Source organism: Rana temporaria, chromosome 10, assembly GCF_905171775.1.
Source record: "Rana temporaria chromosome 10, aRanTem1.1, whole genome shotgun sequence".
NCBI lineage: Eukaryota > Metazoa > Chordata > Amphibia > Anura > Ranidae > Rana > Rana temporaria.
In genome coordinates, this window is record NC_053498.1 from 68,673,417 (window position 1) to 68,745,505 (window position 72,089).

Below are 72,089 nucleotides of genomic sequence, written 5' to 3' on the forward strand. Positions count from 1 at the left end.
GGAGCAATTGGAAACAGCTTTCGCAAAAATAGACGACCTCGAGAACCGTTCGAGACGCTATAATTTTAGGGTGAGGGGGGTCCCCGAAACCGATAAGGAGGTGCAGGTCGCAGTGAAAACCCTCATCAAAAACCTCATCCCTGACATAGCTGAGCACCGTCTGGAGCTGGATAGAGCTCACAGAGCATTGCAAGCACCCCGATCGGATGGTTTACCCAGAGACATCATTGTGAAACCACACTTTTATGCGGTCAAAGAGGAGGTGATGAAAAGGGCAAGGCGGTCGGACAATCTCATGTTGAATGGGCACAAGATCCAAATCTTTGCAGACCTCTCCCCCTACACAGTGCAAAAGCGGCGAGCTCTGAAACCGTTACTGCAGGTCCTTATGGAAAAGGAGGTCACATACAGATGGTCTTTCCCGATCCGGGTAAACTTCACCTACAGAAATAAAAGCTATGGCTTTTCAACTTTCGCGGAGGGGGAGCACCTGCTGGTTCAACTTGGACTGATCGCCCTGGAACCCCCGAGCTCGCAAAACAACAGAGGACCCTCGGCTTCAACGAAAAGGCCTTCGCCTGGCAGCCCGCTACAGCAGACCTGGATGAAACAGACCCACAAGCGTTCCAAGGAGAACTTCCGTACTTGAGGATCGGGCTCTGATGTCCCTCTTTGCCATTCAGGGGTCCGGACCCGGGAGGGATGCCCCTTCCTAGAGGGGACTTGGGGAGCCCCCGAGGTTTCCTTCTTCTTCCCTCAGGGGACAGCTCGGAGGGGGGGGGCCCCCGGGGTACAGGGACCGAACACCGTAACAGTTTGACATAATGTTTTTTGCTTTGCTTTTGGTTCTCGTTTATTATTGTTCTTGAGTTGCCTAGTCATTTTGGTGGGGTTACTTTTCCCTCCACCGGAACTGGGGGGGTTAACCGGGATTCGGGGGAGGAGGGGGATTTGTGCGGAGCCACAGGGCTCCCGGGGGATGCATTTTTGCAGGATAACACGGGGAATAGAATTAATGGCAGGTATAGCCATGCTACTCAACGGTTACACTATTGGCGTTAAGTTGACACAGGATCACTTGGTGGGGGGGAGGGGGGGGCCAACCCAGGGGAGGTAGCATCCTACACAGTATAAGCACCGGTTGGCATGTTGGATGGGCACCCTGGCTCCCAGGGGGCCACCCCCGCGTAAGAGGGGCGTTTAGTAAATGGTCATCACGGGCTCCTGGTTAGCCCTCAGTTAGCGTTTAGAGGTGGTAGGGCCGTGGTGGACCCAGTGCACCTCCATTGGACCGAGAGCACCATGGGTGCAATCGGATCCGTATCCGGTCTTCCGGCATTAGGGAAGCTTCAGTTCCCTAATAGGGCAGGGGTAGAGGCGGGCGTGCCCACTTTACCCCGGGAAGGGGAGGGGTCGGGGGACCCCCAGGTTCAAGTTAGGTATTGTTTACTACTGGTTTTAGCAGGTATGCATAAATGCAGACATACATGCATAATATTCTCTCTTCTCTTTTTCCTCTCCATTTCATCTCTGTCTTCTCTGCTTCCCTTTCCCAATCCCTGGAGTGCTCCTAGGTACCACAGCAGGTTCCGGTCCTTCGTCCCGGGTCTCGTGACCAGTGTGCCCCGATGGTCCGTCCTCAACTGGAAGCTCTCGCGGCTGGCACAAGGTAAGCTGCGTGTGTCTGGTATAGTTTCTACACCTCTGATCCATGACTGACACACAACCCCCCCCACCAACCCTCAAACTCATCTCCCATAATGCGCAGGGACTAAATTCACCCGTTAAACGCAGGAAGCTCCTCCAACTCTACCACTCTATGCACGCAGATATCCTTATGATTCAGGAGACCCACTTCCCATCATCTTACAAACCCACGTTCCTACATCAGCGTTACCCCCAATTTTTTCTGTCATCAGCAGACAACAAAACAAAGGGGGTAGCCATTTGCTTTGCTAGGCACATCAACCTCTCCCTGGTGGAATCGATTGTCGATCCTTTGGGTCGCTATCTCCTGGTATCAGGACACATAGATGGGGAACTTTACACGTTCGTGTCGTATTATACCCCTAATAAGGGCCAAAAATCCTTTTTTGAATCCTTGCTTCGGAAGCTACAACCGCACCTTAAGGGCACAGTCTACATGGGAGGGGACTCTAACACAGCTTTTGACTTCTCACTAGATAAATCTGCGGACGGGAAACCCACACCTAAACGCCCTTCCAAACAGAGCTCTAAAATAGCGAAACTCCTTCACTCAGCAGGGTTGATAGACGTCTGGCGTGAAGCCAACCCACGGACAAAGGACTACACACACTTTTCGGCACCACACAACTCTTACGCCAGGATTGACCACATTTTTACCCACGCCAAGGCTATACCACTGATATGTAGCGCCAGGATAGTAGACTCCCCCCTTTCAGACCACTCCATGGTGACGGTGACAACCCAGAGGCCCACAGGAGCTAGGAACCCACCTCGATGGCGCCTGAGGGAATCGCTGTTGAGCGACCCAACTCAGTGCTCCTTACTGGAGGAGGACATCAAAGAATATTTTCTTATTAACGCGACTGGGGAGGTTTCCGCGTCCACGGTCTGGGCGGCGCACAAGACGGTGGTCAGGGGAAAGTTAATTCAGCTAGCGGCAAAGCTGAGGGCGGAACATAGGGCGGACACGCTAAAACTCGAGGAAGAATTCCGCACATTAAAAAAGAAACACAAACGCCACCCCACGGCTGAACTGCTCGCCCGACTGGACAAGGCACGGGCCCTACTTAATCTCTCCCTAACAACGGCGGCCGAACAACACCTTCGGTGGACCGGTGCGAAATTTTATTCCCAAACTGACAGGACGGGCTCCCGGCTGGCCACTAAATTGAGCCCCAAACAGCGGTCATTAGCTTTCCCTAAAATCAAAACGGTCACGGGCGAATTGACGCAGAACCCGACCAAGATTATGGACACCTTCCTACGGTTCTACTCGGACCTTTATAAACCGGCAGGTTCTCCCCTCAGCTCAGCAGGGAAAGAGTTTCTGGCAGACCTACCGCTGCCTGCTATTGCTAAGGAACATAGGGACCTCTTGGATTCCCCGTTCACGCAGGAGGAAGTATTAGCGACCATTAAGTCCCTGAAGTTAGGCTCTTCCCCGGGTCCAGATGGCTTCTCCACGGGGTACTATAGGAAATTCGGCACATGTTTGGCTCCCCACTTGACGCGACTGTTCAACTCTCTCAGGGATGGAGCCCGGCTGGGGGCCGATTTAAACTCGGCCTACATTTCGGTCATACCGAAACCAGAGAAGGATCCTAGCGAAGTGTGTAATTACCGCCCCATATCCTTGATTAATAATGACATTAAAATTATGACAAAAATCTTAGCAAACAGACTATCGAGTTTTATCGCTTCTTATATACACAAGGATCAGGTGGGCTTCATCCCGGGGAGACAGGGAACGGATCAGATCAGACGCGCCATAGATGTAATCTCCCTGCTTAAATCACAATGGGATGGAGGCGCACCCCAAAAGGGTTTCCTGCTGTCCATAGATCGCTTCTTATATACACAAGGATCAGGTGGGCTTCATCCCGGGGAGACAGGGAACGGATCAGATCAGACGCGCCATAGATGTAATCTCCCTGCTTAAATCACAATGGGATGGAGGCGCACCCCAAAAGGGTTTCCTGCTGTCCATAGACCTCCACAAGGCCTTCGACTCCATAGACTGGGAATACTTGAATGGTATTCTGGGTAGATGGGGATTTGGCCCTAGCTTCCTGAACCTCATACAGTCGCTCTACTCACGCCCCTCTGCACAGGTACGCCTTATGGGCAGATACTCGGAGACATTCACCATAGGCAGGGGAACCAGACAGGGGTGTCCGCTCTCCCCGCTCCTTTTTGCGGTGGCCATAGAGACTTTGGCAGTGGCCCTGAGAGCGAATCCAGACGTCAAGGGGGTTACTTGTGGTCCAAGGGAACACAAATGCGCCCTATACGCAGACGACCTCCTGCTCTTCGTCACATCACCCCTGCTGTCCACTCCAATCATTCTTAAAACACTACGGGTCTTCAGTGAGGTTTCGGGTCTGCAAGTGAATTTGGGGAAATCCCTAGCAATGAATATCTCGGTCCCCCCCGATCTACTTAAACAGCTTTCTAGTAATTTCACCTTCACCTGGTCCTCCACACACATCCCATATTTGGGTATCAAATTGACGCCTGACATCAATAACCTTTTCAAGGCCAACTACCCCCCTATGATCCTCCGATGTAAAGGGGATATCATGCGTTGGGCTAAATGTGGGCTGTCTTGGCTGGGCAGAGTGAACGCGGTTAAAATGACCCTGCTCCCACGTCTTCTGTACCTCTTCCGGGCCCTACCAATCCCGGTGAAGAAACAGTTCCTTAGCAAATTTCAATCAGAGATTGTTCGATTCGTCTGGGGGAAAAAGGGGTATAGATGTCCCTCGGGCATACTCTATCGGATTCGGACGGAGGGGGGAATTGGGCTTCCCAACCTCTGGGGGTACTATAGAGCAGCCCAACTGGCACAAATATCGGTAGTCTTCTCGAACGGTCCAAAACCTGACTGGATAGCCATGGAGCGACAAGCCATCCCATTACACACCATAGATTTCATTTTAGGGGGCGACCCCAGAAGCAGACCAGCCATTCTAGCCCCAACACTGTCCCACTCGGTTGCCCTCTGCTCCAAACTCTACTCCCTTCACTCCCTAATTTCCCCCCTGAAACCACTGAGACATTTGTTTCATAATCCCGATTTTCCACCAGGGTTGGAGATTAGGGCATTCCGGTGGTGGACAGACAAAGGTTTATACAGGATAGGACACTATCTCTCCCCAGCGGGACCGCTTTCACTTCCACACTGTAGGAAAAAGCTAGATATGCCCGACAGCGAGCTCTTTCGGTTCACACAAATCTCCCACTATCTCCACTCTATGTGGACGGAGAAGTCGGTCCCCCCCTCCATAACCCCCTATGAACACTGGTGTGCAAACACAATGGATCAGAGGGGTGGAATTTCCCTGATTTACGTAGCATTGATGTCTAAGACGGAGAAACCATCGTATGCACGGGCCTGGGAGGAGGACCTGAACAATTCCTGGAGCACAGCGGTATGGTATCGCGCCTCCACAAGGGCGTACAAAGGTATTATGAATGTGGGCCTTATAGAGGCAAGCCTAAAACTTTTGGTGAGATGGTACTATGTCCCCACCAGGCTGGCAAGAATGTTCCCAGGGACCTCTCCACAATGCTTTAGGGGCTGTGAGCTGGGGGGCTCCATGCTTCACACGTGGTGGTCCTGCCCGCGCATTAGAACCTTCTGGAAAAAGGTTTTCCGTGCCACTGGAGCCCTGCTGGGGACAGTGATTTCACCGCAGCCTAACGTTGCACTGTTGAACCAGTGTATCACTGGACTACCTAAAATATCCCAGAGCTTAGCATTTTTCATACTGTTGGGGGCTAAAATGACCATAGCTAAGGCATGGAAGAAGCCATCAGTCTCCTTCCTGGCGTTTAAGAGAAAGGTCTCCCGGATAATGTCACAGGAACAAATAGCAGCGAAATGTGCGGACCGATCGGAGATATTCAGGTCGGTCTGGGAGCCCTGGGCTACATACTGCGGGGTGTCCCTTCTACCAGGGATACAGCCTGGGGGCGGGAGCACTCCACTCCTCACATAAAGACATTTCTCGTTACCTCTTCCCCCTCCTTTCTTCTCTTTCCTCTCCCTTTTCTCCCCTTTCCTCTCCATCACACGTGTCTCGCTCTCTCTCCCCCTGCTTCTGCACCTCTCTTGGTGTGCGGGTCAGTTAGCAGCACAGTTAGCCAATAAGTGATAGTTACCCATGTGGACTGCATGCGCAGCGGCAGGCAGACACCTTGAGACACATAGGCCATGCGCTACTATATGGGGCGGCGTGGGACTCCGGGGCCTTGGCTCCCAGGGCGCAGCGTGAACCCTAAAGGGGCGCCCGGGGAGAGGAGTGTCACGGGGCCCGCGCAGCGGTAGCATATAAGCCTAGCTGCCGTACGGGCAGACACAAGGCCGACAGCACAAACACGGACACTATAGTCGGGCTGAGAGGCTATGATATGTTTGCATTGTTTTGAGATGAATAACTACAGATCTCTGTTATACCATAAGATATGTACTGTAATGTGCCATTGTCTTCTGGCATTTTGTTATGATAAAACCTTCAATAAAAATCATTAAATATAAAAAAAAAAAAAAAAAAAAAAAAAAAAAAAAAAAAAGATTTCTCTTTTAACCACTTAAGGACCGCCTCATGTACATATACGTCAGCAGAATGGCACAGGCAGGCACATCAACGTATATATACGTCCTCTGCTTGACGTGGGTCGGGGGTCCGATCGGGACCCCCCCCCCCCCGGTACATGCGGCGGTCCCCGTGGCTTCAGGAGCGATCCGGGACGACGGCGCAGCTATTCGTTTATAGCCGCTCCGTCGCGATCGCTCCCCGGAGCTGAAGAACGGGGAGAGCCGTGTGTAAACACGGCTTCCCCGTGCTTCACTGTGTCGACGCATCGATCGCGTCATTCCCTTTATAGGGAAGACACGATCGATGACGTCATTCCTACAGCCACACCCCCCTACACTAGTAAACACATACACAGTGATCCCTAAATGTTACAGCGCCCCCTGTGTTTAACTCCCAAACTGCAACTGTCATTTTCACAATAAAGAATGCAATTTAAATGCATTTTTTGCTGTGAAAATGACAATTGTCCCAAAAATGTGTCAAAATTGTCCGAAGTGTCCGCCATAATGTCGCAGTCACGAAAAAAATCGCTGATCGCCGCCATTAGTAGTAAAAAAAAAAAATGCAAAAAAACTATCCCCTATTTTGTAAACACTATAAATTTTGCGCAAACCAATCGATAAACGATTATTGCGATTTTTTTTACCAAAAATAGGTAGAAGAATACGTATCGGCCTAAACTGAGGAAAAAAAAAATGTTATATATGTTTTTGGGGGATATTTATTATAGCAAAAAGTAAAAAATATTGCATTTTTTTCAAAATTGTCGCTCTATTTTTGTTTATAGCGCAAAAAATAAAAACCGCAGAGGTGATCAAATACCACCAAAAGAAAGCTATATTTGTGGGGGAAAAAATACGCCAATTTTGTTTGGGAGCCACGTCGCACGACCGCGCAATTGTCTGTTAAAGCGACGCAGTCCCGAACTGTAAAAACCCCTTGGGTCTTTAGGCAGCATTTTGGTCCGGGGCTTAAGTGGTTAAGAAGTGGCATTCAGTTCTGTGGTTAGCAGGGGAGGTAGTTACGTATCTCTACTGTTACAGGGGGCAGATTTTGGGGAAATCTCAATGACTGGGGCTCTTCAATATAGTTGATATACAGTATTATATCTATCTGTGGTTCAACAGTTTATTTGGCTCAGATGGTCAGGAAAGGTTAATTTTCTAATCTCTGCTTCATATAATGCTACATTTTAGCATATGAATGAATGAATGAATGAAAAACTTATATAGCGCGGCACATGCGAACTGAATCGCCTCTGGGCGCTTGATGTTTTGTGTCTCATGACATCAAAAGAGCAGAGTTTTAATCTGTCTTCTGAAAGTCAGGTGGTTTTCCTCCAACCGAACGCTGGTTGGTAAAGCGTTCCATAGTCTCGGACCTTGAAAAGCAAACCTTCTTTCTCCTTTGGACTTGTATTTGGTTTTTGGCACCTTGACCAGATTTTGGTCAGTGGATCGCAGAACGCGATTAGAATTGTGAGGTTCTATCTTGTCGCAAAGATATTGCGGCGCCTTCCCATGGATGCACTTATGTGTCAGGCAGAGTGCTTTAAATACAATTCTGTCTTTTACTGGCAACCAGTGAAGGGTTCTCAGCGAAGGTGAGATTGATTCCCATGTCCTTTTCCCAGTCACCAGTCTGGCGGCCATATTCTGTACGACTTGCAGACGAGCGATTTGGTACTTTGGGAGCCCGAGGTAAAGGGCATTTGCATAGTCCAGTCTGGAATTCACGATTGTTCCCACCACGACTGCTACGTCTTCTTTGGGGATAAATGGAATAAGTCTGCGTAGTAGGCGCAACAAATGGTGCGATCCGCTGACTACTGACCCTATTTGTGCGTCCATTGTCATGAAGGTCATATGCTGCCACTGTCATAATCTCAGTAGCTTCCAGTAACAATCAGATGTCTAAACTCATCAATACCAGTGGTTTACCTATAGCAATAGCAACCCACAGTGCTGTCTGGGGGTGAGACCCCATTCGGAAAATTGTTGAGGCAAACTAACTTATAAAATTTGTCTGCATGTGAAAATAACACATATCCAGTTACTGTATCATTCAGGGTTGGAAAATGTTTTGATGCCGACACTGACTCATGTAAAGTGTCTAGTTTAGAAGAGCTGTTGTTTTTGCACAGGGACAGCAAGCTGCGACTCAGTGTAATACATTACAACTTGCTGTGGAGCATATCAAGAGCAATGAAGTTAGAAAAAAATAAATTAATAAAGCAATGATTGATAAAACGGCACTAAACAATGTCCATATTCCCAAAAAGAATTCATAGACATACCCTACTTAATGGCCATGTCATCTATTTTACATGAAATCCTTTCTTGCGTTTTCTGCCACCTTGTAATAGTCTTCATGCACTTCCGAAGCTCTATTTTTCCCCTTCACTTCTGTGAAAAAAATATAAATCGCACTACCTCTAAACCATGTGAAACAAATGTTTGAATCACAAAACACACAAAACTATGTGATATATATTGATATAAATCATAAACTATGTGGTATATGATGGTATATATAAATCACTACTATACCAAAAAACAAGAGAGGTTAATAGCCACTAGAGGGCACTATATAGCACTCTCAAGTCCCTCAATGACAGTGAAACAGTGATAAATGAACATCATTTTTTTTTAGATAATATCATTAGATCAATTAATATTAACCAAAAATAAAAATATATATAGACATATAAATAAAACAAATATTGTAGCAATAAAGGGCCAGATCCACAAAAACCTGACGTAACTTAAAAAATCCAATTTAAGTTACACTGCCTTAAAGTTTCTACCTAAGTGCCTGATCCACAAAGCACTTATCTAGAAATTTCAGGCTGTGTAACTAAAATTCCGCCGGCGCAAGGCGTTCCTATTCAAATGGGGCGAGTCCCATTTAAATGAGGCGCGCTCCCGCGCCGGCCGTACTGCGCATGCGCGAAGTTACGTTATGCGAGTTTTGAGGATCGCGACGGCTTAAAGTTGCGTCGGGGAAAAAAAAATGACAGCGGCATGCATTCCTGAGGGAGAACTCCATGCCAATTTTCAAAGAAAAAACCGGCATGGGTTCCCCCCCCAGGAGCATACCAGGCCCTTAGGTCTGGTATGGGTTGTAAGGAGACCCCCCCACGCCGAAAAATTGACGTAGGGGGTCCCCCTACAATCCATACCAGACCCGTATCCAAAGCACGCTACCCGGCCGGCCAGGAAGGGAGTGGGGACGAGCGAGCGCCCCCCCCCTCCTGAGCCGTGCCAGGCCGCGTGCCCTCAACATGGGGGGGTTGGGTGCTCTGGGGCAGGGGGGCGCACTGCGGGCCCCCCCACCCCAGAGCACCCTGTCCCCATGTTGATGAGGACAGGACCTCTTCCCGACAACCCTTGCCATTGGTTGTCGGGGTCTGCGGGCGGAGGCTTATCGGAATCTGGGAGTCCCCTCAAATAAGGGGGGCCCCAGATACCGGCCCCCCACCCTAAGTGAATGGATATGGGGTACATCGTACCCCTATCCATTCACCTGGAGGCAAAAAGTAAAAGTTAATAAACACACAACACAAGGCTTTTTAAAATATTTTATTATTCTGCTCCGGACGCCCCCCCTGTCTTCGTTATTAGCTCAATTACCAGGGGGGCTTCTCTTCTTCCGGCTCTCCGGGGGGGTTCTTCTTCCGCTCTCCGGGGGGGGCTTCTCCGGACTCCGGGGGCTTCTTCCATCTTCTCCCCTCCTCGCTCTTGACTCGGCGAACCCGGTTCTTCTGCAGCTCTCCGGTGCCTTCTTCTCAGCGCTGGCTGCCTGCTATGTTTGTGTGTTAGCTCGATTTCAAACAGGCAGCCAGCGCGGTCTTCTGTGGCGTCAGGGTCTTCTGTTCTCTCCCCTCTTCCGATGTTGCCTCGTCGCCTGTTGTCGCTGTAATGATGGAAGCGCGCCTTGCATACCCATTTATATAGGCATCACCGTCCCATCATGCTCCGGTAGGTACCCACGTGGTGGGTGCACGTGGGTAGGCACCCACCACGTGGGTACCTGCCGGAGCATGATGGGACGGTGATGCCTATATAAATGTGATGCAAGGCGCGCTTCCATCATTACAGCGACAACAGGCGACGAGGCAACATCGGAAGAACAGAAGAACAGAAGACCCTGACGCCACAGAAGACCGCGCTGGCTGCCTGTTTGAAATCGAGCTAACACACAAACATAGCAGGCAGCCAGCGCTGAAGAAGAAGGCACCGGAGAGCTGCAGAAGAACCGGGGTTCGCCGAGTCAAGAGCGGAAGAGGGGAGAAGATGGAAGAAGCCCCCGGAGTCCGGAGAAGCCCCCCCGGAGTCCGGAGAAGCCCCCCCGGAGAGCGGAAGAAGAAACCCCCCCCGGAGAGCGGAGAAGACCCCCGGAGAGCGGAAGAAGTAGAATAATAAAATATTTTAAAAAGCCTTGTGTTGTGTGTTTATTAACTTTTACTTTTTTGCCTCCTTTTACTTTTTGCCTCCAGGTGAATGGATAGGGGTACGATGTACCCCATATCCATTCACTTAGGGTGGGGGGCCGGTATCTGGGGGCCCCCTTATTTGAGGGGACTCCCAGATTCCGATAAGCCTCCGCCCGCAGACCCGACAACCAATGGCAAGGGTTGTCGGGAAGAGGTCCTGTCCTCATCAACATGGGGACAGGGTGCTCTGGGGTGGGGGGGCCCGCAGTGCGCCCCCCTGCCCCAGAGCACCCAACCCCCCCATGTTGAGGGCACGCGGCCTGGCACGGCTCAGGAGGGGGGGGGGCGCTCGCTCGTCCCCACTCCCTTCCTGGCCGGCCGGGTAGCGTGCTTTGGATACGGGTCTGGTATGGATTGTAGGGGGACCCCTACGTCGATTTTTCGGCGTAGGGGGGGTCCCCTTACAACCCATACCAGACCTAAGGGCCTGGTATGCTCCTGGGGGGGAACCCATGCCGGTTTTGTTTTTTACAAATTGCGTGGAGTTTCTCCCTCGGGAAAGCATACCAAATGCCGTCGCTGGAATGGGCATTTACAAGGTGTAACTAGTTTACACTTTGTAGAACGAGCCCTAATTTTACACTTGCAAAATAACACTTACGGCGCAAAAAGGAAGCTAGAAAGCTTTGTGGATCGCCTTAAGTGCTAATTTGCATACTAGCAACGGCATTTCGACTCGAAATGCCCCCAGCGGCGGATGCGGTACTGCATCCTAAGATTCGGCAGTGTAATTCAATTACACATGCCGGATCTTCTGTCTAACTTTGGAAAAAGCCTTTTGAGGATCGTTTCCAAGTTACACACAGACTGAACAGCAGTTAAGTCGGAGTATCTCTTTTGAGGATCTGGCCCAAGGTCCATAAATGTTTAACACAAAAGCCCATGCTCTGTGCCAAATTCCAAAATCAGTTGAAAACGTGTCCAAAGAAAAGTGATGTATCCTCCACCAAAATATAGATTGGCTCCTTACCAAATCGCCATGATCCCTTATGACAGGGGATCATGAACAGCATATAATAGGTAGTCGCTCCCAGAATTGCAGTTCAGACAAATATGATCCTTAACCATTATCACTGTTTTACCTGTTATTTAGGGGACTTGAGAGTCGCTATATAGTATGCCCTCTAGTGGCTATCAACCCTTTCTTGTTTTTGGTATATTAGTAATTTATATATACCATCATATACACATAGTTTATGATTTATATCAATATTATCACATAGTTTTGTGTGTTTTGTGATTCAAACTTTGTTTCACATGGTTTAGAGGTAGGGCGATTTATATTTTATTCACGGTTTGTTTTTTGTATCTATTGTTTACATGGAATCGCAGCTCTCGGATTGAATAGACTGTGATTTCATTGTAGTTTTTCTTCTTTCGTTCTTGTTTGTCTAGTATTTAGCGCAGTTTCTTTCCAATTTTCCCTTCACTTCTGTTTGCTTGGAATGAGCAGTGCACATTAGTTGTGGTCTATGCACACTGCAAATCCCATAGTTCATAGTCCATCTCAGAAGTGAGCAAAAAAGCTGGCTACATTCCTACATACTGTACAGTAAGACCATAAAGACGAGTGCCGTAGAATGCACTGTCGAAAAATATGTTAATTTTCATTTCATTCGTGTTTTTTTTTTTTTGGGGGGTCATTGATTATGATCAAAATTTGTAAATTCGTAAATTCCAAAATTCAGAAATTCAGAAAAAGGAAAATACAAAAATATGAAAGAAAATTTGAAGATTCAAAATAATAACTAACTAATAATAACTAACTATTAAATTATAGGTATTGGAATTTCCTTTTAAATGTGGCTGTTAGTCAATGTAACAAATACCAATTCATCCGAATTTACGATTTACCCGAAATTAGGAATGCTGCATCGAAACAAATGGAATGAATTAATAATAAAAAAAGTATCATTATTATTAATATTATTGTTTTTTTATCTTAATTAATTTGTTATGTTCCATTCGTTTAGATACGGCTTTTGTTATTTTGGAAAATTTGTAACTTCAGATAAATTCATATTCGTTATGTTCTCTAACAGCCAAACTTGAAAGGAAATTCCAATACCTATAATTTAATAGTTAGTAATAGTTAAGTACAAAAACAAACAATTACAATTGAAAACTACAACTACTGAAATAACAACTACTGAAACAACAACAACAGAAAACAACAACTACTGAAACAAGAACAACTACAACAACTGAATACAACAACAATAACAACAACTGAAACAACAACTATAACTGAAATGACAACTACTGAATTTACAAATATTCAAATTTATGAATTTAAAACTGAAAACTACAACTACTAAAACTACAACTGAAATCAACAACAACAACTACAACAACAACTGAATACAACAACAACTACAACTGAAAACAACAACTACATCTAAGCAATGAGAACAAAAGGGTGGCTACTTTCCTATATGCTGTACAATGGGATCATAAAGAATAAACCTAGCCACCCTCTAACAGAAAGTCAGATCATGGCAGCAAAACAAATAAAAAAGCAATAGACAGAAGTTAAAAATACATAATAGATTTTTTTTTTACTAGAGTTTAATGTCACTTTAGGCTCTTAATAAATACACTGGAGAATCCTACATAGTTTGGAAAACTGCTCAGTCAGTTTAGTGTTAAAATACATTGACACAGTAAACCACAACATCCAGCTAAATAGTTTTATTTACAAATGTAAGATTTTGCCAGATAGATAAAGTAGAGTGTACATTAGGCGCAAGCAAAGGTGCTACATTTTAAATTGTATGTTCACCTAAATATTTTTTTCTGAGTTTGTGTATTTTATCAATCATATGCTCCATCATTTTTGTGTATTTCTTCCATCTGAAGTACAAGGTTGATCCTGCCAGTCACACTTTTTCATCATTCTGAACTGACCACCTAAAGCACAAAAGCTGATCTGTCTTAGTGTGGTCAGTTTTCCTCCTTTGTCTGGCCATTCGGAGTACAGGACACTGTGCAGATGCACAGAATACCTGTTTTGGGTCATTTGTTCAGTCACCATGCTCCCCATCTAATCACAGCCTGTCTCTAGCACACACCCCCTCCCAATCACAGCCTGCTTTTTGAACATTCCCATTGCACAAGAAAAGCCTTCATCCTGCTAGAGGCTTGAATACAGACAGGAACACTGTGAGTCCTGGAACCCCACACCCCAGAACTTTTAACCTTGTAAAAGTGAAAAGGATCATTTCTGAAGCTAAGCTAAAGCACTTATGGTGCCTGCATAGTTATAACTGTGTTATAAAGTGTCTATAACAATGTATGTTTACAAGTACTTTGACCAGTAATATATACTGAATATAGTGTTTAATATCATTCTATACAATATACCCTTATTGCCGCTAATCAATATAATTCAGTTTAATTATTGCACCGATTACAGTTAACCCGCTTCATGAGTGGATTAAAAACATTTTAAGGAGATAGTGGCGACATTAAGCCCCATAACCAATGCGATGATGAGCGTCATAAAAAGACCTGTCTGCGATTCAGACCACTGATATGTCCCTGTGTACAACAAAAAGGAAACACTTGTTAATATATGCAAAGGTCATGAGATGTATTGTTGTTTTACGACAAAAGAAACATCATGCAGAATTGCATTTGTATTTTATTAGTTTTTTACGTGATACACAAAAATGATTAGTCCTGAAAAGCTGACAATGTCAGTAATGTGTTTTTTGATTCTAGCAGATTTACTAGAATATGATGGCAACTCTGTAATCTGCTGATTCGAATTCCCTCAGCATTGTCACACCTGCTGCCACCAAACAAAGTGGCATGGAGACACAGAGTCTTCCCCTCATATAACAGCATTATTTGAACCTAGAGAAATAAGCTGTCATCCCCACATGTGTTGTGTCACCTCCAGTAATGCCCCCTCTAAAGTGATTGACAGCAGCTCACTTCTTCAAGATACCTCTGTAGACTGGGAATAGGAAGTGTGACTAGGCCTGGACTGGCCATAGGGCTCACCAAGCATTTGGTGTCCAAGGTAGACATGTGCTGATGTTACTCTCCACCCATAACCCTTTCCCAGAACATTACAAAAGGTAGCAGGGGAACATGGCCACAAAAACGAACAAAGGTTTTTTTTACCATATATTACTAATGCCGCGTACACATGATTGGATTTTCCATCGGAAAAACCTTGGATGTTTTTTCCGACAAAATTCCGCTCAAGCTTGCATACACATGGTCGCACAAAAGTTCTCTGAACATTCATCCGTCAAGAACGAGGTGACGTACAACAGTACAACGAGCCGAGAAAATTATGTTCAATGCTTCTGAGCATGCGTCAAATTGTTTCCGAGCATGCGTCGGAATTTTGCGTGTCGGAATTGCTACAGACAATTGGAATTTCCGATTGGAATTTTTAAATTTGAGAACCAGCTCTCAAATTTTTGTTTGGCAGAAATTCCGACAGGAAAAGCCTGATGGAGCCTACACACGGTCGGAATTTCCGACCTAAAGCTCAAATCAGACTTTTCTTGTTGAAAATTGCGACCTTGTGTACGGGGCATAACACTATATAGATCAGTTGTATGTTTTTGAATTCCATTTTTATTATTGTTGATTTACTTTACATCTGCTTTACTAAATGGAAGTTCTTACCTCCGCTGGAAACACTGGAGACTTGGCTTGCCTTATCTGCAAAATATAAAAAAAATCAACGATAAAGAAACTTGTGCAGAGAGCTAGATTATACTTTTTTTTCATTCTCAGAGATCCCTCACAATGACCTGTTTTGATTACCAAAAATACACCATCCATCAAATGGCCATTATGTCTTGCAGCATACAGCATTATATTAACAAACGTGTCTGGTGAAACTGCTACCAGATCCATGACAACATTCCATTGTTCAGTGATGAATTGCAAGGATGGTGTTTTTGTTTTTTATCTTCTCCTCTTGTACCATAGATTCTTGTTACAGAATTTGTAATGCATCTTGTTAGCAGCAATAGGAAGTGTTTTAAATTACAAAGAGTTATGAGTTATGTGTTGTAGCATTTGCTATAAATTGTAGGTAACTGTCAGGAGAAAGATAATGCGTTTCTTTTTCAAACCACCAACCATCTTTATGGGCCATTTAAAGCATGTATTTTTTATTAACTTTCTCCTGCATGAGATGCCTTGTAGGTTTTAATTTAGTAGACTTTAGAGGATTTTACAGCAATGCTTTGTAAAAGAAAAATAACATTTCTTTCTTGAGTCTTTTCCAGTGGTAAACTAGAGCTTTAGTCCAAAAAAAAAGCACTTCACTGCAGCAATTAGGCTGCGTGATAATGATCAGTTATATCCCATGTAACAAAAAAGAATACCACCCTTGTCCAAAAGTAATAATCTCAAAATGTTCTATTTACTTCTGAATTGAGCAAGAAAACGAGCCTCTGAGTTGTATTTGCCACCTGTGCCCTTATTGGAGACATTTCTTGCAGGAAGTGATAGAACACCTCACACATTTACGTAGAGAGGAGAAAAAGTTAGAACTTAAATGTTGCTATGCATTCCATGCCTTCCTGTCTCAGGACATATATAAACCACAATTCTTCTATGGGCATCGCAGAGACAAGGGATTAGTGGAAAGTTTAACCAAGTAAAACCCTCATAGAAATTTTGATTCTTTCCACTCTTTCTCCAAATTTAAAGAATACGGGGTAGATCCACGTACATCGGCACATATATAGACCAGCGTAGCGCATCTCATTTACGTTAACGCCGGCTCAACTTAAAGAGGCAAGAACGTATCCTCAGAGTATTTGCGCCCGATGATGCGCCGGCGCAACGTAAATTACGAGGCGTAAGACGGCGTAATTGAAAGTAGGAAGGAAGTGGGCGTGTTCCATTGAAAAGAGCCGTGACCCCATGCAAATGAAGGGCCGGACGGCGCATGCGCAATGACGCTGACTATGTTCAGCGCCTCTCTGCGCATGCTCAGAACTCGGCCCGGCGTAATCAGTGAGATACGAACTAGGCCCGGCGTAATTAGTGAGATACGCCCAGGGCATAAATACGCACAGACATGCGCCCGTCCAGTGCAAAAGTACATCTGTTCCCCCTCCCCCCCTGAAGCAAGGTACTTTTGTCCTTTATTGTGCAGCTGATTGTTCTTGAGCCATGTCTGCTCCTGCAGAAAGAAGCAAAAGCAACAATTACTCCCACAGGAGAAGGCCATCATTGTCAGGGCCATGGCCCTGAATGATCGTTACCTCCATGGGCCGGAGAGTATCAACACCACCCAGGCCAGGAGGAGGGAGATCCTTCAAGAGATCGCAGATGATGTCAATGCATTGGGGAGGAAGACCAGGACCCCCAATGAGATCTTGAAAAAGATTAATGACCTGCGGCGCGTGGTGCGAGGTAAGATGGCGAGGATGGCCACTCATGCCAGGGGCACTGGAGGTGGGACCCAGCCACTAGGGAGACGCTAAATGCTGAGGAGCGGGTGGTTGCCCAGTGCCTCCACAGGCAATCAAGTGGAGGGAGTTCCTGGGTTTGACCTCCATTGTGGATGCCTTGAGGACAGGTAAGTGTGTTTTATTTTCTATCTGGTGTGTAGCATTTTTTTATTTTTTTACTTTTGTCATGAAAAAAAATACCAGACAAAAAAATTACAGGGTATGCTTTATAGTATACTGTATATTTTTTTAAACAATATGATTTCCTGCACTTATTTTTTTTAACAGACATTGGAGCACAAGAGAACAGATACACATAAACATTTCATGATTTCCAAACAATCCTTACAGAAACAAGTAAAGGTCCAAGTGAAATGACAACTGAATCTGTGGTACTATCAGTATTAGTCCCTCTCTTTTTCTTGAGCCAGAACATCGCTTTAAAAAAAATAAACAAATTAAAACATGTTTCAGTTATAACTTCAATGAATCTGTTTTATTAAGAGAAAACTTACAGGACACTGGTCGGTAGACAAAGTCTAGTAAAGCAATGAAAGTATATTGTTGATGCTGGTTGTCCACTGTGCAGCACAAAACGAAAAGACTTGAAGCTGAAACCGGGCAAACTTATCCACTTCCACTGAAATATAGAAGTCTGTTGTGCTGGAGAACAACTAGGGCAAAAAATAATTGCTGTTAATATTGTCAGTAAAATAAAGCAAACACAAAAATGACACTTTTTATAAGTATTAGGCCCCGTACACACGACCGAACATGTCTGCTGAAACTGGTCCGCGGACCAGTTTCAGCAGACATGTTCGGTCGTGTGTAGGCCGAGCGGAAGGATTTCCAGCATACATTTGCCCGCCGGGCAAATATTTCTGGACTTGTTTTAAAACAGCCGAGGAATCCTGCCCGCTCGGACATGTTCGGTCGTCTGTACAGACCTACCGTACATGTCAAGCGCGCCCCGCCCTCATCCCTCGCATGCGTCGAATGACTTTGACGAATTCGTGGAAGCATTGAACTGGCAGGGCCGCCCATCGTCGCCAGCGTCATCGTCACGGTGACCGGCGGCGGCCACGCCCCGCGTATTGTTTACGCGCGGATTTCTGTATGAAGGTGAGTACAGCCACCATACAGAAATCCCCGGGGCAGACATGTACGGTGAAAACGGTCGGCGGACCGGTTTCATCGTACATGTTTGCTCTCTGTACGAGGCATAACAGGTATATGAGTAATTAAGTTTATATTACAGTCTAAAGCAAGATTATAGAAAAAACTCAAAAACATCACCCTACTTTTAATTTAAAATTAAACTTTAGTGTAAAGCATGCTAGCAGGGAGATTTTGATTACACAGAGACTCTATTTTGTAGGTCTCTTCTGCAAAAAATGATTATTTCCTTCGATAATTGAGCTGCATGTGTAAGACTAAGTATATAATCTTAGCATATCTTGGTGCCAAGGATAAATTCTTCTCCCATGCACATGCACCTTGAGTTAAAGCGGAGTTCCACCCAGGAAAACATACATTTGGCCAAAGTCCTAAAAAAAATTAATAAAAAAAAAGTGAAAAAAACATTTTTTTTTATACTCACCCCGAAATACTGTTGCTATGCGGAAGTCGTAATCTGCCTCTTCGGCAACCGCGGTGTGTTTTCTTCTTCTCCTTCTCCTACTGAATGGGGCGCGCTGCTTTCTGGGAACTGTGTGTGTTCTCAGAGAGCAGCCGCCCATTCACAAGCCGGCACGAGACAAAACACAGGCGTAGTAGGAAATGGGCAGTGAAGCCGTAAGGCTTCACTGCCTGTTTCCCCTAGTGTGAATGGCGGCGCGGGGACCTGCATCAGTCGTGGGATCGGCATTGGGGGGCCATCAGCGCGGGCAAGTAGGACAAGGTAAGTGTCCTTATTAAAAGTCAGCAGCTACACTGTTAGTAGGACTTTAAAAAAAAAAATTGCGGGTGGAATCCCGCTTTAAGTCACCCAAAAGAAGACATTGCAGGACTGGAAGTTTAAGTGCAGCTCACTTTGGTTCCACTTTAAATGTAACACCATTATGAATAGAAATTGTAAGTCTATTAAAAAATTGAGAGTAAGGGCGGAGTCAAAAAGCCTGGCGTAAATTTGTGTGGGCATAGCGTATCTCAGATACGCTTCACTGCCTGTTTCCCCTAGTGTGAAGGGCGGCGCGGGACCTGCATCAGTCGTGGGATCGGCATCGGGGGGCCATCAGCGCGGGCAAGTAGGACAAGGTAAGTGTCCTTATTAAAAGTCAGCAGCTACACTGTTAGTAGGACTTTAAAAAAAAAATTGCGGGTGGAATCCCGCTTTTAAGTCACCCAAAAGAAGACATTTGCAGGACTGGAAGTTTAAGTGCAGCTCACTTTGGTTCCACTTTAATGTAACACCATTATGAATAGAAATTGTAAGTCTATTAAAAAATTGAGAGTAAGGGCCGGAGTCAAAAAGCCTGGCGTAAATTTGTGTGGGCATAGCGTATCTCAGATACGCTACGCCGCCGTAACATGGTGAGGCAGGTTCTGTATTCAGAAAGAACCTGCGCCCTAAGTTAAGGCGGCGTAGCGTATGTGGTCCGGTGTAAGCCAGCGGGAATCAAATTATCCATGCAGTGGGCGTGTTGTATAGTAATGAAGGCTGACCCCACGTAAATGACGTTTTTGACTAACGGCGCATGCGCCATCCGTGAACGGATCCCAGTGCGCATGCTCCAAATTACGCCGCAAATAGTCAATGCTTTCGACGTGAACGTAACTTACGTACAGCCCTATTCGCAAACGACTTACGCAAACGACGTAATCTACGGAAAATTCGCCGCTGGCCATGTTTTATTATTATATAAACTGATGTTATAATTCTATAAAACTAGATGTATTGCCTCTTTCCTACAAAAGATATAATATGAGGAATTACCCAGTGAAGAAATTGTAGCTGTCATTTTGTGCAGATGAAACCAAAGGTGAAGGAGTAGCAAAGCATCGATCTAGGTATACATTGTAGCTGTGGAGAAATGATAACAACAATTCTATAACACTTTGCATGTGCTTCAGTATACAGTATAATGCTTTAAATCACAAGAGAGCTATAAATACTCACATTTAAACCTGTAAACATGATTACCTCTAAAAAATATTTGTAAGAAACTCTTATTGGATACTGAGGCCTCGTACACACGATAGGTTAACCAGAGGACAACGGTCTGAAGGACCGTTTTCATCAGTCCAAACCGATCGTGTGTAGGCCCCATAGGTTATTTAACCTTAGGTTAAAAAAATGACAACTTGCTTTAAAATTTAACCTATGGATTAGTAACCGATAGGTCAAAACCGATCGTTAGTACGCACAACCATCGGTTAAAAATCCACGCATGCTCAGAATCAAGTCGACGCATGCTTGGAAGCATTGAACTTAATTTTTTTCAGCACGTCATTGTGTTTTACGTCACCGCGTTCTGACACGATCGTTTTTTTAACTGATGGTGTGTACGCACGACGGACCATCAGTCAGCTTCAGACCGTTGTCCTCTGGTTAACCTACTGTGTGTACGAGGCCTTATTGTAGAATTTGTTAAAGAGATCTGTAGAAAACATTTTCTAAGTTACAAAAGGACAAGGGTGCGTTTACCTACACATCGATAGCCACTGGAATAAAACTTAAATTTTACTAGGGATTTATTTTTAATAAAATGTACTGTATGTGCTTATTTGACTCATGGGGGGAGTTGTATAAAGCTCCAAATTTATACAAGTGTACAGGGAGGTTGGTGGTCATAAATCAAATATTGCTCCACAAAAAAAAATCCCCACTAATAATTCTATAACATCCCAAAAGCAATTTTAGATCCCTGGGATAAAGGACAGAAAATAGACATTTTATTGTGCCCAGATAAAAGGAAATTACCTGCACTGGTGATAACTGTCTTTTGCATAATATTATAAAATACCCCTTGTATGAGGTCATAAATTGGAGGTGCCAAATAGCCCTACAAAATTCAGCAACTTCAGGGACAAAGGTAAATCCCCTTTTTTTATTTGACACTTTGCCTCCCCCAAATAACAAACCTGGGTTATTGAAAGAACCACTGTCACCTCCTCAAGGAGATCACTGGCTCTCACCCCAGCACCCCCAAAAAAGTAACCAAAATTCAAAGAGTGCTCCCAAGAGACCCAACATGTTTCACTCCAATAAACAAGAGTTTATCCAACCACTTAACCCCCGGACCATATTGCTGGTCAAAGACCAGAGTACTTTTTGCGATTCGGCACTGCGTCGCTTTAACTGACAATTGCGCGGTCGTGCGACGTGGCTCCCAAACAAAATTGGCGTCCTTTTTTTCCCACAAAGAGCTTTCTTTTGGGTGGTATTTTGATCACCTCTGCGGTTTTTAGTTTTTTGCGCTATAACAAAAATAGAGCGACAATTTTGAAAAAAAATTATATTTTTTACTTTTTGCTGTAATAAATATCCCCCAAAAATATATAAAAAAAATGATTTTTTTCCTCAGTTTAGGCCGATACGTATTCTTCTACATATTTTTCATAAAAAAAAATCACTATAAGCGTTTATTGATTGGTTTGCGCAAAAGTTATAGCGTTTTACAAAATAGGGGGTATTTTTATGGCATTTTTATTAATATTTTTTTTTTACTAGTAATGGCGGCGATCAGCAAATTTTTTCGGTACTGTGATGTTATGGCGGACACTTCGGACACTTTTGACACATTTTTGGGACCATTGGCATTTTTATAGCGATCAGTGCTATAAAAATGCATTGGATTACTATAAAAATGCCACTGGCCAGTGAAGGGGTTAACACTAGGGGACGGGGAAGGGGTTAAGTATGTCCTTGGGTGTGTTCTTACTGTGGGGGGGGTGGCCTCCCTAGGGGAAATCACTGATCTTCGTTCATACATTGTATGAACCAGGGTCAAGTCCCTGGGGAAAAAGGTGTGGGAACTCTCACCCAAGATCACTCCCCACCAATAAAAAAATGATAAGCTCATATGCATAATTACTAAACCACATGTTTTTTTTTTTTTTTCAATCCACTGTACCTTAGTAATCCTTTATGTACTGGCCGCTTCCTGTATATGGATTCATCGGGTAGTGTGCGGGTATTCCGTCACTTTTCTCGATGCCGAAATGTCTCCTGGGAGCTTTTGTCATTGTTCCAGGAGACATTGCGGCATCGAGGAAGTGACGGAATACCCGCACACTACCCGATGAATCCATGTACAGGAAGCTGCCAGTAACATAAAGGATTACTAAGGTTCACCTGCCCCTGGCAGTAACGCGAGCTGGGCATCGCCGCTTAGTGAAGGATTGGCTCGGGCGGCTCGGCTGCTCTAGTCCTGCAAAGGGAACTGCGTTCCTGCTGTGAAAAGAGTGCAGGGACTCCGTTCCCACGCGTTCCCGCAGGACTTGAGCCCTGGTATGAACAGAAAATCAGCATTTCCCTCCCTGACAGGACCGGGAGCTGTGTGTTTACACACACAGCTCCCGGTCCCCGCTCTGTAACGAGCGAGCGCGTGTGCCCGGCAGCGATCACGTCTGCCAGGCACGCGCATGGAAGTCGGGGGCGAGCGGGGGGCGCGCGCGCGCCCCTGGTAGCCTGCGAGAGAGCCGACGTAGAGCTACGGGCTCTCACACAGGAGAGCCAACCTGCCGCCATAGAATGATGGCGGCAGGTCGGTAAGCAGTTAAATATACTTATATACTAGAGTCATTCAAATATGGTCACCACGCTCGTTGCGCGATGACATCATATTCTATATACATATCTCGCATGCGCAGACATTATGATGACACATACTTAAACAAAACATTGTGTGGCGAGTGTAATGAAGTCATCCCGCAATGAGCATGGCAGCCATCTCTGAATAACTATATAAATACATTTTGATTACTTTTTGGGTGTACACATGGTTTATTGGGGTGGGGGCTGGTGATCTCATTGCTGAGATGATAGTTGTCCTTCAAATAATTAATTATTTTGAGGAGGCATAGTGCCAAATAAAAAATGGGGATTTACCTTTGTCCCTGAAGTGACTGATTTTTACAGAACTATTTGGCAATGGTTATAATATCGTACAAAAAGACAGTTTTTGCCAGTGCAGGTGGTTTCCTTTTATCTGGGCACAATTTATCCTTGCTCTGCAGAAATACTGTGGGGTAGAATCGGTAGTGGGGACTTGTTTGTTTATGGATCCGTTTTTTATACTTGCTTGCAGACCACTCCATGAACATTTACTGTGGCAGGGTGGCCGCCGTGCGCTGGATCACGTACCTGGTACGTGACCAGTGCTTCCAGGTAGGGGCACGCAGTTGTGTCCACCGCCCCAGCTGTGCAGTGATTTGTTTTTAGAGATGGCCTGCCAGTTCGCCAGGCAGTCGTTTCGCAACAAACTTTGGTCGTTCGTGGTCCACCAAACCGTCGGACATCTGGCGATGTTCGCGGCAGTCCGCAATGTTACATGGCTAAGAACTATGACACATCCATCAGGTGGTGCAGGACAGCCAATTGAGACATTTCAGCACATGGACATACCCCCTACCTTATAAATAGACCTGATCATTTTACATTCTGCTTTTTGTCATGCTAGGGAGAGGGTGCTGTTTGGAGCAGGGACAGGCTGTATTCATTCAAATAGCTATCTAAAAGGTCCACAAAATTCCTTTTAAGGACTGGTATAGGTGTGCTACTTCCTCTAGTACAGGGGTATGCAATTAGCGGACCTCTAGCTGTTGCAAAACTACAAGTCCCATCATGTCTCTGACTCTGGATGTCATGCTTGTGGCTGTCAGAGTCTTGCTATGCCTCATGGGAATCGTAGTTCTGCAACAGCTGGAGGTCCACTAATTGCATATTCCCGCTCTAGTATATAGGTGTCTAATACATTCATATACTTTTTGTCAGTGTAGGGAGAGAGTGCTGTTTGGAGCAGGGACAGAGTTTAGCGACACAAATCGCTACCTAACAGGTCCACAAAAGTCCTTTCAAGCACTGGTATAGGTGTGCTACTTGCTGTGCACTGCAGTATATAGGTGTAATATACACTTATAATATACTTTTGAATATAGAAAGCATATTATAGTGGATTTGTATTGTGCAGCATTGTGACTGGCGGTGTATTTGGTTACTGCTGGATTTTTGCCTCTTTCGCTGCGTTACCTCTGCTACACACATAAAAAAAAATACTGAAAAAAAGTTTCATAACTGGTGAAATAAACCAGTGACCCCCCAAAACGACAGGTTTTGTTATATACCTTCTACCACATATACTGTGCTTCTCTAGAGACTTTTGTCACAGGGTCATTTAAAAAATTACAGGCAGAGGAAGAGGCAGGCCCTTTTGCAGGAGTGGAAGGGGTAGGGCAGGAGCACCAGGCCGGAGCAAAAGTGGGAAGTGGCACAAGGTGCATTTGATTACGCCAAAGGATGCACCAGACTCGGTTGAGTGGTTCGCCACCAACACCACCACCACCACCACCATATACCCTCCGCTTGAGTCACAGGAATTATTTTCCGATCCATCAGAAGACATTTCGGATGCGCATCCATTCTTGGCATTGGATCAGGAAGAGGAGGTAGCAACAGCCAGCTATCAGCTGTATGACGACAAGGAGGTTGGTGCCCGCTGTTGCTGCCTACTCCGAGATCTCTACTGTTAGTGATGGGGAAGGCGACGTCGATAATGACGTGTCTACAGACGTCACGTGGGTGCCCACAAGAGAGGATAAGGAGGGGAGTTCAGAGGGAGAGATGGACAAGCAGATAGGGAGGAGAAACTTACATTGCACAGGAGGGACAGACAAGACTCCTAATGTATCAGGAGCGTGCCATCAACCATGTACGGTCACATCTGGCACTCCCAGGACACCGGCCCATGGCTCCGCAGTGTGGGCTTTTTTTAACGTGTCCGCTGCAGACAATAGCGTTGCCATCTGCAGCCTTTGAAGTCAACGCATAAGTCGCGGTAAGCCCAACACTCACCTAGGGACGACCGCCTTAAGAAGGCACCCGGCCTCCCATCACCGAGCCCAGTGGGAGCAACGCCATCAGAACCCACAAAGCCACACTCCAGGCTCTCACCGTCCAGCCTCTTCTCCTTCTCCTTCCCCTCTATGCTCACAATTGTCCTTCACTCCACCTTCCATCATGCCTTCCTCACGTTTTTCTGCAAAAAGGCAGGCTTCGGTGACCCAAATGTTCGATCGTAAAAAAATGCTGACGCCGAATAACCCTCTTGCCCAACGGTTGATAGCTGGCTTGTCGGAACTGATAGCACGCCAACTACTGCCATATAAACTGGTGGACTCGGAGGCCTTTCGAAAATTTGTGGCCATTGGAACACCACAATGGAAGGTCCCAGGAAGGAAATTTAGTTGTTTAGCTGTTAGTTGTTTGAAAACATTTTCTGTCTAAAAAAGACTAAAGCTGGCCATACGCTGATCAGTGGTGGCCCGTCAATAGGGGGTGCAGAGCTACTTATTTAAAAAAATGAAAAAAAAATATATTTTTTAAAGTGAGTGTGTTAAGGGCGCCAGACACAGGGGTGCTATTGGAAGCATGACCCGTTGTAAACACGTGATTTAGGGCTAAGAAGCTCTATTGGGAGTAGTTTAGAGTGTGCTCAGGGCTATAAGCTCTGCGCCCCAAACACTCCACCTCTAGCATTAGGTTTCCAGTGCTTGTAATTGATTGGGTCCGTAGGGTGGGGCTTTTATTGGACCTGCGGTGTCATTGGCTCACAGGCTGCCTGTCTCCTTCAGCAAGTGATAGGGAAATCACGAGCAGAAGAAGAACGGCTCAGTGCAGACAGTGCAGACAGGGAGCAATAGGTTCTTGCAGAGGCAGAGGCAGCTGTCCATTCATCTCCATGTGACCTAGACTCAGCATCCAGCAGTGCACACAGAAATCTCCAGGTACACTACATGCCAGAACTGGAGGGGGGAGGGGGAAGAAGGGGCTATTATCACTGTGTACTGAGTGACTCTACAGCAGCATTTTTAATCTCCAACTTTACTTCCCCTCTCTCTTTGTAATGCACGTCTGTACAACTTCCCTATCAAACAGATCCCTCTCCCCCTTCATATCCCATTTGCATAGATCTTCACTGTTCACATCCCAGATCTGGCCATTCCAATCACTGACTGACACCCTTTCCTTTCCAGATTACTTTTTATCTCTTCCAAATTGTTTAGCAGATCAGTACATTCTCTGCAATCATTTAAGGTGATCGTAGGAATGACATTAAAAAGGAATCATCTATTCTATGGCCACCTTAAATGAGTGCAGAGAATGTACTGATCTGCTAAACAATTTGGAAGAGATAAAAAGTAATGTGGGATGGAGAGGGTGTCAGTCAGTATTGGACCCCTAGAGAGGAACGCCCAGATCTGAGACCAACATGTAAAGAAGAACTCATCATGGAACCCCTCATAATGGCCACATCGGGGGTACAGACCCAGGAACTCAGCACAGGGATAGTGGAAACCCCTCACAATGGGCACAGCAGGTGTACAGACCCAGAAACTCAGAAAAGGGACGGTGGGACCCCTCATAATAGACACATCAGCTTACAAACCCAGGAACTCATTACAGGGATGGTGGGAACCCCCATAATGGGCACATCAGGTTACAGACCCGGGAACTTGGCCACAGGGATGGTGGGAACCCCTCATAATGGGCACAGCAGGTGTACAGACCCGGGAACTCAGCACAGGGATGATGGAACCCCCTCAAATGAGCACAGCAGGTATACAGACCCAGGAAATCAGCACAGGGATGATGGGAACCCCCTTATAAATGGGCAAAGCAGGTGTACAGACCCAGGAACTCAGCACAGTGATAATGGGAACCCATCATAATGGGCACAGTAGGTGGACAGACCCGGGAATTTGGCACAGGGATGGTGGGAACCCCTCATAATGAGCAACAGCATGTGTACAAACTCAGAAACGCAGTACAGGAATGGTGGGAACCCCTCATAAAGGGCACAGTGAGGCTGCAATTGATGGGCACCGTTTTACCTAGCAGTAATGATGCATAATCACCTAATTAATGGCTAATTTACAAGCCCTGCATTACTAAAAGTTACATTTTTCAGTTTGCGCTTGTATTGATTGGTGAATGGTCTGAGTCACTGAATCTTTTTTACGCAATGGCAAACGTTAATTTTAAAAGCAGTATAAAAATATAAATTTATTAAATTAAGTAGTGTAGAAAGGAATGGTGAAGACGTACCCACAGAACTGATAATCAGTTTAGAGATGTTAGGACAATGATGGATGATAGCATGCTAGAGGGGGGTGCATTCCTACATTGTATTTGTGCCTTGTTAAAAGAAGACAATTGATGGAGCAAGAAACTAGCAGCAAATCATCTAAAATCAGGGATAAATCAGGGAGATTTATTTGATATACAGTACCTATTTGTAAAACTGATTTTCTTAACTCTGGTAATTAACAATGATAGTTTTGTACTATAGCTGTCAAGAGCCATTTGGGTAAACCCACCTTAGCTACATACAAAATTGATACCAGTGTACAGTAGAGATGGCAGGATTAATGTCTTTATTTATTTATTTAAAAGAAATGCTATCTGGCAAATCACTAATCTGTTTTACATATGTTTTTTACAATTACTACTTCTTATCCAAAAAGTTCACATACCTTGTTGCTGTGGTATTACTGCTTACTTGTACATATATTGTTTGTTTGAGGCCAAAAACTGGCTGGTTTGATGCAACTGCAGTAGAAAAGTTTTGATCCTATTCAAAACAGGTAAGAAATTATTGCAACACTTTATAGCTACAATAATTGACAATTAATCAGATGAATAATAACAGTCAGGCAAACACAAAAAGTTACTATATTTTGCTTTTATTTAAACATCTGGCATAGAGATAGACAAATAAATTAGTATTTGATTTATTGCCAATATGATTGGACACAACATTTTGCTTCACTGGAGTATATGGGCGGGCTTAATAGGTTTTGTGGGGGTTAAAAGTAATTAAAAAAAAAAAAGAATTAATCCTTTTTTAATTTCGGAAAGAGTAGGGATAGGGTAAAATCCTTCACTTCATAGGAAGTGAAAGGAAATCTTCCAAAGTGAGATAAAACCCTTCTTAACCACTTAAGCTCCGGACCTTTAGGAGCTAAATGCCCCAGGCCAGGTTTTGCGATTCGGCACTGCGTCGCTTTAACAGACAATTGCGCGGTCGTGCGACGTGGCTCCCAAACAAAATTGGCGTCCTTTTTCCCCACAAATAGAGCTTTCTTTTGGTGGTATTTGATCACCTCTGCGTTTTTTATTTTGCGCTATAAACAAAAATAGAGCGACAATTTTGAAAAAAATTCAATATTTTTTACTTTTTGCTATAATAAATATCCCCCAAAAACATATATAATTTTTTTTTTCCTCAGTTTAGGCTGATACGTATTCTTCTACCTATTTTGGTAAAAAAAATCGCAATAAGTGTTTATCAATTGGTTTTCGCAAATGTAGAGCGTTTACAAAATAGGGGATAGTTTTATTGCATTTTTATAAAAAAAATTTTTTTACTACATTTGGCGCAATCAGCGATTTTTTCGTGACTGTGACATTACGGCGGACACTTCGGACAATTTTGACACATTTTTGGGACCATTGTCATTTTCACAGCAAAAAATGCCGTTCTTCAGCTCCGGGGAGCGATCGCGACGGAGCGGCTATAAACGAATAGCCGCGCCGTCGTCCCGGATCGCTCCCGAGGTAAGCCGCCGGCCGCACGCAGCGGAGGGGGTCCAGATCGGACCCCCCACCCTCTAGAAGGCAGGGACGTATATACGCCCATCTGCCTGTACGTGCCATTCTGTGGACGTAAATAGGCGTGCGGTTGGCGTTAAGTGGTAAAACAGTTGTCACCAGAACAAATAATTATCTAGCAGCCCTTTTCAGGATCTTTTTCCCTGTATTTTCACTTGGTAATCCTGTAAATAACACATTGCCTGTTCATTCATGTCTACACTAGGATGAGCTTCAAGTTCGAGACGAACTCATGTTCGACTCGAACATTGCCTGTTCGCCCGTTCGCCGAACAATTTGGGGTGTTCGCGGCAAATTCGAAAAGCCGCGGAACACCCTGTAAAAGTCTATGGGAGAAATCTAAAGTGCTAATTTTAAAGGCTTTGTGCAAGTTATTGTCACAAAAAGTGTTTGAGGACCTGGGTCCTGCCCCAGGGGACATGTATCAATGCAATTTTTTTTTTTTAAAACTGACGTTTTTTCGGAAGCAGTGATTTAATAATGTTTAACCCCCCTGGCGGTATCCCCGAGCGTGACTCGGGGTTGATTTTTTCTACCAAAATCGGTATTCCCGAGTCACGCTCGGGGTAGATATGCAGAGCCTGCAGCGTGCGCTGGCTTACCTTCTCCTGGATCCAGCGATGTCACCGCAGTGTGAGCGAGCGGGACCTCGCTCGATTCACACAGCGTCCTCCTGTGCCGCCGATCTCTGTTCCCTGCGACGTTACGACGCACGGGAGCGGAGATCGGCGCCAAATTCAAAAAAGTAAACAAACACTATACATACAGTATACTGTAATCTTATAGATTACAGTACTGTATGTAAAAAAAAAACACCCCCCTTGTCCCTAGTGGTCTGCCCAGTGTCCTACATGTCATTTATATAATAAAAAACCTTTCTTTCTGCCTGAAAACTGTAGATTGTCCATTAGCAACCAAAAGTGTCTTTTATGTCAAAAATGGTTTTAGATCAGCTAGAAAACAGCGATAATAAATTATAATCACTTGCAGAATTGTGCGATAGCGATTTGCGGGGAAATTCGTCATAAAAAAAAAAAATAATGACAGCGACAATTCTGCAACTGAGCAAATTTCAGTGATTTTGAGTTTATTACATTATTGAATAATTTTTATTTTAATTATATATTACTTGCTATAATTATTTATAATTATTTATTATATCATAATTTAAAATTTTGTTTTTAAAAAAATGTCATACCCGGGATGCCTATTAGATTCTTGTTTGGTCAGATTTAAGTGAGTTATTCCTAAAAATCACAGGCCTACAGTATAAAACACCAAATTTCCTTGCAAATAATTGTACCGCTTTCAGCATGTTTTTTCAGAAAGAATCATACCGCCAGGGAGGTTAAAGTGAAAAAATAAAAGTGAAATATTCCTTTAAAATTCGTACCTGAGGGGGGGGGGGGTGAATAGTATGCCTGTGAAGTAGCGCTTGTTTCCTGTGCTTAGAACTGTCCCTGCACAAAGTGTAATTTCTGAAGGAAAAAAAGTAATTTAAAACGCGGCTTTAATGAATTGTCGGCTCCCGGCAATACAGAGAAAAAAAATGCATGGGGGTCCCCCCAAATTCAATTACCAGGCCTTTAGATCTGGTATGGATATTAAGAGGAACCCCGTGTCAAATAAAAAAAATGACATGGGGTTCCCCTAAAATATCCATTCCTGACCCTTCAGGTCTGGTATGGATTTTAAGGGGAACTCCACCCCAAATTTTTTTTTTTAAAATGGCGTGGAGTTCCCCCCAAAAATCCATACCAGACCCTTTATCCGAGCACGCAACCTGCAGGCCGCAGGCCACATGCCCTCAACATTGGGAGGATGCTTTAGGGGTCTGTGACCCTTGAAAGTACCATATCCCCATGTTGATGGGGACAAGGGCCTCATCCCCACAACCCTGCCCGGTGGTTGTGGGGGGTCTGTGGGCAGGGGGCTTATCGGAATCTGGAAGACCCCTTTAACAAGGGGGGCCCCAGATCCCGGCCCCCCCATATGTGAATTGGTAAGGGGGTTACATTGTACCCCTACCATTTTACAAATAAAGTGTAACAATTGTAAAAAAAAACACAGACACCATTGGGAAAGTCCTTTATTAAAAAAAAAAAGATTCCAGCAGTGGTAATCCACTCTCGGTCTCTGCTCCAATGCTGTCGGTATCCTACGATGGTGATCTTCTCTCCGGGATCCAGCAATGAGAAGATCTCCTCTTCATCCAGGTCCAGGATCCAAGCGATGAGATGTCCACAGCGCAGCAAATCACCTGGAATGACGCAGCTTCAGCCAGTGACAGCTCTTATGTAGGTGAGGGCGGGGCCACCCGCACGTGACCCTGTCCCCTCTGACGCAAGGAAAACCCAGGCTTTCCCAGTGACGTGCGGGTGACCCCGCCCCCCTCTGATATAACTTTGTGCAGCAACAATTCTAATCACAGGAAACAAGCGCTACTTCACAGGCATAGTATACCCCCCCCCCCCCCCAGGTATAAAATGTAAAGGAATATTTTACTATTATTGTTTCACTTTAAGTCCGAAAAGCCAAATGAATTAAGGTTGAATCTGTCATTGAAGGCTTATGGTGTCTGTCAAATGTTCTAAGAAGATTCGACGGAATCTTTAGAAAAAAAAAAAAGATTTGACGGAGCAACGAAACTGTACGATGCCGCAATCGTACATTTCCGGTCGAATGTTCTGCCTACAAGCTATAGAAGAATTCTAATGTTGTATGACTAATAAAAATTATATTTATTAATTACTATTACTAGTCAAGTCAACCAACATTAGAATTCTTCTATAGCCTATGGGCAGAGCATTTCACCATAAATGTCCGTTTGCTGCGATCGTATGTTTTTAGCTACTTCGATCGAATCTTCATGTCTCTCTATGTCGAATCTTTTCTCTCAATGTCAAATCTTTTCTCTTTATGTAGAATAATATTGGACTAATAGTGTTAAGGTTAGGCACATTTGACCGCAACAAAAACAAAAATAAAGCATTTGTTTATGTCGGATCTTTCGGTTTTCGCTTTCTGTGCTTTCATTATCGTTTGTTAAAACGATAACGAAAATACCTGAAATTCGGACAAAAATGCATTCGAACGAAAACTAATGCACATGCCTAATCTTTTATCGGAGTTACGGATACCCCTCTGCTACACCTGGAACTTCTCTCTTTTTACCACTCTTTTTGATACATCCATATACAACAATATGGAATATTTTGAGAAAATGAAATATATCTTTATATTGTCAAATCTCTTCTGCTCGTCCTGAGAAAGCCCAACGGCAAAACGCGTAGACGATGCACAGAGGATATTGCCTATACTATATATCCTATATGTTTTTTTTATATATTTGTTCTTGTCTAGTCTCTATTTTTGTAATAAAAAATTATATTTTTGATATTCCCGTCTTGCCTCTAAAATTCGACCATCAATTACTGCTTTTTGAGTAACTGTTTCCCTCTGCCTAGTCTACACTAATTCCTCCCCTGTATCTATAGAGGGAGCCATTTGTTTGTCAACATTGCGAGGTGAATTTATGGAAAAAATTATTTACAAACGAAAGACAAGGATGTTTGTGCTTTCTTTTTGATTCACAGTATCTGGCAAGTTTTTCAGGGATTTTCTGTACTTGCTAAAAATATTCTTCATCTGAGAAACTAACACCAATGCAGCAGTCACACCTAAAAACTGGTAATTATTATTATTTACAATATAAAGACATTTGAGGGTTTCCCATGCAAACTTACAGTGAAAATCTCCATTCGCAAGGTACTGATAAAGCTACCATTGTTGCTGTTAACGGCTACCTCTCCAAATGACCTATGGAAAAGAGAGAAATAATATATCAAATGTGCCCCAGAAGACAAAATACTGAAATATTAAGTTCCAACTCCAGGCAGGATTTTTTGCTATGAGGATGAGCTAATAATACCACTAAGGCTGCGTACACACGGTCGGTCCAAACCGATGAAACTGGCCTGAAGTCTAGTTTCATCGGTCCAAACCGACCGTGTGTACGGCCCATCGGTCTGTTGTCCTTCGGACAAAAATTTGAGAACTTGCTTTAAAATCGAACCGATGGACGGCTGACCATCGGTCAAAACCGATGCTTAGTACACAAAAGCATCGGTTCAAAACCCGCGCATGCTCAGAATCAAGTCGACACATGCTTGGAAGCATTGAACTTTGTTTTTTTCAGCACGTCGTGTGTTTTACGTCACCGCGTTCTGACCCGATCGGTTTTTGAACTGATGGTGTGTACGCACATCAGACCATCGGTCTGCTTCAGCGGTGAACCGATGAAAACAGTCCGTCGGACCATTCTCATCGGATGGACCATGTGTACGCGGCCTGAGAGTTCTGTTAGATTCTCTTTCTCCCGCAGAGAAGATTTTCCTCTCTTCCTGTCCTAATGTCACAAGGACTGGGGATAATGGAAAATCTCTCCAATGAGGGAGCAAAACAGATATAAAAAAACATTTGTGGGGAAATGTTAGAACCTCTGCCAGGTTACATTTGCTATCTACATCTTTCTGTCCCATAGACATTAATTTCTCTTATCTTTAGCCCTGGTGTTACATGGACCTAGAGTGAGGGGAAATGTCCTAAAAAAAGATGCATATAACAATAAAAATTTGTCAGAAAATTAATCTTCACTATAAGTGCCAACAAATCAAAGCTATTTAAAAAAATAATGTATTTCTTTGTAAATTTAATCAGGGCAGGCTGCTCAAGAGCAGCCAATTATTAGTAATCATACTAAACCCAGTGCTACCATTATTTATCTACAGTTTGCAAATTGGACCATTAGATTCAAATCTTGTATCTGTAGGACAATACTGACCAATGCCATTCCATATAACCCTGACATTTGAAACATGCATTTACCAATCCCCCCGCCCCCTGTAGTAGTGGGTGCAGGCAGCGATCACTACAGATCGATCCTATATGTCCCACTGACAGCTGATATATAGTTTAACTGCAAGTGTTACTATGTATCAGACTGTCATTTTATGAATGAATTAGGAACCTCAGATTCATTCAAGTAAAATGCTACAGAGAAGGACTATCTTCAGTCCCTTTCTCTATCTCCAAAAAAAGAGATATGGGGGTCTGTTTAGACCCCTGATATCTCATAAAAGACCCCCCCCCCAAACAAAAATAACTGTAAAAAAAAGTTAAAAAAAAACATGACCCAGTGACTTTTTTGGGGAACGGCAACCCCCCCCCCCAGATCCACCCGCACTCAGCCTCTCCACAGTGACCCCCCTGCACTCACCCCTCCATGGCTTTTCCTCCTGGCTAACCCAGTCTGCTTTCTGTCCTGATTGACTGGGAGGAGAAGACGGAAGACAATAGAGAACATTAATTCACTATTGTCACAAGTGGGTGGGTTCGGGGCATGATGCTCTGCGCCCCAAGCCCAACCTTTTTCAAGCTAATTAGAGCCTCAGGTTCTAAAAATGTAGCTTAAAAAAAGGCCATCACCCGACTTCCCTAATGGACCGGCCACTCCTGGTAAGACTCCTTTCACATGGAGCGGACTCTGTCTAGCAGATCTGCCTGCTCAACAGGGGATTTGTCTGCTGATCCCTGCTGAGCAGGCGGAAGACAGGTCTGTGTCTGCTCCGCTGATGCAGAGTGGACAGGGACACAGCCGCTGTTCTCTATGGGGTGGTCAGATTGAAATGGACCGCTTGTCAATTTCCATCCAATACCAACCCGATTTGATCTGCTAGATGGATAGGGAATGGGATCCCCATCTGTCTTTTTTTAGCAGATCGGATGCAGGCGGCTGTAAATGAACACATGGCCATTTACATCAGCCTCCCCATAGAGAACAAGAGGTGGTCTGATTGGGCACACCTGAAAAATGGAAAGGCAGACCTGATAATTCTGCTTGTGTGAAAGGGGCCTTGTTCACACAGAGTATACACAGCGTATCTTTACAGGGATGCACAGGTGTTCCAGGCATCTCTGTGCAGGCCGTCCCATTGATGTCATTTGGGATGCAGCAACTGCATGAACAGAGCCGTTGCTCCCAATTTTACATCCATGTAGGTCCGCATGCATGTCCTTGAGTGCATACTGCCTGTGTTCGGGGTCATGTACCCACACCCACATGGATGTCAGATTGGAAGCAGCAACTATGCCTGTACAGCCTTTGCATCCAAATTTAAATAAATGGGACTTCCTGTACGGGGATGCATGGAGCACCTGTGCATCTCTGTGCGGGTAAATATGGCACTCCATGGGTGTACACTTTAGTATGTTACATGTGAACGATACTTTAGTAGTAATTTAGCAGGAATTTTGTAAGTTATGTTGTGCATATGTGCACTATTTCTAGCGAAAATATTGTTTTGATAAACATTTGTGCAAATATCGCGCTGCCTTAAAAATCAGTAGCACCTTATTTGTATTCTACTGGCCATGTGCTTTTAGAAAATGTATTGTTTGGGGGTCTTTTTTAAATTCTGAAAGCTGTAAGTGAAAAGGGAAAACCTCCAGATTTTCTAAGAAACTTTTGCGTTTTTTCACTATTCACTATTTTTAAAAAAGGCACAATTTAAAATTTACAAATATGTGTTATTTATTAACTCAATACAGGTTAAGCTTTTATATTTAGTAATAATTTAGCAGGAAATTTGTAAAATGTGTTGTGTTTGTATCTGCTAATAATGATTTTAGTGTATTCTTAGCGAAAATATTGCTTTGGTAAATATTTACGCAAATATCGTGGGGCCTTAAAAATCAGTAAGCACCTTCTTTTTATTCTACTGGTGCTATGATTTCAGAAATGATATGGGTTGGGGGGTCTTTCACAAATTCTGAATACTGTAAGGGAAAAAATTAAAACCTTTAGATTTTTTAGAAATTTGCAATATTTAAATTTTTACGTACGTTTGATTTTTAACCACTTTGCAAAAAGGCCGCAATGTAAAAATTACAAATTTTGTTATGCATTAACTCCATACAGGTTAAGTTTTTATATTTAGTTAGAATTTAGCAGGAATGTTGTAAAATTAGCTGTGTTCTCATCTGCTACTAAGGGTTTTAGTGTATTTTTTGTGAATATATTGTTTTGGGAACATTCAGAAATTTATGGTTTTGGGGGGTCACAATTTTGACCTCTGTAAAGGAAAAATTTAATGATTTTTTAGAGAAATTTGAGTATTTTACACTTTTGCGTCTGTTTCAATTTTCACCATTTCAAAAAAAGGCACAATTTAAAAGTTACAAATATTTGTTATTTATTAACTCAATACAGGTTAAGCTTTTATATTAAGTAGGAATTTTGTAAATTTACTGTGCATTTATCTGCTAATCTAGATTTTAGTTGATTGTTAGCAAACATTTTTGATAAACATTTGCGCAAATATCGTGGGACCTTAGAAATCAGTAGCACCTTCTTTATACTCTACTGGTCATGTGCTTTCAGAAAATATATGGTTTGGGGGGTCTTTTGCAAACTATGAAAGCTAGAAGTGAAAAATAAAAAAGCAAAGGAAAAATTGCAAAAATGGTCTGGCCACCTGAGTGTAACAAAATGGAGCACAGGGCCTGGTAACGAAAGGGTTAAGTTAAAAATATCTATGGCCCTAGAGGCTCATAATTGTCTAAAAATGTCTTTATTTGATATGCTGTAGCAATAACAGTACCCTTTCACTGAAAGCACCTGAACTCAATAAATTGCAGGGTTGTCCACATACTTTTTGCCATATTTTCAATATCTACCGTTTATCGGCGTATAACATGCACAGGCGTATAACACGCACCCTTAAATTTAAGAGGGGAAGCTTCAGGAAAAAAACTTTCCAACAGCCCCCTGCGTATTAACACGCAGGCACAGTTTACCCTCTATTTCAGGGTAAAAAAGTGAGTGTTATACGCCAATAAATACAGTATCTAAATAAGACTTCTTAGCAAAACCATTATAAGGACCTTTAAGCAAATTCAGATGTTAAATGTTTTAAATATACTTACGTTAAAAGTTCAGTATTGTTCAAGAGGATACTGCATCGGGATAGCGACAAGAAAAATCATAGTGTAAGTTTGTGCTGTAGGAGACAACGCCCGTTTCTGTATGATGGTGATAGAATCCACAAATCCAGAGAATATTACAGTTTGGATATGGAATACTGGCTGAATGCTCCACTGCCAGCTTCACTCACAACCTGTGTACATATGAAAAAAAATGGTAACTTTGTTTTAATTTCAAAAATACTCCTATTATTTGATGTATTGGACTTTCTTTTTTTTTTTTTATAAATATGCTTTTGATGTAACAAAAAAAAAATCCCACCATGACAGTTACAATAAAGCCAGATTACCAATAACAGTGTTCTGCGTAATATATATTATGCCGCGTACCGACGATCGGAAGAATTTCGACAACAAAACCGTGGATTTTTTTTCCGACGGATGTTGGCTCAAACTTGTCTTGCATACACATGGTCACACAAATGTTGTCGGAAATTCGAACGACAAGAATGCGGTGACGTACAAGACGTACAACGGCACTATTAACCTCCCTGGCGGTATGATTGGCAGCACAAGCAGCACAGTGGTGTACTGAGTAGCACATTTGCCTAGCAGCAAAAGGGTCGCTGGTTCGAATCCCGACCACGACACCATCTGCCTGGAGTTTGCATGTTCTCCCTGTGCCTGCGTGGTTTCCTCTGGGTACTCCGGTTTTCCTCCCACACTCCAATGACATGCTGGTAGGTAAATTGTATCTTGCCCAAATTGGCACAGTATATATATGTATATCTGTGTGTATGACTGTGTGTCCCAAGCGTGTCGAGATCCTACGGGGGTTAAATGACCGCACCTGCCAGCAGACACTGGCTGGAAAAAGCGCCCAGAGGTGATTCAGTTTGCATGTTGATAGCGCTATACAAGTCATTCATTCATTCAGATTATGTCTGGAATTTTGTACCAAAAGCGGTACAATTGTTCATGGGAATTTGGCGTTTTATACTGTAAGCCTGCAATTATTAGGAAAAACTCACTTAAATCTGTCCAAACAAGAGTCTAGTAGGACATCCCGGTATGATAAAGTTTGAAACACAAATGATAATTAATAATGTAAATTATAATAAAAATTATTCAATAATGTATCAAATCAATAACACCGAAATTTGCTCAGTTGCAGAATTGTCGCTGTCATTATTTTTTTTGTTTGATGATGAATTTCCCCACAAATTGCTATCACGCAATTCTGCAAGTGATTCTAATTTATTATCGCTGTTTTCTAGCTGGTCTAAAACCACTTTTGACATAAAGGGACACTTTTTGGTTGCTATGGACAATCTACAGTTTTCAGGCAGAAGAACAGTTTTTATTATATAAAACTGCATGCAGGACACTGGGCAGACCACTAGGAGACAAAGGGGTATGTTTATTTTTAGTACATACTGTACTGTAATGCTATAAGAGCGGGGGATGGGGATCACATGACGGGTGCCCCGCCTCACCTATATAAGAAATGTCACAGCTCAGAAGCGTCATACGCCCGGTGCTCTCCGGCGGTGGAGGAAGGGGGCATGCGATTGCTGCGCATCTGGATCCCGGACAGTCTTTCTCATCGCTGGATCACGAGTAGAGGAGTCATCCCCATCCGCTGGATGTAAGATACCCGATCAACGTTGGAGCGGGGAGCCGGGGACCGAGTGGATTACCACTGCTGGATTTATTTTTTAACCACATTAAGCCCCGGACCAATATGCAGCCTAAAGACCCAAGGTGTTTTTACAGTTCGGGACTGCGTCGCTTTAACAGACAATTGCGCGGTCGTGCGACGTGGCTCCCAAACAAAATTGGCGTCCTTTTTTCCCACGAATAGAGCTTTCTTTTGGTGGTATTTGATCACATCTGCGGTTTTTAGTTTTTGCGCTATAAACAAAAATAGAGCGACAATTTTGAAAAAAAAGCAATATTTTTTACTTTTTGCTGTAATAAAATATCCCCCAAAAACATATATAAAAACATTTTTTTTTCCTCAGTTTAGGCCGATACGTATTCTTCTACCTTATTTTTAGTAAAAAAAATCGCAATAAGCGTTTATCGATTGGTTTGACGCAAAATTTATAGTGTTTACAAAAAATAGGGGATAGTTTTATTGCATTTTTATTATTTTTATTATTTTTTACTACTAATGGCGGCGATCAGCAATTTTTTTCGTGACTGCGACATTATGGCGGACACTTCGGACAATTTTGACACATTTTTGGGACCATTGTCATTTTCACAGCAAAAAATGCATTTAAATTGCATTCTTTATTGTGAAAATGACAGTTGCAGTTTGGGAGTTAACCACAGGTGGCGCTGTAGGAGTTGGGGTGCACCTAGTATGTGTTTACAACTGTTTGGGGGTGTGGCTGTAGGAATGACGTCATCGATCGTGTCTTCCCTATAAAGGGAATGACGCGATCGATGCGCCGCCATAGTGAAGGACGGGGAAGCCGTGTTTACACACGGCTCTCTCCGTTCTTCAGCTCCGGGGAGCGATCGCGACGGAGCGGCTATAAACAAATAGCCGCGCCGTGGTCCCGGATCGCTCCCCGAGCGGACCCGACCTCCGCATGTAGCGGGGGGGGTCCCGATCGGACCCCCCACCCGCTAATAGGCGAGGACGTACGTGTACGCCCATGTGCCTGTACGTGCCATATTGTGGACGTATATGTACATGCGGGGGTCGGGAACTGGTTAATAAAGGACTTTTTTCCATGGTGTGTGTGTTTTTTTACAACTATTTACACTTCCTTTGTGAAATGGTAGGGGTACAATGTACCCCATTACCAATTCATATAGGGGGAGCAGTATATGGGGGTCCCCTTTGTTAAAGGGGTCTTCCAGATTCTGATAAGCCCCCCGCCCGCAGACCCCCACAACCACCGGCCAGGGTTGTGGAGATGAGGCCCTTGTCCCCATCAACATGGGGAAATCCTCCCCATGTTGAGGGCATGTGGCCTGGTACGGTTCAGGAGAGGGGGGGCGCTCTCTGTCCCCCCTCTTTTCTGCGACCGGCCAGGTTATGTGCTCAGATAAGGGGTCTGGTGTGGATTTTTGGGGGAACTCCATGCCATTTTTTTTTTAATTTGGGGTGGTTGGGGTGGAGTTCCCCTTAAAATCCACACCAGACCTGAAGGGTCTGGAATGGATATTTGGGGGGAACCCCACGTCTTTTTTTTTTTAATTGACGGCGGGGTTCCCCTTAATATCCATACCAGACCTGAAGGGCCTGGTAATTGAATTTGGGGGGGACCCCACGCTTTTTTTTGTTTATGAATGAATTCTCTCTGAATTGCCGGGAGCCGACAATTTCATTATAGCCACGAGTCCGGTTTTAAATAACTTTTTTTCCTTCAGAAATTACACTTTGTGCAGAGACAGTTCTAAGCACGGGAAACATGCGCTATTTCACATGTTTACTTTACACCCCCCAGGTACAAAATTTAAAGGAATATTTTACTTTTAATGTTTCACTTTAAGCATTATTAAATTCACTGCTCCCGAAAAAACTTGTCCCCCTGGGGCAGGACCCAGGTCCTAAAATACTTTTTAGGACAATAACTTGCATATTAGCCTTTAAAATTTGCACTTTAGATTTTCCCATAGACTTTAACAGGGTGTTCCGTGGCTTATCGAATTTGCTGCGAACACCCCAAATTGTTCGATGTTCGCCGAATAGGCGAACAGGCAATGTTCGAGTCGAACATGAGTTTGACTCTAACTCAAAACTCATCCCTAGCGACAAGCAAATCTGTTTGTGAACCAGACAAAATAATGATTGCAAACTTTTAATTATCCTGAATAATGTGCTAGAAAATTGGTCAAGCCTGCAGATTGTACAATTCATTAATCACAATTTCCATGGTTTCTTCAAGGAAGCCTTTTCAGGATTTTGTGATATTTGCTTCTGAAAATGTTATTTGCATTGCTAACACTATAAAGGCTTGATACGAAGATCATTGATATAAAGAGTAGCTCCACTTATGCCAAGAAAAGAAATTCCCTTGTATGGTCTACAGTAGATATAAAAAGTCTACACAGCCCTGTTAAAATGTTAGGTTTCTGTGATATAAAAATGCACCAAAGATAAATAATTTCAGAACATTTTCCACCTTTAATGTGACCTATAAACTGTACAACTCAACTCCAAGACTGGACATCCCTCCAAAATTGATGAAAAGATGAGAAGAAAACTGGTCTGGGAGGCTGCCAAGAGGCAGACAGCAAAATTAAAGGAGCTGCAGGAATATTTGGCAAGTACTGGCTGTGTGATACATGTGACAAAATCTCCCATATTCATTATATGTTTCTGCTGAAGCAAAACATCCAAGCCCGGCTAAATTTTGCAAAAACACACCTGAAGATCTCTCAAAAGCACATGGGAAATGTGTTATGGTCTGATGAAACCAAGGTTGAACTTTTGGCCATAATTCAAAAAGATATGCTTTGGCGCAAAAACCAACACTGCACATCACCAAAAGAACACCCACAGTGAAGCATGGTGATGGCCCGCATCATGCTTTGGGGCTATGGGGCCGTAACAGGGACCTTAGTCAAGTTAGAGGGAATTATGAACAGTTCCAAATACCAGTCAATATTGGCACAAAACCTTCAGGCTTCTGCTAGAAAGCTGAACATGAAGAGGAAATCATCTTTCAGCATGACAATGGACCCAATACAATCCAAATCACCAAATGAATGGCTTTACCAGAAGAGTTAGAGTTTGCAATGGCCCAGGGCCAGAGCCCAGACCCGAATTAAATTGAAAATGTGTGGGGTGATCTGACGAGGGCTGGACACAGGAGATGCCCTCGCATTCTGACAGTTTTTGAGTGTTTTTGCAAAGAAGAGTGGCCAAGTCAAGATGTGCCATGCTGATAGACTCATACCCAAAAAGACTGAGTGCTGTAATAAAAATCAAAAGGCGCTTCAACAAAGTATTTGTTTAAGGGTGTGCACACTTATGCAACCATATTATTTTAGATTTTATTTTTACTTCCCAACACCTAAAGGATTTCAGTTTGTACAGTTTATAGGTCGCATTAAAGGTGTCTAATTTTTTTTACATTACAGAAACCTGACATTTTTACAAGGGTGTGTAGACTTTTTAGATCCACTGTATGTACGTTACAAGTTTTTTTAGCAATATTGTAGCAGAGTCCTTCCTGTCTCTGTTTTTATTAAAAAAAGCTACATGTTCTACTACAGTATGTCCTTGGAAGTATGGTACCAGAATGTGAGTGTCTGTGTTCATTCTAATCATCCGGTGCTCTTTCTGTGCTCTAATGAGGAAAGTTGCAGTGGGCCAGATTCACAAAGCAGATGCGCCGACTTAACTTGAGATGCGCGGCGTAATTGAAATTAGCGCCGCGCGTATCTTTGCGCCTGAAATCCAGGTTTTTCCGTCCTACCTAAAAGATTTACACCGGCGCTTCTTCGCACACAAAATGTGCTAGACACACCGCTGTTTTGATAGGCAAAGATGCAAATGAGGGAAATAGGGCGATCCACAAAATTAAGTGTGTGCGGCGTAGATTACGCCCTGTGCACTTCTGTTAGTTTCCAGGCGGGAAGTTACACTTTATAAAAGCAGCCCTAATTTTACACCAGCCATGTAAAGGTCAGCTAAAGCAACACCATTAAGGAAGAGCTGAGCACACACATTTGCCGGACTACAATCTGTCTGCCAACATGCCAGGGCCATCCATGCTCATAACTGCACTAGTGACTTTTAGAGGCGCAAAGAAGGAGGAGGGAACGGAGGAGGAGGAGGAGGGCACAGGAGAGGGTATACCGCAGACGCCTAGATGTGTTTGGCATGGCTGCTTCTGAGGTGTATCGCAACTTCCGATTCAACCGTGAAGCCATCCTGGAATTAACCACAATCCTGCAGGATGATCTCACCAGCCCAACACAATGCTCACATGCAGTGCAGCCACTGATCAAGGAAATGGCAACACTCCATTTCCTGGCCACTGGCTCTTTCAGCGCACAAGTGGAGGTGTGGCTGGATGTCACAATCCTCCATTAGCAGATGTGTGCACCAGGTTGTCCCTGCAATCTCAGACACATGGCCAATCAATTCATCAAACCCCTCCCAGGAGGTCCAGCGAATGAACACAATGACCGATTTTTTCAAATTGCAGAATTCCCACGCACCATCGGGGCCATTGATTGCACACATGTGGCACTACAGCCCCCCCATGAGACAGAGCACATGTACCGCAATAGAAGCATTGGCATTCAATCAATGTACAGGTGATAGTGGATGCCCATGCCTCATATGGCACGTCTGTGCCAAATTCCCAGGATCCAGCCATGACAGCTACATATACCGTCAGAGCAACATCTCCAGAGATTGGAACAGAACATGTATGGGGACAGCTGGCTGGTTGGTGAGTGGACATGGGTGTCAGGTATGACTGTCCCCCCCCATGATGCAGACATCACAAGGGGCACATGCATGACTAACATCCTGCTGACTTTCCCTTCCAGGTGACTCTGCATATGCACTGGACCCCATCTCATGACTCCATACCGGAACCCCCAAACCCCAGGAGAGGAAAACTACAATGCTGCACACATACGTACCCGTGCAGTTGTGGAACGCACATTTGGCCTCCTAAAGTCCCGTTTTCCAATGCCTGGATAAGTCTGGGGGTACCTGTTGGATTCCCCAAACTTTGGTGTGCCAGATCATCGGGGCATGTTGCATTCTGCACAACTTCGCAGTGAGAAGGGGCCTGGAGATTGACATATGTGAGACCTGACCCCCCGAACCAGGACAATCCCCCCCTAACCCAGGGTACCCCTCTTCTGAGGGAACAGCAGCCACAGTAAACACACACATTAAACATGTCACAATGAGAATGCATGAATGCACACCACAGTGGTCCCTAGCACAGACACCTCACATGCACATCTAATTGGATTAGATCCAAGTACCCCCCGATGGTACTTGGGAGCAGTAACGCCCCGCCACGGCTCCAATTATGTCACTGTGCATTCATACACCATTCACATGGACCTGGGATCACTTTTCCCTGGTCCTGGGGATCCCTACTTCACCAAAACTGAGGGTGACACCCTTATTTAATCAGGAATGCCACCCCCACATTCACACATCATTCACACACATAAAACAAATCATAAGTACAGTATAATAAAAAATAATAAAAATAAAAAATCAAAAGTACCCCCACAAATTAACGACGGCGGCGTAAGCTACGCCTGGGCCACCCACGGGCACGGCCACGGCCAACCAGAGGAGCCTCCTGGGGGGGTGGGTGAGCAGGGGAAGGAGGATCATCCTGGGGGGTGGGTGAGTAGGGGAAGGAGGAGCCTCCCCTGGTGACTGTCCTCTTGCTGGACTGCCCTCCAAAGCCACTGCTATCCTGTTCAGACTGAGAGTGAGGGCAGCCGTATTGGCCTGGACAGGTCGGGTATTGTCCTGGACAGCCTGGGTCAGGGCACTCACCTCCTGGGCCACGCCTGTTGTGGTGGTCTGCATGTGATGACCGCCAAGGAGTTTGTGGCCACATCAGTGAGTGACTCCTTAATTGAACCCAGGCTGTCCTCCATCTGGCTCAGAGTCTGTTTGATCTGAGCCAGATTGCGGGTTTGCCGGGCATTGTCCCTCTGCAGATTGGCCGGCAGATGCTCGGCCACCCCCCTGGTCTCATGGGTCGCCATCCTGCCTGCCGCTGAGGCTTGTGGCTTGGGAGGAGGGGAGAGAGACCCTTGTGGGTTGAGGCCTGTATGGGGAGGAGTGGGAGGGGCTACCCCTGATGGTGGCCTGACTGCTGCCAGCCTCAGGGGTAGCCTCAAGGGTCAACAAATCCGAGGCCAAAAGAACTTGCCTGGCAATCTCCATATCTTCCTCCTCAGCCTCCCCCCCTCATCCTCCTCCCCCTCAACCTCCTCATGAGGGGAGGTGTGGCCACTCCCCTCCCCTGGGGACTCCTGCCCTACTTGGGACTCTTCTGCAGCCTGTTGTCCAGGGGATGGTGCAGCAGCCTGGCCTGATGGCCCAGCAACCTCCTGGCCTGATGGCCCAGCAATCTCCTGGCCATCTGTGGAGGACACAAAACAATCACAGGTTGGAGGATCCACACACTTGGCACATCTTCCCTTCCCTCACCCACACATGCTAATCACCAGATAGAAAAACCCAAAACTTACCTGTCCTCACAGGAGAATCAGATTGATAGCCAGGCAGGCCCACCACCTGCTGTGGGTGGAAACACCGGGCCACTGCCCATTCCTCCTCAGTCAGCCTGACGGAGCAGGGTGGGCCTCCTCCAGTGCCCGTGGCATGGGCATTGATCTTGGCCATCTTGTCACGGACCAGGCTCCTAAGATCGTTTATCTTCTTTTGTATCCCACTGGGGGTCCTCGTCTCCCTCCCCCCCGCCGCATTGATCTGATCCGTGATTTTTTGTATGAGCTCCCTCTTCCTGGCCGGGGTGGTGTTCCGGCTCTCAGGGCCATGCAAATAACGCCCATATCGGGTGATGCCCCGAGCAAGAATCTGCTTCTCTGTGGTGGAAAAATTAAGCTTCCTGCGCTTCGGTGCCATAACACCCACCACTCAGCAACAACAAAAAACAAACACAACAAACAAACACAAATACTCACACAACAAACAAACAAAAATACTCACACAACAAACAAACACAAAAACTCACACAACAAACAAACACAAATACTCACACAACAAACAAACACAAAAATCAAACCACACAAGCAGACAGCTAATACAAATTCTAAAACAAACTCCGAAAAAACAAACAGAAAATACACTCAGAAAAAAAACAATAAAAAAAAAACAAACAGAAAATACAATAAAAAAAAACACACAACTACTACACTCTACTACTCCTCCAAATCTTTTAACTAACACAAAAATCACCAACACACACCAACAGACGACAGAGCAGAAGCAACTTGCTCTAGGAAGGGGATGTACTTTTGCAAGGGAAGTGTGTTTGTCTGGGGCTATTTATACACAGGGCGATTCTCAAACTAAGTACGCTTGGCCTTTTTCCTATCTCACTGATTGCGCCGAGCCAAGTTCTGCACATGCCCAGTGAGGTGCAGATTCGTGCGCGCATGCACAGTACGGCCGGCCCTTCATTTGCATGGGGTCACGGCTCATTACAATGGAGCACGCCCACTTCCTTCCCACTTGCAATAACCCCGCCTTATGCCTCGGGATTTAAGTTACGCTGGCGCTAAGTTGGGCGCAAATGCGCTGTGGATACGGCACTTACGACAAAAAATTAAGGCGCCGTAACTTAAATGAGATAGGTTTGGAGTAACTTAATTTGCGCCGCTGTTTGTGAATCTGGCCCCGTGTTTGCATCCTTTTAGAAGTAGTTAACTTTCAGGGAGTATCTTACCAAACATACAGTATAATGCCCATTGCGAAGCATGCCTAAAATGTTACTTGTATCTTAGTGCAAACTTCTGGGAAAAACAGTAAGCCAATCACACATGCAGGGAATTAATTCCCGGGGAAGTTCTGTACACCATCTGTGTACAGAAAGCCTCCAAGTTGCCACACTGCATTGAATTTTATAGAAAATTACAGCACCTGCAGATTGAAAAGAAAAATATAATTTTTAATAACATTAAATTATTCTTAAATTATTATGGCTTATGTAGCAATTGTATATATTATATCATTTATTTGTATTTGCTTTTTTTTTTTCACGAAAGTGGAGTTACCATTTAATATTCCATGCATACTAGTATTTTTTAGCAGATATCAAACGTTTTTTATTTACCTATAATCAAGATAAGAACAACCCATGCACAAAAATCAAGAGTTATATCTATTGCTAGAAAAAATATCAGGTGCCATGTAAACATGGTCTATTGATGCTCTTATTTATTTCAGTGGTACTTACTTGAACTATGTTTCCACATACATTAGGTACTTACTTGAATTATGTTTCCACATACATTACTACTGGAGTCATCAAGGAGTAGCGTAAAATTCAGCAATGGAGTATCGGTTGAGTTATCCCAGGTACCCAGACATCCTGTATTGTTGTGTTTTCCATTAAGAGCAAGATCGGATGGATTAAAGTTAGCGAAGTAAACTGGGCATACTTTTATAGACAGGTGAATATCTTTTGGTCCACATTTTACAGAAATATCAGTGTTATCTAGGTAGACAAAAATAAAAATACAGCAGCAGTTTAGGTCACCTGATATTAAAACTTGTACTTTGCCATTTTTCATAGGAAATATCCACTCATAGTTTCACGTTAACGTTTCTCTGAGCAATGTGTCAACTTATTTGGACATCTTTTGATACAATGCAAAAAAATATACTATATTACCAAAATGATTGGGATGCCTGCCTTTACATACACATGAACTTTAACCACTTAAGCCCCGGACCAAAATGCAGGTAAAAGACCAGGCCCCTTTTTGCAATTCGGCACTGCGTCGCTTTAACTGACAATTGCGCTGTCGTGCGACGTGGCTCCCAAACAAAATTGGCGTAATTTTTTTCCCACAAATAGAGCTTTCTTTTGGTGGTATTTGATCACCTCTGCGGTTTTTATTTTTTGCGCTATAAACAAAAATATAGCGCCAATTTTGAAAAAAATGCTATATTTTTTACTTTTTGCTATAATAAATATCCCCAAAAATATATAAAAAAATATTTTTTTTTTCTCAGTTTAGGCCGATACGTATTCTTCTACATATTTTTGGTAAAAAAAATCGCAATAAGCGTTTATCGGTTGGTTTGCGCAAAATCTATAGCGTTTACAAAATAGGGGATAGTTTTATTGCATTTTTATAAAAAAACATTTTTTTACTACTAATGGCGGCGATCAGCGATTTTTTTCGTGACTGCGACATTATGGCGGACATTATGGCGGACACTTCGGACAATTTTGACACATTTTTGGGATCATTGTCATTTTCACAGCAAAAAATGCATTTAAAATGCGATGTTTATTGTGGAAATGACAGTTGCAGTTTGGGAGTTAACCCCAGGGGGCGCTGAAGGAGTTATGTTTCACCTAGTGTGTTTATAACTGTAGGGGGGTGTGGCTGTAGGAGTGACATCATCGATTGTGTCTCCCTATAAAGGGGATGACACGATCGATGCAGCCGCCACAGTGAAGCACGGGGAAGCCGTGTTTATACGCGGCTCTCCCCGTTCTTCAGCTCCGGGGACCGATTGCGGGACCCCAGCGGCGATCGGTTCTGCGGGTCCCGCGGTCCCGGGGCTTCGGACCAGGTCGCAGGAGCGCGCCACGGTTGCGCGCCTGCGACCCACGGCTGGGTACATGTACAGGACGTACCTGTACGTACATGTGCTCAGCTGTGCCATTCTGCTGACGTATATATGCAGGAGGCGGTCCTTAAGTCGTTAATCGCATCCCAGTCTTAGTCCGTAGGTTTCATTATTGAGTTGGCCCACCCTTTGCAGCTATAACAGCTCTAACTCATCTGGGAAGGCTGTCCACAAGGTTTAGGAGTGTTAGGAAATGTTTGACCATTCTTCCAGAAGCGCATGTGTGAGGTCAGGCACTGATGTGGGCGAAAAGGCCCGGCTCACAGTCTTCGCTCTAATTCATCCCAAAGGAGTTCTATCAGGTTGAGGTGCTGGCCAGTTAAGTTCCTCCACCCCAAACTCGCTCATCAGTGTTTTTAGGGACCTTGCTTTGTGCACGGGTGCGCAGTCATGTTGGAACAGGAAGCGGCCATCCCACAAAGTTGGGAGAATGAAATTGTCCTAAATGTCTTGGTATGCTGAAGCCCTAAGAGTTCCCTTCATTGGAACTAAGGGGCCAAGCCCAACCTCTGAAAAACAACTCACACCCTAATCCCCCTCCACCAAATGATTTGGACCAGTGCACAAACAAGGTCCATAAAGACATGGATGAGTGAGTTTGGGGTGGAGGAACTTGACTGACCTCAACTCGATAGAACATCTATGGGATGAATTATAACAGAGACTGGGAGCCATGCCTTCTCGTCCACATCAGTGCCTCACCTCACAAATGCGCTTCTAGAAGAATGGTCAAACATTCCCATAGACACACTCCTACACCTTGGGGACAGCCTTCCCAGAAGAGTTGAAGCTTTTATAGCTGCAAAGGATGGGCCACCTCAATATTGAACCCTATAGACTAAGACCTAAGATTGGGATGCCATTAAAGTTCATGTGTGTGTAAAGGCAGGTGTCTTGATACTTTTGGTAATTAGTGTATGTTCAATTTGTTTGTGAAAAAAGGTAGAAGAGAATTTACATCACCCTAAAACTGCCATTATGCAGAGTGTTCAGTGACCATTGAATGGAAAATAATTTTACTTAAAGCGGTAGTAAACTCCACTTTTGAACTTGTATCTACAGGTAAGCCTATAATAAGGGTCACCTGTAGGCAGTAGTGTATTTAGGTTTTGTGCTGCCCTAGGCCTGGGTAAACTTGTGCACCTCCTAATTTAAATATGACCCACCCCTCTCTGTCAAGGTCACACCCCTTGAACTCCCTTAATTTGCATAGAGTTCCTCTCATTCCTGTTTGGCTATGGGGCAGGAAGTAAAGGGAGATCTCTGCAATGGGACAGGGGTGGTAAAAAAAAAAAAACTGACAGGGGCTATAACCCTCTCTTACTCTATCCAAAATGAAAAAAAAATCGTGTTGCCTATAGTTCTACTTTAAGCACAAATTTCTGATAATTTTATTGAGAGGACTAAGAAGATATCACCATGCCAATGGTGCAACAGAAAACATATAGCCCAGTGAGGAAGGTTTGTGGTCCAGGATGATAGGACAGTCAAAATGATGCCGCGTACACACATCAATTTTTCAGCATGAAAGAAAACGTTGTTTTTCAGCATGTTGCCTACACACCATCGTTTTTAAAAAATTATCTAGCAAAGCGCGGTGACGTACAACACCTGCGGTGTTTAGGAGAAATTTTGGAAACTGAAAACAGCCATTGATGTCACCGGCGCATGTGCACTGTGCTCTGAAGGGATGGCATGCCATCCTTTCAGAGCTTTGTGCCATGGCCCAGACTCCAGTGCACATGAATGGAAGTGATGTCATCGCAGCTCGGCAATTCAAAGGGCCAGAGCCTGCAAACCCAGAAGGAAGACCCGGGTGAAGATGGAAGCCATGTCAGCATGACAGAACACAGCTGGAGGACCTAATTTTAATATAAGTCTATAATGCTATAATGTGCTAGTATGTGACATACTAGTACATTGTGGCTTAAACAACTCTGGGGCCCATTGTTTTTTTGTTTTTTTTTGTTATTCAAAGAGTTTACTACCGCTTTAAAAGTGGCAACTGGAAGATTTCAAAGCAACACCGAATAGAGGAATAAAGATTTTCGACACATAGGCACCTCATTACCCATACCTGGAAGTCGATTATAGATTGGTGTGCAGACTTGTCCAAATGATGAATGGGAAGATACCACTAACAGCAGAATAAAGGCTACATTCATTTTCAGATCCTACAACCAAAGGTACAAGAATAATACTTAATGATACAAAAAAAAATATTTAAAAATATTTTTTTGTCCAGGTACACATGAAATATTACATATAAATACAATGGTGGCATTCAATAAAACTGTTACAAAACTTTTCTGTCAGTATGACCCCTTTATTTTTAATTATTTTATTAATATTCAGAGGGAATACAAAAGGTATAAACCATAAACACCTTGCAATAAGGTTTACAATACAAGTTGGCCCATTAGCAACTGATAACAAGCATGTAGTATGTAATCAAATAACTGGCTTTAATTAAGTCCAACTGTGAACTGGTGTACAAAGAGATGCCAGTGCTCAGATTGGGTCACGTAGGTGCTGGGAAGCTATCAGGAATGTAACAGCTTTCTACACTGGCCACTTTGTTTGCTTTAATGGCAGCAGTGACCAATGTGCTAGCAACCAAGGACTCATCCCCAATACCCTTGAGCTGCCAGCCAAGAAATTCCCCAGCCAACTTTCTTAATGTAAACATATGGGGTAGGGCTGCTGATGAGAGATGAGTATACTTGGACAATGACAGGAATCTGACAATGGAAATTAATGGACTAATAAATTGGACTTTTGGCGGTACAGGTAGTTAATGTAAAAGATCTATAAATATTTATTTATAAAAAACGCATTAAATAGAAACTTGTATACACAATTTCATAAGACAATGACAGCATATGATTTCAGTCCATCTAACACAAAGTAAAAAGAGGGTCTATACTTATGCAAATACATTCATAACATAAGAACGCATAGCATCAGAAAGGTATGTAAGAAACTAAGCTTAGGTAATGTCATACATAATAGTCATAAACGAGATTTAGATAATCGTTCATTCGGGTAAAGGCTCAAACGCCACTGCCCTGTTGCTACACACAGGATTGCGGCGCCTGTGTATGGACCCCCTCCGCTCTCTGCTCTCTCCCCCTGGCTGATTTTGTTTCAACCGATCAGGTAACCTTTCTTTATGGCTGGTCACTAATGGGCTACCTTTTGGTAGCCATACTTACCAATATTCTTTCTGAAACCTAATATTCTGTCTTCCCGCAGATACCATCATACCCATTGATAGAACTACCCTTCTGTCTGTCGGTGCTGAGGTCGTTACCTCCTCTCCAATGCTTGGCCATTTGGCAACTTATTACTTTTTGGAGTCTATTCAAGCCTAGGGTGTGCCAGAGGGATCTCGGTCGGGCCCTTTATGCCCATCCTTTTCCACTGTTTACCAACAGCTTGTGTTATAGCCTAACCTTTTGACTTTTACACACAACGGTGAGTCCTCCTGATGAAGCGTCCTGTACGCGAAACATGTCGAGAGTAAAAGCAAGATCTACTATTACGCATATTGGATTCAGCTTCAAACACTAATGCCCTGTACACACGATTGGTCCATCCGATGAAAACGGTCTGATGGACCGTTTTCATTGGTTAACCGATGAAGCTGACTGATGGTCAGTCGTGCCTCCACACTATCAGTTAAAAAAAAAACGATCGTGTCAGAACGCGGTGACGTAAAACACAACAACGTGCTGAAAAAAATGAAGTTCAATACTTCCAAGCATGTGTCGACTTGATTCTGAGCATGCGTGGATTTTTAACCGATTGACGTGCCTACAAACGATCGTTTTTTTCTATCGGTTAGGTATCCATCGATTACATTTAAAACAAGATTGCTTTTTTTAACCTATGGATAAATAACCGATGGGGCCTACACACGATCGGTTTGGTCCGATGAAAACGGTCCATTAGACAGTTCTCATCGGTTTGACCGATCGTGTGTACGCGGCATTAGAGTTTCTTACATACCTTTCTCATGCTATGCGTTCTTATGTTATGAATGTATTTGCATAAATATAGACCCTCTTTTTACTTTGTGTTAGATGGACTGAAATCATATGCTGTCATTGTCTTATGAAATTGTGTATAAAAGTTTCTATTTAATGCGTTTTTTATGAAAAAATATTTATAGATCTTTTACATTAACTACCTGTACCGCCAAAAGTCCAATTTATTAGTTCATTAATTTCCATTGTCACTTTATCGGGACGTTGGTACACTAAAATAGGTGCATTCACAGTGATTAATCGCCCTGTGTTTTTATGCAAGTTTAGCAAGACCCATTTAAAAATGACAGGAATCTCCCAGTCTGGGAGGGTCAGGGGGCTGATCCTACACTAAGGATTGAGTGTGCAGTATGGAGACTCCAGGATCAGTGTTACCCCCTCATCGTGCTTCCATGCAGCAAATTGTTGTACCTGTTTCTGACAGATGGCCGTCACCTGCAGCAATTTCAGATCCTTTTGCCAAATTTGTCTTTCTATATCTCTGTAGTCAATCTTCATAAACTACTATGGGGCATCTCTTGAGCTTCTCTGTATTGGGAAATTGTCACATAGAAGTTATTAGGGATTGAATGTGGAGCCACGGACAGTGGCAAAAAGAATTTGGCCAAAGAATCTTAAGATGGGCTGGGGGCTGGGCCATTGGTTTCAGGTAAGTAGATGTCTGGGACAATGGTGGTCAGAAAAGGCCCGCCGACTATCAGAAATACTCATTATCATTCATGTAATGTTTCCATTATCTTAGAAGAAATCTATGACTTGGCTTGTCCATGAGAGGAGTGAAGGAAGGTAACAACTGCAAGTGCACCACTTGTGTCAGCCAAGCGAGTCACACAAGGAGCAATGTTGGATCCCAGCACTGTATAAAACAAGCAAATGTCTTCCCACCCATGATTTTTTGGGAACATTTGTCTGTCCATGTCCAGGTTGGATGGTACAGATTGCTATAATTTTAAGAGGTTTTATTAAATATAAATGAATTTCCTTAGCTATAACCACGTTGTGTTGTTGAATGCTACATCAATGTTTTGTAATAGTATCAGTGCTGGAGTCCATACGTAAACCATAAATCCTTTATTCAATAAAATCCAAATAATCTAGTATTGCATCTAACGCATTTTGGCTAACAAAGCTTTACTCATAGCTGATAGCTCTATGATTAGTGCTAATGATGATATACAGGTATATTAAATATAGAAAATCATTTGAAAGGGCACAATGTTTTTGGAAGCTTTTTAAAAAAGCTGTGAAAATGCCTGTAAAAGCTGACATAAAGATTAGAGCCCAAAAAGTGTAAAAAGCAATGATTCTGTGTTAAGTGCAGTAACCCATTCAAATGGACAATAGCTTATTGTAATGAGTTGAAAGAAAGATGAATGGATTGGTATACTATACATTGCAAATTCAACAAACTGTTAAAGATTAATTAACTAGTTGCCTTCTTTGTAGTCACAGCTTTTGAAAAAGGACTCTGCTAAATGGTATAGGTTTCATTCTGTAGGTCAGATTATATTCTAAACACATTTAAAATTGTCATGCATACAAATATACTGTATAAAAGACTGGTTATATGTAATGAAAAATAATTTTGCATTAATTTACTAAAAAAACATGCATACAAATATACTGTATAAAAGACTAGTTATACGTAATGAAAAATAATTCTGCATTAAGTACCGTAACTAAAAAGTAATGCATACAAATATACTGTATAAAAGACTAGTTATATGTAATGACTAATATTTCTGCATTAAGTTACTAAAAAGTCTACATGCATTTACTCACCAGATACAGAGGTGTTAATCAACACTGCTGACAGTAGGAAAATGCAGAAAAAGCCTTCAAATGGTTTATAAGAGGTGTTGAAAGACGGAAGTTAACTTTAGAAGTTTCAACCAATACCTATCTATTTGGCAAATTTTTATTTTGTAACATTAACTGGAATTTCATCTTTGTGGGTATTTTTCAAGAACAAAAGATGATATCACCAACAAAGAGTCATATTTCTAGAAGAGAAAAAACAAATGTCAGAATTACAAAATATAGGTAACCCGAAAACAAAGCATAATGTGGCTTGGTTTCTGCATAAACCAAAGCATAACAAGAGACACCCAGGTTGATAATCTATCTGAAGTGCTTGAGACTTAAAAGAGAAGTATGGCCAAAGCTTTTTGGCCATACTTCTTTGTGGGTACAATTTGCACTCCTGTGACCCCTACTCAGCCTAGAGTGGGCTAAAGTCTGCTGTTGGCTGAAGTCACAGAGCTAGTCTAGGCTCTGCAGGGATCCCGACACTAATGTTGGGAATCTCCCAAATGCCTGCACAGTAGCTGGCTCAAGTTTTCAGCGCACCACTAAGAGCCACTCCTGCCCCTTCCACAGCTCAGTGATTAGATATGTGCACCAAGGAAAATTTGGTTTCTTTTTGGTTTCATTTGGTCTCATTTGACCACCTTAAATGCACCTTGAATATTTCGAGGCCACACGGAAAAATGTGTTGTGGTCAGACGCAGTGGTGGTTGTTTTTTTTGGGGGGGGGGCAGCAATCAACCACCCCCCTGTCCACCAGTGGCGCAGTGCTCTGCGCCCTGAGCCCACCCTTTTTTAAGGCTTATTGGATCTAATCATGTTCTTCAAACCCCCCCAGTTCTAATCCATGGTCCAGTGCCCTGCATGTAGATCAGGGGGCCGAACGCATGGATGGGGGGGTGGCAACTGTGTGCCCCTAATGGACAGGCCAGATGAGCCAAAATGTAATTATTTGGCCCCAACACCAAAGGATATGTCTGGCGGAAATCCAATACTCGCTCACCATCCAAATAACACCATTCCTAGAGTAAAGCATGGAAGTGGTAATATCCTGTTATGGGGGTGTTTCTTTGCAGCAGGGACTGGAGCACCTGTCAGAATAGAAGACAAATTAATAAGGCAAAATACCATCAAATTCTTGAGGAAAATCTGCTGCCCCTGCCAGAAAAATGTCAATAGGAAGAAGGTTTACTTTCCAACATGACAATGACCCAGAGCACACAGCAAAAATTACCACACAGTGGTTGAAGGAGAAAAGGGTACATGTCCTTGCATGGTCTAGCCAGAGCCCAGACTTAAACCCCATTGAAAATCTGTGGAATGACTGCAGTCCACAAATGGTCAACATCAAATTGAACTAAATTTGAGCAGTTCTGCAAAGGAAAGTGGGCAAATATTGCAAAGTCTAGATGTGCAAAGTTAGTAGAGAAATATCCCAACAGAATAAAGACTGTCATTAAAGCAAAAAGTGGTTCAAATAAATACTGACATAAGATTCTTTTTCCAACTCAGTGATTCTGTTTTTTATTAAATTTATTTTTTTCCAGACATTTTGGTGATATATCTTTAACTTTGGATGTTATAAGTGGCACTAGTAAATACAGCTGGATAAAACACAAACTGTGCCTTTCTTCATTTAAAGCGGGAGTTCACCCTAAAAAAAAATGTTAACATTAGATTCATGCTCATTTTGTCAAGGGGAATCGGGTTGTTTTTTTCAAAACAAAGCAGTACTTACCGTTTTAGAGAGCGATCTTCTCCGCCGCTTCTGGGTATGGTCTTCGGGACTGGGCGTTCCTTCTTGATTGACAGTCTTCCGACAGGCTTCCGACAGTCGCATCTATCGCGTCACGAGTAGCCAAAAGAATACGAACGTCGGTGCGGCTCTATACGGTGCCTGCGCACCGACGTTCGGCTACTTTCGGAAAATCGTGACGCGATAGATGCGACCGTCAGAAGCCTGTCGGAAGACTGTCAATCAAATAGGAATGCCCAGTCCCGCAGCCCATACCCCGGAAGCGGCAGAGAAGATGTATCTCTAAAACAGTAAGTACGGCTTAGATTTTAAAAAAACTACCCGATTCCCCTTGACAAAACGAGCATCAATCTAATGTTAAAAATTGTAATTTCCGGGTGAACCTCCACTTTAAGGCTGCGAGGCAACAAAATTTGATTATTTTAAAGGGGGGTGATTCTTTTCTATATCCACTGTACATTCGAATCTCCGAATCATGCACATTTTGTCTGAATTTCAATTTGTAGCTAATCAAATCACACATGTCTACCAGTGAGCGCTGGAGGGGCAGAGCACAGAATGGTGACTGACAATCACCAGCTCTCTGCTCACTGAAGACCAAAAACTGAGCATTCTCGGTAGAGGCAGTGGGGAACAGCCTAGGTAAACCTGTATGTTCTTTTTTTTAAAACCCACACTTCTCTTTTAATTGTAACCAAAAGTAGGTAGACATTCTATTATTCTCAACCAGACATCATAGTTACATAGTTAGTCAAGTTGATAAAAGACACAAGTCCATCTAGTTCACCAATAAAAATTTAAAAGTCATACAATCCCATGTACACAAAAACCCCAGCAGAGCATGATCCAATTTGCTACAGCAGGGGATAAAAAATCCTTCCTGAGCCCCCAAGAGGCATTTGGATATTCCTTGGATCAACTTCATTAAGTTATAATAAGATCCCTTTCACACTGGGGAATTTTTCAGATGCTTTTGGGCTAAAAAATAGCGCCTGTAAAGTGCCTGAAAAACATTTCCCCTGCAGTCTCAGTGTGAAAGCCTGAGTATATTCACACTGAGGCGATGCTCTGGCAGGAAAAAAATAGCGGCGCTTTACCACCGACACTTAGGTATGAAAGCACCCTTATGTCTCGAACACGTCCCGATGGGATTCCTCTCAAACCTGCATACACGCGTTTTAGGTCAAATACCGCCCGTCCAAAGCGCGGTGACGTGCACCACGTACAACGGGACTATAAAGGGGAAGTTCCATTCAAACCGTGCCACCCTTTGGGCTGCTTTTGCTGATCCTCGTGTTAGTAAAAGTTTGGTGAGAGACAATTTGCGCTTTTCAGGACAGTAGTTTAGTGGCTTGAAACGCCAAATGCTTGTAACAGCATTTAAACATGTCTAAACACGATAACTAGCGTTTATAAGCTTTTTCGTTTTATAGGCGTTGTCAATGGGGAAACGTTTCTGACAAGAGAGAGAGAGCAAAACGGACATTTTTAACCGTTGGTTACTAGTTGTCAAGTTCCAGCGTTCAGAAGAGGTTTTCAAGCGTCCTGTGTACATGGAGCCTTAGAAGTTCATACATTCCAGAAAAAATCTCCATCCTGTTCCTTCATTTTTCTCGTTGTTGCAGACAAAAAATTATTTTTGGTTTGACCTCAAACCATTATAAAAACAAATAAACGTTCTTACAATAAAAAATGTCAAACAAAATGCTACTAGTGTACACTCAGCTTTAGGTTGTGACATTGCAGATTCGGTTGTTTTACAGTCACAAAGGGTAGACATTTTTCTTTTTTGCACGTATCCGATATATATGGAGGGATAATGAAGCAAAAATAAAAATAAATGTACACATTAAAGCTGAATTCCAGGTATGAAAATTTTTACATTGACCAGCTTAAAGCGGAGCTCCACCCTAAAGTGGAACTCCCGCTGATCGGAACCTTTCCACCCTCCAGTGTCACATTTGACACCTAAAGACAGGTATTTGCACCCACTTCCGGCCACAGTCTGCAGGCAGACTGCGGGCAGGACGTCACCTCCCGTCCCCGCCCCCCCGTTGTGTTCTGGGAACACTCGGCTCCTAGAGCACAGCGGGAGCCAATCAGCAGGCACAGCGCAACTCGCTCATGCGCTGTAGGGAACTGGGCAGTAAAGCTGGAGCACTTTACTTCCTGGTTCCCTCACCGAGGATGGCGGGGGGCAGCAGAGTGACGAGCGATCGCTCGTCCTCTGCTGCGGACGGCGCTGGACTCCAGGACAGGTAAGTGTGCCGATATTAAAAGTCAGCAGCTGCAGTATTTGTAGCTGCTGACTTTTAATATTTTTTTTTTCAGTGGACATCCGCTTTAAACCAATGTACGTATGCATGTTCCCTGCAATGATTGCCGCTAGCTTCCAGGTCCTGTGCCAAGCAGCTGCAACACAGGAGGTTGCTCACTTGGCACAGGTGACATTCAGAGAACACTCTGCATTTTCTCAAATAATTCAAAACATTCTCTGATTGAATGAGGTGAAGATTGTGATGTCAATGCCCCTCCTTTCCACCTCATTTAATCAGACCATTATTTGAGGAAATAGAAAGTGTTCTCGTGATGGAGCTGACGAGCGACCTCCTGCGTTCACTAAGCAACAGGGTAGACAATCGGCATGGGATCCATTGCATTGGCTGTAGTAAAAGTGTATAGTGATTTCAAGCTTTTACGGGGATTATACAGGTATGGAACATACATACTTACATTGGTCCAAGCTGGATCAATGTAACTATGCAAAAATATTGATTCAGCTTTAAAGCTACAAATAGTTGTTACATTTTGGATATAGCAGGGAAGGATTAAAGTATCCTTTAAGTTTTTATTTGCTCTCTGTGTCCCTATTGAAAGATTTCTCTCCACTTTACGCATAGTAACCAATCAGCTTCTCAATTAAGCTTTGACAATAAAACCTAGAAGCTGATTGCACATTTTTCTGTGTGCACCAGTTTTAGTAAATCTCCCCCAATTTTAGTAGTGCAGGGGAAGGCTTAGAACTTCTGCCAATGTTTTTTATTGCTGTCTTTGCATCTCTGTTCCAATGACAACTGCACCCTATCTCTTGTATGGATATCACAGGGAGAGTAGGTGAGGGGAAGTCTCAGGGTGTCACAGAAAGATAACCCAGATGGATATATTGCTAGACTTGCCAAGCTTCACAAGTTTGTTGCACAATTGCAGCAAGTCTGCGGCAAGTTCTGGTTCAGTTATTTTGTGTGATAGTCATCCCACCACAGGGGTCACTGTAGCTGAATTTGGAAAAGTGTCAACTAGAACTTGTGCTTCAAGTGTTCTGCAAGTGTACAACTTGCCAGTGAAAATGTGCAGCACGTTAAAGCGGTAGTAAACCGCTGGCTTTTTTTCTAAACCTGCAAAGAGGACTCCGGCTATGTGAGTGGCCAGGGCCTTTTACGGCACAGGACTCTGAAGGCACTGGTGACGTCACCAGCTGCATCTAAAGTGAATACCGTATTTATAGGCGTATAACGCGCACCGGCGTATAACGCGCACCCAAATTTTAAGAGGGAATTTTCTGGAAAAAACACATTTTTTAATTAAAAAGCTTTGAAGCAATCTAAGGGTCTCAGGGAAGGAGGGGGACGAGCGCCCGCCGGAATCACGCTGTCATCGCCTGTCTCACACACATACCTCACATACCTCACATACCTCAGAGGGGAAGGAAGGGGACGAGCGCCCGCCGGAATCACGCCGTCATCGCCTGTCTCACATACCTCACATACCTCAGAGGGGAAGGAGGGGGACGAGCGACTGCCGGAAAAATCACTGAGCCGTCATCTCACTCGGCTGTCACGTCACACATGCACAGTACCGCCTCCGCCATTGGCATAGGACCATCTCCTGCGGAGGCGGGACTGTGCGTGTGTGACGTGACAGCCGAGTGAGAGCCGAGAGGAGATGGCGGCTCGGTGATTTCCAGCGGGCGCTCGTCCCCCTCCTTCCCCTCCGAGGTATGCTATCTGCATATAACGCGCAACCACGATTTCCCCCTGATTTTATGGGGAAAAAAGTGCGCGGAATACGCCGATAAATACGGTATCTCTTAAATGGTGCATGTTTTGGCGATATTTACAGTACCTATAGGTAAGCCTTATTATAGGCTTACCTATAGGTAAAAATCATGCATGAGATGTATACTCCCACTTTAACAAGACTTACAATTTAACACTGCAACAAATATGTGGCAAGTTATCCTTGCTATATGGGGGGAAAAAACCCAACAGAAATTTTAACTTTCCACTTTATCTAAACCAAAAAAAAATAAAACTTTTGTCTGGAGTTATCTTTTATTTTAAAACTCAACATTAAGACAGCTATACTTTGGAAAATCTTGTTATCCATTGGACCAAGGTTTCTTCTACATAGAATAAACTTAAAAAAAAAAAATTAACTGCGCTCCAAATAAAGTGCATGTGCATCCATAAACATCAATAAACATCAATTTAGTGACAAGTGAATGAAGTGCTATAAAGTTCCAAAAAGTATCATTGTAGATAAAACGTGAAGTCCCATAAACACTCTGTAATATCCAAAAATGCATTTGTGTTTAGAAACACCCGTGACTTAGTGTGTCCTCTCTTCATCAACATTCATGCGTGCTTCCTAGCATGTTGACCCTCATTACAGGTAGTCAAAGACAGCAAGGTTGTATGTATCCTCTTGACGAGAAGAACAGCCTGGGGCAAATATCGCTGACATTGCTCCTAGATTTCAAGGTACTTGTACCTGCTCATGTAGAGGTAAATAAGAAGCCTCTCATGGTGTAGTATATCCCCCAAAAATATAAAAAACACACTACAGCGTGTGAAAGATTCATATATATATCATATGCAATACAGGGGACGCCGTATTTGGGCTCCACCTGTGTTACAAGAAAGCGGAAGTTTTTTCAGTTTATTCATTGTTAAACCCTCAAGATTTTTCACCTAAATGCATTCTATGCATTAAGGTAAAAAACCTCCCGAGATGCAGCTGCACCCCAGAGCCCCCCTTTTACTTACCTGAACCCGGTCTTTCCCACGACGGGGACGAGCACACCAGCTCCAGTCTTGGGTCCTGATTGGATAGATTGATAGCAGCGCAGCCATGGGGGGCGAGGCCGAGTCCTGCTGTCTGTGTCAATAGATGCAGCAGCAGGACTCAGGAGTCCCCCAAGGGAAATTGCTCTCCAACTGGGCAGAGCGACCCCAGAAGAGGAGGATCGGGGCTACTCTGTGCAAAACCAACTGCACAGAGGAGGTAAGTATAACATGTTTGTTATATATTTTTTTTTTTAAACAAACCTTTAGATATACCTTTTAGCTTTATAATGTTTTGTTTGGAACGGGAGGACCCCCCACCATGCCAACATCCAATAGTTCTATGAAAGGGTTAAAAAGAATACAAACTCTATTGCAGACTTTGTGGGCATAACATGAGGCAGTAAATTATAAAATACATATCTTTATTACAAAATAGTTAAACAGACACCCTTTACTTGACAGGGTCAACAGATACCCAATAATAAATTACACAGAAAAGTGATGTTTTATCAATAGGTTGGGTCCAAAATCTCCTCCATGTTGCCTTGTCAATGTATTTTGCAATATTAATTGCTTTCTTAGGACATACTGGCTACGTACTGCTTGGCGTTGAAAAACAGTAAGGGGGGTAACACAACAAAAAAACGGACTGGGAGCTGATTCAAACCATCCACAGACCAAATTCTAAATATTGAGGCATAAAATTATCCTATGATACACCCTGAACAGGGGAAAGGAAAGAGGAATCCAACCTCTAAGGCAGGGGTGTCAAAATCAATTTCATCGTGGGCCGCCTCAGCATTATAATTGCCCTCAAAAGGGCCGGTTGTCTCTGTAAGATTAGATGTCCAGTGCATCCCCTCCCCTTACATTAGATGTCAAGAGCCACCCCACCATCAGAAGTTGAGTCCCCCACTCCCCCTTACATCACAGTGTACCCACCTTTCCTTATGCTGCTGCTGGGAAGAAGCTGGATGTATTGCTTGGAAAGCAGAAAGCAGCTGCAGGAGAGGTGCGAGGGCCACTTGAAATGGCCTGGAAGGCCGGATTTGGCCTGCGGACCTTGTGTTTGACACCTGTGCTCTAAGGCGACCAAGTGAACCAGTTGTAGTGAAATAAAATAAATCACTGTAAACTTAATACCAAGGGTAGACAAGTCAAAAATCGAAAATTTCACTTGTAGTTATCATAGATCGTCTTAAAATAACCCTTTTGAATGTCAAACCAATAGCCAATCAGTCGGGAGAAGCCTTCCAGTATTGTGTGAGGGTTTCCTTGCCTGCGAACTCAAAAATGCAGCCAAACCCAACCCTAAGGCTGTGTACACACGGTCGGACAAAACCGATGAGAATGGACCGAGGTTCAGTTTCATCGGTCCAAACCGACCGTGTGTATAGCCCATCGGTCTGTTGTCCTTCGATCCAAAATTTTAAAACATGCTTCAAAATCGAACCGATGGCCCGCTGCCCGATCGGTCCAAACTGATGGTTAGTACAGAAAGCATGGGTTCAAAACCCGCGCATGCTCAGAATCAAGTCGACGCATGCTTGGAAGCATTGAACTTCGTTTTATTCAGCACGTTGTGTGTTTGACGTCACCGCGTTCTGACCCGATCGTTTTTTGGAACGATGGTGTGTACCCACTTCAGACCATCAGGCCACTTCAGCGGTGAACCGATGGAAATGGCCCGTCGGACCATTCTCATCGGTTTGGAACGACCGTGTGTACGCGGCCTAAATCACCCGGCGGAATTCAAATTTGGCGGGTAGGGGGCTTGTATCATTTAAATGAAGCGCGTCCCCACGCCGAACGAACTGCGCATGCGCCGTCCGTAAAATATCCCAGTGTGCATTGCTCCAAATGACGTTGCAAGGACGTCATTGGTTTCGACGTGAACGTAAATGACGTCCAGCCCCATTCACAGACGACTTACGCAAATGACGTAACTTTTTAAAATTTCGACGCGGGAACAACGGCCATACTTAACATTGGCTGCGCCTCATATAGCAGGGGCAACTTTATGCCGGGAAAAGCCTAACGTAAACGTTGTAACTTTACTGCGTCGGCCGCGCGTACGTTCGGGAATTTGCGTATCTAGCGAATTTGCATACTCGACGGGGAATCTGACGGAAGCGCCACCTGGCGGTCAAAAGAAAAATGCAGTTAAGATCCGACGACGTAAGAGACTTACACCTGTCGGATCTAATGGATATCTATGCGTAACTGATTCTATGGACCAGACGCATAGATACGACGGGTCGGATTAGGACTTACGATGGCGTACATGGCGCTGCGCCGTCGTAAGTCCTTTAAGAATCTAGGCCCTAGTGTTTAAAGGCCCTTCAGACCTTTATGGTCTATTGAGGTGTGTTACCATGCAGTATGCTGTGCCTTAACTCATTATGAATAGGCCAACAACACACAGTAATGGACCGAAAGCTAGACCCATGGCATTTCTTTTAATGATGCATACCAGAATGCATGGCTTTCCCGTCATGGTTCACTGTAGTGCAAGATTACATAAATGGCACTGCAATGTACCACACAAAGGGCAATGCATTACAAAACACTTGTTAAAACATAGGTCTGAAGAGAGACTAAAAAATTGGGTGACCCTGCAATCCTGACATACCATGGGATGTACAGTATATTTGATAAGACCCAGTTTTTCCCAATTACACTCACTTTGAAATGTTGAAAGATTTTCTGCTCCGAGATAAATGTACTGGATTTTAGCAGGGAGTACATCTACATTTTAGAAAAAATGAATAAAATAAAAGAGTCCCACAAGCTGAATATAACGTGATATGTTTATAATAGTTACAGGAGCCAAATACAGTATATTGTGATATCTTTATTGGTATCCATATTATTCTGTCTCTTCAATCTTAATCTAGTCACTTACATTGCATTGTATGTTATGTAATGGTGGAACATTGCTGCCATCTACTAGCAACAACCAGACACTACAATATACAGGGAGGAAACAAGAATGTGCTGATGCAGAGACGGACGTGGATTTTACAAAATAAGCTCTTGTCATTAAATGTCAGTAATAACCAAACCCCTTGTCACTTTAACCTTATAACATTTGTGAGAGTGACCAAAGTTTGCTTTTTTCACATGAAAACATGACGGGTATAGATAGCAGCCCAATCATTCAACCAGCAAGTCTCACCACTGGATAAAGACCAACTTAAAACCAGCCATGGATGGTTCAAATCATCTATGATTCCAACCCCCTGTGGGCAGGCTTATTGTACCCAAGTTCATCCATCGATCGTACAACCAGCATGCCAGATTTTTACATGTGATTATTGTCAGCGGCTATAGCCACTAGCAATAATCACTGTGTTCCCCAGAAGGGACAGCTCCTTGCGCCCCCCTCCAGGAGAACACAATAGCTCCGTGGGAGGGACTGTGTTGATGGGGAAATTGAGCATTTTTCTTTTTGGCAACCCATGGTTGCAAGAAAGTAAATTGCATCATCTATGCGATTTCTCACCAATTTCACACTTTGCTGTTTTGTCTAGGGTTAAGGGCTCAGTTTAGAGCAGGCTGGCATACAGTATCTACACATCCAAACCTCTAAAGACTATAGGCACCCTAAAGAAGTTGTAAAGTCCCAAGGTTTTTCACCTTAATGCATTCTATACATTAAAGTGGAGGTTCCACCTGAAAAAAAAAATTCCACCAAAAAAAAAAATGGAAAACATATTTTTTTTACTTACCCTAAATAGCTGTTGATATGCGGAAGTGACACATCTGCCTCTTCATCCTCCGCAGTGGATTCTCTTCCTCCTCCTTCACTCGGTGTCTTCTTGTGAATGGGGCGCGCTGCATTCTGGGAACTGTGTGTGTCCCAGAAAGCAGCCTGCCCATTCACAAAGCGCTGCACTGCTCGCGCATGCGCAGTAGGAAACCGTACAGCTTCACTCCCTGTTTCCCTTACTGTGAATGGCGGCGCTTGGAGCTGCCAGGATCGAGGATCGGCCTCGGCGGGGGCTGACATCGCTGGCAGCTAGGACAGGTAAGTGTCCTTATTAAAAGTCAGCAGCTCCAGTGTTAGGAGCTGCTGACTTTTAATTTTTATTTTTTTTGCAATGGAACCTCCGCTTTAAGGTGAAAAACCTCCTGTGCTTCAGCTGCCCCCTAGACCCCCCCCCCCCCCTTTTTCTTACCTGAACCCATTTGTTCCAGCGACAAGCACAAGCCCAGCGGCTCCATTGGATAGATTGATGGCAGCAGGAGCCATTGTTTTCCCAATGAGGCAAGGCCGAGTCCTACTGTCTGTGTCAATGAACACAGAAGCAGGACTCGTGAGCACACCCACACAGGTGCCCCCATGGAAAGCAGCTCTCCATGGGCGCACTTTATGAAGAGGAGGAGCCAGAAGCACCACCAGGGGACCCCAGAAAAGGAGGAAGCAAAACCCTTGCATGGAGCAGGTAAGTATAACATGTTTGTTATTTAAAAAAAACAAAAAACTTTACAATCACTTTCAAATTGCATACCAACAAATGCAGTTAGTTTCATTTTACCAAGAACAATGCTCCATTATGTTGGAACTGTGGTTGAACCAGTTGTCTGTTATAACAGCGTGTGCACTTACAACAAACCTGATATACCCATGGATAGCTAGGGAACAATGACCAGAACAAAGACAATACCATTCTCCAGCATGTTTTTTGTGGCAGACATTCGTTTGGTGACTGTCACACTGTATCTTGTGACATGTGATATGCTTCAGGCAAATATAACAAGAATAAGTCTACTCTAGGCCATCAATGTTCCCACAGTATCGCTACCCTTAAAAATTCACAGAATGTTGTATTGTACTATTCCAAATTTTTTCTTTTATTGAATTGTTTTGTAACTGTACTGTCTCTCTTTATTTTGTGAAGTGCTGTGCAAACTGTTAACGCTATAAAAAATCCTGTATAATAATGAACACAGAATAAAGAATACTGTATTGTCAGGTGTACACACAGAGGGAGATTTACAAAAACTGGTGCACATAGAATGTAAAACAGCTTTGCATAGTAACCAATTAGCTTCTAACTTCAGCTTGTTCAATTAACCACTTGCCAACCACACACAGAGTAAATATATGACGGCAAAGTGTCTCTCTTGCACCAGATCCAGCACTTCCGGGTTTGGGGTCTTCATGCAGGCTGCCAAGGGCCCTCTCCTGCTGTGATTAGACACAGCGGGAGCTGATTGGCGGGTATGGCAGACTCAATGTCCGCCGGTGTAGTGTCACATTCCGCTCCCTATCACAGATTGCTCCGGAAGTGACGTTTTCTCGCCGCCATCTTGCTACACTCCACACTCCTGCACAGTAATGATAAAGTGAGAAGGGGGCAAGCGGACATCTTGGTACACCCTCCGGAGTTTTAGATTTCACAGTTATTTTCAACACAGTAGTAAAGCACATCTTAGGCACACATTTAACCCTTTAATTGCCCCTGATGTTAACCCCTTCCCTGCCAGTGTTATTAGAGTATATTTTTTTTAGCACCGATCACTGTATTAGGCTCTGTTCACACCTATCCGAATTGGATGAGGGTTTTACTGCATCCAATTCGCATAGCAGGAGAATGTGACTGGCTCTCTTTGGAGCCGGTTTACATATCTCCACAGCAGGTCCGTTGCGAATTGCTGGAAAAACATGTGCCTTTTTTGATGCATTTCAGGTCCGAATTCAGCCCATAATTCAGGCTGAAATCGGACCTGAAACAGTAAACCAGCATGCACCAGACCCCTGCTGTGCGACGGATGCGACAATAGTGTGAACCGACCCTTATGTCACGTACACACGGTCGGAATTTACGACAACAAATGTTCAATGGCACCTTGTTGTCGGAAATTCCAACCGTTTGTAGGCTCCATCGGACATTTGCTGTCAGAATTTCTGCAACAAAAATTTGAGAGCTGGTTCTCAAATTTTCCGACAACAAAACTTATCGGAAATTCAGAGCGTGTACACAATTCCGACGCTCAAAATTCCATGCATGCTCGGAATCAAGAAGAAGAGCCGCACTGGCTATTGAAAGTAATTTTACTCGGCTCGTCGTATATATTGTACGTCACCGCGTTCTTGACATTCGCAATTTCCGACAACATTTGCGAGACCGTGTGTATGCAAGACAACAAAAAATGCATGGTTTTGTTGTCGGAATGTCCAATCCGGTGTACGCGGCATTAGTGCCACTGGTCCCCAAAAAGTGTTAAAAGTGTCAGTTAGTGTCCCGGCTGTGCGCCACAATATCGCAGTTCTGATATAAGTCGCAGATCACCGCCATTACTAGTAAAAATAAATAAATACAAAAATATCCCCTAGTTTGCAGACGCTATAACTTTTTCACAAACCAATCAATATACACTTATTGGGATTTTTTACCAAACAAATGTAGTAGAATACATTTTGGCCTAAATTGATGAAGAAATCAGATCTTTAAAAAAAAAATTGGGTATGTTTTTATAGCAGAAAGTAAACAATGTTGTATTTTTTTCAAAATTGTTGCCATTTTTTTGTTTATAGCGCAAAATATAAAAACCGCAGTGGTGATCCAATACCACCAAAAAAATGCTCTATTTGTGGGGGAAAAAAATACTTCAATTTTGTTTAGGTACAGCGTTGTACAGCCCTGCGGCTGCGCAGATTGGGAAATGTCTCATTACCTGTGATTAGCGCTGCGGAGTGTCAGCTTCCTGGCGGGCATGGGCACGTGAAGTTTTTGAACACGCCTGAGCTCATCCTTACCCGCAAGTCCAGCTGGAGTCCCAGAGCCCAGTGCTGGAATGAGTTAATTTATGCATGCATTTTACAGGGGTGCGTCGATTACCAGGGAACCTCCCCCACACCTCCCCCTCCTGCAGGGAGTCCGGGACAACCACAGCCAGCCCCTGGGCTGGCAAATATTAGAGCAGATGGCAAAACTTTGAGCCTCACCCACCTGCTGCTGATTGGAGTGGGGACTGGAGGCGGGACTGACCATTTAACCCAGGCAGGAAAACATAACTCCGGCCCTGCCCACCTGCTGCTGTTAAGAGAACAGCGAACTCAGAAAGAAACTGTTTAAGCAACACCCACTTTTTCCTGTGGCACGCATAGCATGTCTCTGCCTCCCTTAAAGTGGATGTAAACACGATTTCATGAAATCTGACCAAAGCACCTATATCTGTAGTGTTTTCTTATCTCTCTCCAAAGCCCTAAGGCCCCGTACTCACGACCAAACATGTCTGCTGAAACTGGTCCGCGGACCAGTTTCAGCAGACATGTTTGGCCGTGTGTAGGCACGAGCGGACCATTTTCGGGCGGATCGGACAGGTTTCCAGCGGACAACTGTTTCCTGGACTTGCTTTAAAACAGTCCGCTGGAAACCTGTCCCCCCGACATGTACGGTCGTCTGTACAGACCTACCGTACATGTCCGGCCGCCCGCCATCCCTCGCATGCGTCGAATGACTTTGACGCATGCGTGGAAGCATTTTAAAAGGCAGGCCGCCCACGTCGCCGCGTCATCGACGCGGCGACACCGCGGACACGCCCCGCGTATTGTTTACGCGCGGACTTCTGTTCGATGGTGTGTACAGCCATCGAACAGAAGTCCCCGGGCAGACATGTCCGATGAAAACGGTCCGCGGACCGGTTTCATCGGACATGTCTGCTCGTGAGTACTCGGCCTTAGTCTTGTGACTTTCTGCTGCTCCGTTTTTTCTGTTATTAGCATGATAACTTCTGACAAGTTCTCAGACACAGGAGATAAAAGCAGTTGGCAATTTGTGTTGGGGTGGGTGCTATAAATAGATTAGCAGAGAGCTGGTTTATTCACAGCACAGCTCTGTACATTCTTTACTTTCTTTGCCTATGTGGAGTTGGGGTGTGCGTCAGGGACATGCAGTGAGGGAAGACAGGTGAGGCAGAGCCATGAACATAAAAAAATTATCAACTTCAAGGGTGGTAGCTCGGCGACCTAGGGTCATAGAGACCCCAAATTGGGGCTCCTACAACCTATGGTTCCGGAGATACAGGCTCCTTGTGCATCCTGTCAAAAGCTACATACAGAGCTACCAGTTTACATACAAGCTGGCACACTCTGGTTGCAGCAGACTGAGAGGATGAGCTCACAGTGCCTCTCCTCACTTATTGTCAGAGGTACTGAGATCAAAGGACAGCTTGGAGTCTTGGACCAATGGTAAAGTACCATTTGCCCAAGCTGTCCAAAAAAATGCTGCAGTGGAGGCACACCTCTCATTGCAGTGTCATAGAAGGGGGAATGTGTCTAAAAGACAAATGCTCCCTTCCAGCCCAGCCCTCTTAACTACAGGGAAAAATCATGGGTTTATGGCTATAAGATTTACCCACAATCCCATGTTTTTCTTACACAGTTAAGAGGAAGAATGAGAATCTGCTGCTGCTAAAAAGGTACTGTTATAATCAAGCTAAATCATATATTATTATGCTATATGTTATAAAATAATAATTTATTCTTTATCTATGTACTGTGGAATTACTGGTTGGAAGTTATAACTTCAAAGCCACCTGCTTCAGTACAGTTTTTGAAAATATAGTAAATCACCTTAAAAACAATATATAATAATTATTTGTATATTACTTATGGTAATTAAACCCTTGCCACCCAGGCCAATTCTGACACTTCTCTCCTATAACCCCCAAACATTATATATATTGTTTTATCAGACACCCTAGGGCATTAAATTGTGGTCATTGCAACTTTTTATTTTACACAGTATTTGCGCAGCAATTTTCAAAAGCATTTTTTTGGGGGAAAGAAACAGTTTCATGAATAAAAAAATTTATAAATAAGAAAAACACTAAAGTTAGCCCAATTTTTTTGTATACTATGAAAGATGTTATACTGAGCAAATAGATACCTAATTGTCATGCTTTAAAATTACGCTTACTTGTGGAATGGCTCCAAACTTCAGTACTTAAAAATCTCCATAGGCAATGCTTTAAAAAAATGTACAGGTTACATGTTTACTAGAATTATTGCTCTCGCTCTAACATTCGCGACGTATGTAGCCTGTGCATATCTGGCTCTGATACTAGCCAGTGCCTCACCGGTCACTGACCTCACCGCACAACCCTGGTGTGCACCTTTCCTCCAATCACTGGTCACACAGTGTATGACAAAAATCCACTCCCACTGGTGAACAGAAAGAAAAAATCTCTAACATGATGTGCACTTTCTAAATAATATATCAAGCTGAAGACAGTAGATATACATGTAAAACTTATGTAGGGTGATTTGTTTCATCCCTGTGTATCATCTGAGGCTAGAGGTGTTCAAAGGTTTAGTGTTGAGGGATCTGGACCACTTGAAACCGAAAAGACAGGTCAACATAAAACACATTCAGGAGGGTATCGATATGCTAGAGAAACGTAAAGATATCGTTATAAGACCTGCTGACAAAGGAGGTGGAGTGGTTATTTTAAGCAAGACTTTTTATCATAACCAGATTTCTGACATGTTGGCTGATAAATCCACATACAGCCTACTTGATCAGGACCCCACTAAACCTTACAGAAAACAACTACTAGCATTGGTGGAGAAGGGTTCCCGATCGGGTGTCCTTTCATCAAAAGAGAAAAATTATCTGACACCTGCTAGTAGTAAGGTCCCAACCATTACACTCTATCAAAGATACACAAGTATTCCCCTGAATCTCCGGCAGAGACCAATTGTCAGTAGCATTAACTCCATTTCTCACGATGGACAGTATCTAGACACCCTTCTTACAAAAGGAGTGGTAAAAATGACCTAAATCGGTATTTAAAAGATACTAAAGACCTGCTACTATGTCTTCAAGAAATCACTTTAGAGGAGAATGCACCATTTTACTGGTTACCGCAGATGTATCGTCTCTTTACTCCATCATACAACATGATTATTGCATTACTTGCCCTAAATTGGGCACTGAGTCAAAGAGACGATTTACCCACATAATGCAAAAAGTTTTTATTGGAAACGCTCTAGATTTTGCTCTCACATAACTTTTTTGGTATAACAGTTGTTTTTTATTCACGAAAAAAGAGGAGTTTGCTATGGGCGCTAAGTTCGCACCAAGCATCGCAAACCTTTTTATGGCTGAATGGGAGGACAAGGTGATTTTTAAAGACAGACGGAGTGAATTATTGTTTTATAAACGATACATAGATGATTTGTTTTTTATTTGGGCAGGTACTACTGATTCACTTTTAAACTTTTTAAATGTTTTAAATAACAACAGTAACAATATTAAGCTCACCTCTGAATCCAACACTACTGAAATCAATTTTTTAGATGTAACTATATACCGACAAGGAACCAAGCTGGCCACTAAGGTATTTTTCAAACCAACGGATAGAAACAGTTATCTTCCTACCACTAGTGGCCATCATCCTCTATGGAGTAAAAATAACCCAAAGGACAAATATGAGGGTTTAAAAGGAACTGTACGGAAGAAGAAAACTTAATATACAGTCAAAAATTCTAACTGAAAGGTTTTGAAGCCAGAGGTTATCCACCCTGACACCATGCACAAACTGGTAGAAGAAATACGCACTATACCCAGAGAAACATGTTTACAAACTAAACAGCCCAGCAACGAACCAATGACAAACACAAAGGAGTGGGGTTTTCTGTCTCAATACCACTCCCAGTATAAAGAGGGTTGAAGAAATCTTCAATCAACATTGGCATATATTATTGCTTGATAAAAAACTGGGACCGCTTCTACCCCCCAAACCTCAGTTTATTTATAAAAAAGCCCCTAATCATGGTGATCGAGTGGTAAAAAAGGTACTTGACCCTCCCGCTAAACCAGAAACCTTTTGGAATCAAAATGGATTCTTTGCATGCAGAAAGTGTAAACCATGCAGGGAAGTCACACAAACGATGAGGGGTCTGGAAAAATTCAGTTGTCCAACCAACAACACAGAGATCTGAGAGAGTTTATTACGTGCAACACTGATCATGTTGTATACGCACTGAAATG

General features: G+C 43.6%; 1 pseudogene; it reads right to left on the reverse strand.

The window, feature by feature from the left end:
- Positions 1–17,748: 17,748 nt before the first annotated feature.
- LOC120915837 lies at positions 17,749–54,330 on the reverse strand (annotated as a pseudogene).
- Between the last annotated feature and the right edge of the window lie 17,759 nt (positions 54,331–72,089).